Here is a 72089-nt window from a genome sequence, read left to right as displayed (position 1 = left end):
ACTCGGTGAGGGTTAGGGAGGCCCTTACCGTCCCTATCTCCATGGGGTCTGTGCGGCTGGACGTTGGTTCCGTGGTGCGTGGATGTTCGGAGAAAAGAGGAGCCTTGTCTTTTCTTTTGTGTTCCCCTTTTCTTTCCCGGAGTCGATATTCTAGGCGAGAAGCTAGTTCTATCATGGCGGCACAGGTACCTGGTTGGGGGTCTATTTGGGCTATGACATCTTTTAAGTCTTCGGTTAGTCCTCGGTAGAAGATTGCGGCTTGCTTGGACTCGGGCCAGTCGGTTTCAGCCACCAACCTACGAAAGCTGTTGACATACCCCAGGAAGTCGCGGTTGGTTTGGCGAAGGTCAAGGAGGTCGCGATCGGCGGAGAAGGTGTCCGCCCGTCGATCAAAGGTCTTTTCAAATTCATGACGGAATGAGTCCTAATCGTACAAGAGGGCGTCATCTCTTCTCACGATGGGGACCGCCCATTGTGCGGCTTCTCCAGTTAAGTAGGAGATTAGGAAAGCCACCCTGGCTTGGTTAGTGAGAAACAGTTTTGGTTTGCAGTGGAAATGCAACTGCACCTGGGTCAAGAAGACTTGCACTTTTTGAATGTCCCCGTGAAATCTTTCTGGGGGGGCCAAGGGTATGTGTGTCGGCATCTCCACTACTACCTGGGGTGTCTGTGGAAGGGGGATGGTCCCTGCATCCAAGGGATTGCGTTGGATGCGATCCAGGCGGGCATGTAGGGCGGCAGATTCTGCTCTAGACGCCGCTACTTCTAGTTGTACTTGAGCCAACGCGGCCAGTACGTCGTCTAACGTGGCCATGCCTCGGCAATGGCGTGATCAGGAGGAGAGAATTCGTGGGCCAATGATTCTGTCACGGGCTCGTTGATCTTCTCCTCGGGATAACGCCGATGCTATGTTAGGGTCCACCTCCCATCCGCCCCCAGTCCGGAATACGTATAATACCCTCGGACTCAGAGGACAGGTGGGCGAGGGAAGGGAAGGATAGGGACTGCAGGGAGAGAGACCTGGAAAGAGATAAGGAGAGGTTTTAGACACTGCGCCTATGTCCCCACGCTCCCATCCCTTGTCGGACTCTTCCCCGTACCTGTAGCTCCTTCCTCCCCTGTGTGGTCTCTCTGAACAAATTCGGATCGTAGCCTCGACCCAGTTATCCTCACTGGGCGAAAGCTCAATTGCTCCGGAGTAGTGTAGGGCTTTCCGTTCGTCTCAGGGAAATGCGTGCTGAGAGCCCTACGAATGCCTGAAGAGAAGGCACGTCAAGTGGCCGGCGCTTCTACTCTACGCCCGGAATCCTGGGGCGGAGGAGCGGCGTGGCGGTGCTGGTGCCCACCTCAGCACTGTCCCGTTGCTTCACGGGTACGTGAGGAGTGGAAGGCAAGATCGGGAGGAACCAGGGTCTGGAGCGGTACGCGCTACCACTCAACGCCCGGAAATCCTGGGGCGGAGGAGCGCTGTGGCGGTGCTGGTGCCCACCTCCGCACTGTCCCGTTGCTTCACGGGTACGTGAGGAGTGGAAGGCAAGCTCGGGAGGAACCAGGGGCTGGAGCGGTACGCGCTACCACTCAACGCCCGGCAATCCTGGGGCGGAGGAGCGCTGAATCCACTGTCGCACCCTTCGTAGGCGTTCGAGGATAGTTAGCGGAATAGAAGGTAACGTCGTAGTCAGGGTGAACTCGGGACGAGGTTCTGCAAGACTGCTCCTCTCTCATTCACCTCGACCGGGACCGGCTGGGACTCAGCAGCGCGCTGGTTGCTGTGACGGCGGACGTTCACCAACGGGATCCGGCGTCTCTCATCTCGGCTGACTGGAGTGGAGGGACTCGGCAGGACGGTTCTTGGCGGGGCCGTTGATCTGCAGGTGCGGGTCAGGAATCATTGGCAACGCCCCCAAGTAAGACGGGACCTTTATCCATTTCCTGGGCTCTTGCGCTGGCACGTGACTTTGTGCTGCAGCGCCTTCTGGGAAATGGAGTTCTGTTCTCCGCCGTTTCGCGGCAAGCCTCGGAATCATGACAATGGACATGATAAAGTGCTTGTAATGTAACAAATGTGTCTTAACATATGATAGTGTTTTCTCCTTTATATACAATTAGACTAAGATTGAACTAGGAAGCAGTTACCTTTTGATACCTAGGGATAAATATCTATCATTCCCCCACTGGATTTCTGGATGGAAATCTAGGCAGAGCGACATGGTCCCTCCTAGCCCAGTTTGCTTTTTGGACTTCTCTTCAGCGTTCAGCAATGGACTGCGTGGTACTAGTGAGGATGGTGGTGCAACCCCCGTTATTGTATTATTTTTCAAAACTTCCCCTGCTCATCTCTCTTTCCTTCTTCAGACATGTCCCATGTTTGAATTGGGAGCCTTGGCATCATTGGGTAGCTCTTTCCACTCTGAAGCTGCCCCTGACTAAGGACGCCATTATTTAGCTGCACAGCTCCCATGGGTGTCTCGCTGGCTGTCTGGCCGTCCCCGGCATGAGACGGGATTTTGCACATAAAGACTTTAAGGAGGGTTTACTGCACCACTCATTGTTTCCTACAGACCATTCCACCCAGCGCCTCCCGGGGTTATCCCACCCGGCTTTCTCTTTCCTTAATAGAATCCGTAAACTCACTAACAAAAAGAAACCTTACACTCCTGCAATAACTGTGCTAGGCCTCCCCACTCACACAGGTTGGCTTCGCTCATGGCAACCCCATCAGTGGCATGATACAGGCCTCTCAAAATTAGTCAATTTGTTTGTTGACAGCAAGCTACTACATTTCCAAACCCTTATGGCAGACTAAAATCTTCACCCGTGTAAATTCCTTACTTACGAACACCTTAAATAATCCTTTGATACCATATTTCATGTCCACCACCTATCACCTAGCCTCCCACCTGTGGAGGGCCCTAAGTAGTAAACTTACATGTGTGAGAAAACTCAGGAGAAGTGAAGGTGGACATTTACATGTGTAGGTCTGTGAATAGTATTGTGTAGTACTTTAGTTGTACGATTGTGGTACTACTAAACTTCTACAAATTGCAGTTTGTGAATAGACCTCTAGGTTTCTGCACTCAGACCCCTCACTCTCCCATTTAATTTTGAACATATCACATAGGATCAGTGTTAGACCCGACATCTATGGCATAGTACCCCCTAGACCTTTTGCCATATCCTACTATTTCTTTTGCTGAACTCATTTTTGTTTGGGCTTACGACTCTGTGCACTTTACTCCTGCTAACCGGGGTAAAATGCTTGTGTTCTCTCTCTTAAACATGGTAAAGGTGTGCATCAAGGGGGTGGCGTCTTAGGCACAGAGGCACCCTTGGTTCAGTCTCTTCTAATAGCAATTCCTACTCTGTCTCTATTTTTGTACATTCCATATTGCATTTCCTAAATAGCGGTTTCTTGGGATATCGCTATTTAGCAAATGTAAAATGGAAGTCTCGTACATATGGCCATAGATTTGTGCACGATCACAAATATAAAATATGTGGGACATGGAGAGGGAAGCATGGTCCGGATGGGATAACTGCAGGGAGAATGTCAAACGTGGACCAACCTGCCACTGACAGCCAGAGTCATAATCTCGGGTTTTAGTCTTAAACTGGCACTGATCATCTGCGTCTCTCTTTTTGTATCTGCTCAGGGGCCCACTCCCCGTCAGTTGTATTTTTGTTTATAAAACAATAAAACGCTTATAAACAGATGCGGTGCTATGCAAACAAATGATGGACGGAATGCTGAATAAATCACACATTCCCCCAGTCAAGAGATCTGGGTTAAATCCATCTTTCTTTTGCTCACCATGCCACCGCAGTTTAGACCCAGCCATATGCAAATCAGTCTTGACCCTGTGCCTCATGGGAACAGGCCAGACCGAACTACCAAGCAAGGTCCTCCCTGGACTGGAATCAAGCATCCTGGGACCGGTTTCTGGGTATTACCCTTCATCAGCCAGGCTAACTTGAATCCAGTTGCACAGTGGGCAAGAGACCCACGTCTGGGCATACCCATCCCACTTAGGCTGAAAAGTGCTACGCAAACAAATGATGGACGGAATGCTGAATAAATCATACATTCACCCCCAGTCTAGAGATCTGGGTTAAATCCATTGTTCTTTTGCTCAATATGCCACTCCGGTTTAGACCCAGCCATATGCAAATCAGTCTTGACCATGTGACAGATGTGGGTCCAATGCTCTCCATGCCACTGGAATCAAGCTATCCTGCTGATGAGGACTGAAAGCCCAAAACCGGTCCTGGGATGCTTGTTTCCAGTCCAGGGAGGACCTGGCCTAGCAGTTCGGGCTGGACTGTTCCCATTGGGTGCAGGGTCAAGACTGATTTGCATATGGCTGGGTCCAAACTGGAATGGCATGGTGAGCAAAAAAACGATGGATTTAGGCCCATATCTCTGTACTGGGTTGTATGTATGACATTGTTCTGCATTCTGTCCATCAACAGTTGTTTTTGCATTTGTCACCCCGAGTGGGACGGGTATGCTCAGACGTAAGTCCCGTGCTCTCCATGCCACTGGAATCAAGCTATCCTGGCTGAGGAGGGGTGAAACCCTGAAACCGGTCCTAGGATGCTTGTTTCCAGTCCAGGGAGGTCCTGGCTTGGCAGTTCGGGCTGGACTGTTCCCATGAGGCACAGGGTCAAGACTGATTTGCATATGGCTGGGTCCAAACTGGAATGCCATGGTGAACAAAATAAACGATAGACTTAGGCCCAGATCTCTGTACTGGGGTGAATGTATGACATTGTTCTGCATTCTGTCCATCAACTGTTGTTTTTGCACCACCTATCACCAACAAAACACAAGGTGTATCAGATGCTCTGCACCATATAGACTGCTGGAACCTTAATGAAATAACGAGCAGAGCTTTCATGGTGCTTCTGCTTGCAGCTTTCGATCTACCCAGGATGTGGCATAACGGCCTGAGCTACCAAATTCAGAGCTGGGAGAACCAGGTTTGACCTCGGCAATGGCTCAACATCCGGGCAAATCACTTAATCTCCCTGTGCCTACAACACAGCACCATGAGACCCTCACGGGTGATTTGCCACGCTTACAAATCCTGGATGTACTAAATCTCCCCATGCCTATAAACTTTGGATGAGAGACCTTGTGTAATGAAAGTGGCGCCCTTGTAAGGTGCTCCCATACCTCTGCGTCTAGTTCAAGTATATAAAAACTGCAGACAAATGCACAGAGAAGTAAAACCAAAGCCTTAACATAAGGAAAGACAAACACATACTTAAATTAGAAACCTGGATAAATCGCAGCTTCCCCGCTTAAACTGAGTGATCTTAGGAAAATATTTTACTGCACCAAAGCTCTTTATTTTTCACTAATGCATATGAAATCCCTATTAAATATGAGTTCTGAATATCAGTTGTACAAAAACCTATTGCATTTGATTTAATAGACTATAGTGTGACATTAATGCTTCACATTAAAGAAATTGAATTTTGAAGTGATTGTATTATATTTTACGTGATGTTTGTTATATGATGTACATAGCAAAGCATTTCAGGGCTAGACTTGTGCACGGGCACTTATTTCCAAGCCTGACCCTTGGCTCGGGTCTCCTTTTTAACTTGTTAGCTCGCTCACCTCAAAGCTATTCATTGTGGCGGTTGAAGTGCATTAAAAAAAGTATGAACATACTTTTGTATGTCTATTTTGTATGTCCCTCATTTGATGTATCGTACGTATGGTTTTTATTTGGAAACAATCAATAAAAAACTTTTGAAATAAAAAAAGTATGGATAGTGCGGTGAACGGGGTCAGTGAGCGCCGATGCGGAATCAAAGACGTGGCTACAAAGAACAAAATATTCTGTAACTATTTTGTTAATCTTTCAGCATCAAGTAGCTACATATAAAATAACGCACTCCTTAACTGAAAAATAAATGAAAGTTAAGCAAATCAGTGGGAAATGCACTATTTTATGTTATGAAACCTGTATTGGTTAATGCGTTCACTCCTGATGTATATGTGTGCAACTGGAGACCCTTAGAATTGAACCCTGTTTGGTGTAACAGGGAAAAGTGATGTGTATTTTTAGTGCCAGGAGGTCGATGAAAGCACTGTGAATGTTTAAGTCATTATTTCAAAGTGCATTACACACAGTATAATCTAGGCTGCCACAAAATGCACATATACATCTATATTAAAGATAAAAATTGCTTCTAAAGTATATATTTCAGTAATATGCAGATTATAACTAGTGCAAAAATGTTATATAACTGTCCATTTAAAGCGCTCTCTCGACAGCTCAGCTTGGAACACCCTTACAATACCTCTCAAAAAGAAAAACTATCTTTGACTTCAGGAAACTGCAAGTGACTCCATCAATTAACGCCTAGACCGGCTCCAGGGCAGCCTGTACATTTGCCGATTAACCAATTACACACATTTGCATTTCTTTGGGTAAGCACACACCCAAAAAGCTTGTTTCTTTTTATCTGTCTGCCGTTCCCTCTGGCACAGCAGACTCACACCTTTCCACTTGAGCTGAGGAATCTCGATTGTAACTTTTGTTGTATAGCTGAAGGGCTAAAATTACAGACAAATGCCATGCATTAAGATATCAATCACGGACAATGGACATTAGGGCTGATTTACAGACAGTCCATGAAAATTACGGATGGGTGGTCACCCTAGCTGGAAGAGGGAAGACCCCGCTGTGGACCACGCACTGAGATTTCCCTTCGGTGTCGCCAAGATGTGCATCTGCGACCCCTGGCTTCTCCTTTGACGCCCCACGCACTATCCTTGCGACCCATGGCTCAGATCTCATCAGGACCATAGTTTACAAAGGGCTCTGTATGCGCCTTGTTTTCTTTCCATTGTTCCAGCCCCTTGCTTCTGTTCTTTTTTCTCTTTTGTTTTGCAAATGCATTTAATTGTTAATTTTGGTAGCGTCCACATGTGAGACACTTAAAAAATAAAATAAATACAACATCTGCAATATAAATGCGAAGTCTGACACAGGTAAGAGAGTCTTCAGCAATCCCATCACATGCTGCAAAAAGGCATTTTAATTATTAATGTTTCAAAGTTCTAGGTGGAGCTGAGAGCACAGTCCATACAGAGTATTTGGGTATTTATCAAGCAGCAACAGATCTCCTGCGCAGATCCCAGCATTTCTTCATGTAAAACCAAAAAATGACTGCCTTCATATTTATGTTAAGGATTTTGCAAATAGTATTTTTCTGTAATTTACCATAAAAGAGCACACAGTGATAAGAACAGTCACCTCTCTCCCACCCAGCCCTATATATCATTAACATGAATCGACTATACGCATTCAAGAATGTTGCTTCGTTTATTGCCATCTGTGAAGGGTTTGAGATCTGTTGCCCACCGGTCACTGGAAGTTCACTTTAATGTTTAAAGGGGGCAGTGTGCTGATCACTGCACAATAAAAAGTGCACTGCAGGGACAAAGAATGTCTGGTGCCATTTTCCGTAATGTCCCCAAAAGAGAAAAATTGGATGATGTCACTTCATGTGCTGTTGTTGAGGTATAAGGTAATACAAGTTCACTTACTGTGATGTCATTGGTGATCATGTGACCTTCAGCCACCCATGGCATTTTGGTGAATTGACATGCATGTCCCTGGCTCTCCTCCCTATCTGTTGACTTGTGAAAGTGGCGGCTTCTCTAATACATTTGTGCTTCCCCTTGTGAGGGTCTAACCCTGGAGCAGCTCCATGTGCATGTGCTTCCCCCAAACCACCAAACCCATAACTACAAAGCCCTAAATCTTCATACATGAAGACACAACCATATATAGAGGACATATGGGACATACTGGCATGGACCCTGCTCAGGTGCCTGACTGCAGTGGAACCCATGATACACCCAGGCACAGCCAGTCAGATATGCAAAAGTAACATATACCAGTGACTCTGGCCAGACGTTAACAACTCATCCCTCATACACGCTGCCTGGATCACCCATAACTACTGTAAGCTTTACGTTCAGACTGAAAATGTCCTGATACCTGCTCTTCTCTGATGCGGTTTAAGGGGGAGGGAAAGGCACATATGACGCAATGGTTGAGGCAAGTATGGGCTGAAGGAAATATCTCTGATTAAAACTGTGATGGATGCTGTACAAGAAGACACCAAGTACCCCACCTCTGAAGTCAGGTGACTTAGGACAGAGCTGGCCACCCTTCAGCTGGGGCTAGTCACTACTTATTGGAAAATTAAAGACATTGAGGTGTGGCACAGTGGCCAGAGCAGTTGACTCCGGAGCGCTGGGCTCACGGCCCGATCCCTGGCGTCAGCTCAGCATCAAACTCTAGGCAATATCTTACTCAAACTCCCCGACAGCCTCCAGCACCTTGGTGTTGGATGTTTTTGTATTTATACTTTATAACTGTTTCTCTGCTGCATAAATACTATGCACATTACCTCTAAGTTTGTTTGTGCAAAGCTACTAGAATGTTAAGCGCAAGTTAATTTAGTAGCGTTTTGTGGTTCACCCTGACAAAGATTGTGGTAGTTGCTTAAGTAGGGTTTACCCACCTCAATCAACAACCCCGATTTCACACAAACTGGAAATCATAAATGCCTTTCACTCCACCTTCCTACTGGACTTGACCAAGTTGACCTTTGACCCGCACTGGGTTTTCAGAGGGCACATAGAATATGCTCAAGATCCTCTTGAACATCCTCCAATTCTTCCAGACCAATCATCGCATAGGTTCTGTACCATGACCCAGCTCGAATAGTAATAGTAGTCTCCCAGAAACAGGGTGGATCACTCCCATGTAGCATGCAGCGCATCTATGTGTTGGAGGATATATCCCAAAAGACAAACTTGAAAAGAAAGAAACTCTTGGAGCTCTGGCGCACAATTTTCAAAATAGATATTCAGGTTGGATTACTGAAACCTAATAGGTTGCTATTGACAACCAAAGGCAAACATAAGAAATTCAATGGACTTGAGGAACTTGAACAATGACCACGGAGCGCACCACACCATTCATTGAACATCTGCACTTCAAGCTACAAATCTCCAAATCCTTCGCCGTAATTGGAACCCTCGTCTACCCATCAGCAGGACCACAAGCTACCTTCATCAGCTCCATCACTGACTTCATCACCGCCCTCACCATTGACTCCAAAGCCTCAATACTCCTCGGTGACCTCAACTTCGACCTTACTGACAATATTGACCCATGCTTCACAGCTCTCCTTGAAATCCTGATCAAAATTGGGTTAAACCAGCTCACCACAGACCCAGCTCACATTACCGGACATACACTGAACCTCATCTCCACCACCAGCGACAGCATCAAGTACAACTCAACCTCACTCCTCACATGGACTGACCACTTCATTAAAGACTTGCAAATCAACACACCACAAACCAGCACACCCAACAATGGCAGCCTACCCAGCTGCAGCTGGGGTAAAATCTCAGAAGCAGACTGGCTCAACGCCCTTCACAGGGATCAGCCCAACCCCACTGACAGCCAAACTGAGGACATCATCAATTTCAACAAGATGATGAAGAACTGCGCAGACTCCCTCACACCTATGACTCCCAACAAGCAAAGAAGAACAAATAAGTAGGCCAGCTGGCTCACAGAGAACCTTTAATACTCCACACAACACTGCAAACACCTATAAAGAAAATGGAGAGCCATCCACAAAATCACTAACAGAACCACCTGCAAAACTGTGCTCAGACGCTACCACCAGCAAAAGAGAGACACCATGAAAAGAGTACTAGCTAAGCATATCAAAGGGAGCTCCAGCAGTTGCAAAGAAATATTCTCGATCATCAAGAACTTCACCACAGCCTCTGTCACATCATCACCTCCTCCCAAGAACTCTGCGATAACATAAACAACTTCTTCCACAGCAATATGTCGAACATCTACAGCAACTTTGCAAACGAACCAGACCCTAACACTCTAATCACCAACCTGTCCACCACTGATCAAGATGGCCACCTGACCAGATGGAAAACTTTTACCAAAGAATAAACAGTGACCATCATGCAGGCTATCGACTCAGGTGTCCCAAAAGATCCTTGCCCCCACCAAGTATACAACTTTGGCACATCGTCAGTCATCACTTCCCTCACCTACATCATCAACACCTCCACCACCTTCTAGAAGACTGGAAACATGCATCAGTTAACATCCTCCTCAAAAAACCTTCAGTCGACCTCGGCCAAATGAGCATCTTCTGTCCCATCTCTCTGCTTCCCCTCCCCAGCAAATGTGATAGAGAAGGTCATCAACAAGCAACTCACAAGCCACCTCGAGCTACACCTCCCACTAGACAACACTCAGTCAGGATTAAGAAAGAACCACAGCACTGAAACAGCACTCATCCCAACCACTGACAACTTCAGGGCCAATCTGGACAGAGCAGACACAGCAACCCTCATCCTGCTCGACCTCTCTGCGTCAATTGACATGGTCTCCCACAACACACTCATCAGAAGACTCCATGAGATCGCCATCCAAGGACCCTCTGGGACTGCTCCTTCCTCATAGGAAGAACCAATGCCAAAATGCCACGCTTCACTTCGGAAACCAAGAACCTGATCTGCAGAGTCCCGCAGGGATCGTTTCTCCGCCCAACCGTGTAAACGCCAACAATGCACTGCTGGCCAACATCATCTGATCCCAAGGCATTCCCATCATCTCCTATGCCAACCACACACAACTCATCCTCTCTCTGATGGACAAGGCAACCACCACCAGAACCACCTTCACTAACTGCACGATCATGTAGCAGAATGGAAGCAACTGCCTGAAGCTCAACTCCCACAAGTTCCGGACTTCGGAAACAAGACCTCCCCATGGGACACCCCTTGATTGCTGACAGAACTAGGACCAACACCAACACCCACGACCATGCCAGAAATCTAGGGATCATTGTGGATGACAACATGATGGCACGAGTCAACGCGGTGAGTGCCACTGCTTCCACATCGTTCAAATGCTATGAAGGATCGTCAAGTGGCTGCCACAGACCACCAGACGAGCTGTCACGCAAGCACTCATCACAAGCAGACTGGACTAAGGCAATGCACTCCATGGTGGAATCTCCAAGCAGCTCCTACATAGACTTCAGGCCATCCAGAAAGCAACTGCGAGGCTCACACTTAACCTGTAGAGCTGCAACTTCATCTCACCTCACCCTAGAGAGCTCCACTGGCTCCCCATTCACAAACGCAGCCAACTCAAACTCCTTATGCACACCCAAAAAGACCTCCACGACATTGGACTAGGATACCTGAATAGCTGCATACACTTTCAACTATTGCATGCCACCAGAGCATGAGTCGAGGGTGCATGCGTGGAGACAGCGTCTATCCACTATTTTCATAGGGTCGACACAGTCTATGATGCCAAGAAATTGGCCCCGTCAGAAATGTGCTGAACTCATCCCGGCGTCACTTTCAGACACCAGGACACATTCAGAAGCGCCTGCATGTTGTCTGCTTTTGTGCAGGAGGGGAGGGGGCTTTGTAATTATACATTCCATCTGGGCCCAAAACAAAGGCCGAAGTTCAGCGGCCATCAGCCCTCCTTTTGTTGGAGTATCCTGGCTGAGAATTCTCTGGAGCCTCAAACCTAAATGAATTATGGGGTAACTTCACTGACCTTGCTGGGAGTGCTGCTCCTGTTTGCCTGTCCGTTTTCTGGCCACTTCGCCACGCCTCGCGGCCCCCGCTTCGCGGGAGCCGCTCGCAGGCAAGAGACCTTGTTGGGGATCCAGCCCTTGGTTTTCACTCGTGCATTGGAGCACCAACGCGCCTTCAGGGACATTACAGCTGACACCAAGGACAGAGGCGGGACTGCGAGGACCAGCGTGCTTAGCGGCGCTGATCGGCTGCAGCTGGTCCTCTTCCCGCCCCCTCCACCTGTTAAAATCACCGCAGAGTGGGAGCTGCTTGGGTAACTTCACTGACCTTGCTGGGAGTGCTGCTCCTGTTTGCCTGTCCGTTTTCTGGCCACTTCGCCACGCCTCGCGGCCCCCGCTTCGCGGGAGCCGCTCGCAGGCAAGAGACCTTGTTGGGGATCCAGCCCTTGGTTTTCACTCGTGCATTGGAGCACCAACGCGCCTTCAGGGACATTACAGCTGACACCAAGGACAGAGGCGGGACTGCGAGGACCAGCGTGCTCAGCGGCGCTGATCGGCCGCAGCTGGTCCTCTTCCCGCCCCCTCCACCTGTTAAAATCACCGCGGAGTGGGAGCTGCTTGGGTAACTTCACTGACCTTGCTGGGAGTGCTGCTCCTGTTTGCCTGTCCGTTTTCTGGCCACTTCGCCACGCCTCGCGGCCCCCGCTTCGCGGGAGCCGCTCGCAGGCAAGAGACCTTGTTGGGGATCCAGCCCTTGGTTTTCACTCGTGCATTGGAGCACCAACGCGCCTTCAGGGACATTACAGCTGACACCAAGGACAGAGGCGGGACTGCGAGGACCAGCGTGCTTAGCGGCGCTGATCGGCTGCAGCTGGTCCTCTTCCCGCCCCCTCCACCTGTTAAAATCACCGCGGAGTGGGAGCTGCTTGGGTAACTTCACTGACCTTGCTGGGAGTGCTGCTCCTGTTTGCCTGTCCGTTTTCTGGCCACTTCGCCACGCCTCGCGGCCCCCGCTTCGCGGGAGCCGCTCGCAGGCAAGAGACCTTGTTGGGGATCCAGCCCTTGGTTTTCACTCGTGCATTGGAGCACCAACGCGCCTTCAGGGACATTACAGCTGACACCAAGGACAGAGGCGGGACTGCGAGGACCAGCGTGCTCAGCGGCCCTGATCGGCCGCAGCTGGTCCTCTTCCCGCCCCCTCCACCTGTTCTTCTCCCTGATAATCAGTGATAGCAACGCGCACGCGGGACGCGCGCGGGGCAAAGACCGGGGCTAAGACTGGGCAAAGACAGGGCCGTTATAGACCGATTAAGACCGGACCGGGCCATCCCTCTTGGTTATATTTTTTTTATTTGCGTTGTTTAGTTGCGCTTGTGTTTTAATTTTAAACAACCTATAGTTTAAATAATGTCTGTCCGTGAAACTAGGAGTAAGTCTACCAAATCCGTGAAAAAGGCTACAGGGACCCTGGATGATTTTATCACAAGGACTACCCTTTCAATTGATAATGAGATTACTAAACTCCAGCACAGAGTATCCTTGGAGCTGGAGTCTGCAAGGAGGCTCTCTACTGAACTAGTATTAGGGAAAAAATCCTCTCTAGGTAGTATTGCCTCCTCAAAAACGCCTGAGCGCACTACTGGCCCCACACCAATTATCACCTTGGTCGAGGTTCACTCTACTGCTGAGGAAACAACTCCCTCTATTAATCAAGACTTTGTTCCCTCGGGCCCCTCTGTCAGTGTTGTATCTGAAAGCTTTCCATCTTCGGACCCACTGATAGGGAATATCGTGGGTAGTAAAAATGGTGAGAAGCAAAAGGTATTGGTGGAAACAGACCCGATTAAAAGCCAGGTGCCTGTTAAGACATCATTAAAACATAAGAGAAAACGGAAACATATATCTGCGTATGCTAGAAAAAAGGCGAAGGTAGCCTTTAGCCAAAATATTATAGGGGGGACCCCGCAAACACTCAATGTAAGTATTGCTAATAATATGTCTGATCAAGCACCTCTAATTGTTCAAAGCGTCAATGCTAGTACAGATGAGCAAAACTCGGTCATAATGACTGACCACTCTGTCAATGAGGGCCAGAGAAATTCTTTGAACATGGTAGGACAGGAAGAGGGAAGGGAAGAGTTTTTAAAATTGGTATGGGATACGCTTAAGAAACTACTCAGGCCATTAGAAGTGAGGTTAACTGGCATTGAGAATCAGTTGCTTGAGGTAGAAAAAAGTGTTATTACACTATCTAGCTTAAGTCTCAATTGCACTGATGTACCCATAGTGTCTATGCAAGCACCAGCTACTGCTCCTGTGATACCTCTGAATAAAAATCCAACTAGCATACAGCAGCAAAAAGAGGAAATAGTTAAAAGAACAAATAAAACATCGATAACAAATACATTAGTTACATCAAATATAATTCCCTCGACCTCGTCATCTGCAAATACCTCTAACAAATCTCTGCTGAAGGGTCATGTTCAAAGCAAAATGCCTCAATTACCAAATGTTGCTACTACCCATTCTGCTATCCCCAACACCCCTGTTCCACAGAAATCCACATCTAATCTACCTGTCAGCAATAAATCCTTGACTGATAGATCTTTTGCCAATGTTCCTAATAAGCCAAACAATCAATCTGGCCATGCTTATAACAACTTTAAAGGAGGGTATATAGATTTACCACCTGACGCAAGCCCATTTGTAATTGTTCTTACAGGGGTACCTGAATTAGAAAACCAATATGAGGAGAACTTTCTATCTCTAAAAAATAAAGTGATCTATTGGTTAAATTCGAATAAAACCATTCCGAATCATATGAAAAGTAAAATCCTCATGGTTCGTAGGGTGCCGTGGGTAGGACCCATGGCTAAATCAATTATGGGTGACTGCATAGTCATTTCTTTTGAGGAACCCCATAGTGTTGAACAGATTTGCAAATGGAAATCATATGGAGATACACCACCCATTGAAGCCAGGCCTCTATCGTTTTTTTACCCCCCACCTAGGCCCATACAATATGGGTCCAATTGGAACACTGTCAAACAGTGTCACGGCTATGTACCCAACTTGGCTAGACAGGCAGATCGAAATATGTGGTCTGGTATTCCCACCTTTAACAGGTTCAGTTGTCTAGATGCTGTCGATTGACTTGGGACTATGCCAGATTGTATTCCCAAGTTATATGACACCTACTGTATGCTAGGTAATAAGTCTTATTACCACCAGAGCAAGGAAAGGTCTCTAGCAGCTGATAAAGTATGTCACGATCTGGATGTGGGTTGCCTAGATGGGGGAACCAATACTATAGTAAGAGATGTGGTCATTGAGACAGAGAATCAAACTGCCGATATACAGTTAGGTAATGTTCATCATCAGCCGGTACTTATGCCGGCTTTTGATGATCAAACCTGTTCCAGTAATAGACTGACCCCACGTTTTCTCATTTTGTCTTGGAACATTGCTGGTGTTGGTAAAAATCTTAAGGATCCAGAATGGGCTGATTATGTTGATACTAGTGACCTTTGTTTATTGCAAGAAACATGGGCAATAGATGTTCCTCATAGAGTCGGATACAAAACCTATGGCACTGAGGCAGTTCAGTCTGATAGGGGGAGACCGTCAGGGGGGTTGATCATATGGCTTAAAATCACCTTGGTTATGAGGGTTGAAATTATAGAGACAGGAACACCCGATATTCTGGCCCTAAAAATTGTACCCCCAAATGGAAATGAATGTTACATTGTCAACGTCTATAATAGACCACTTGCCCATTCCAAGGTCTCACCTACTTTGGAAACACTGGATCTCTTTTTGAAAAAGGTAGTTGGAGATACCCCGGTAATTTTGGGAGGCGACCTAAACTGTAATTTCGAACCGGTTTCTGGTATTAATGACGTCTTTGAGGATGAGGACCAGGTGTACAAAATTCCCCAGCTTGAAACCTCAAACTTTGTTAAGTGTTCCACTTTGGCCGTTCAATTGCTTAGGCTAACGGCAGATCATGGTCTAAGAGCATGTAACGGCCGCCTTCCTTCGGACCTGACAAAACAACCAACTTTTGCGAAATCCAATAGTAATCTAGATTTCATACTTGTTTCACTTAACCTTTGGCATTATTTGATTGATTTAAAAGTGGCAAGTAGGGAGGAAAGTGATCACTACCCTTTAGAACTTTACATTGATGTGCAAATGTTTAGTGATATTACTACCAACCTAGCTACTCTATCATCTGAGACCACCAATGGCAAAATGTGTGAGGATGTACACATAAATAATAATAGACGTGCAGTAAAATGGCCCTATATTTTGTCTGATGGCAAGGCCCTAGCATCGGTGTACTCTCTCTTTGGGGAAATGTTTGGACCTATAGCTGGACAATCTTTTTTACCTGTCCACTTTGATCACTTTATCGAACTACACAATGTTTTCTTCAGTGAACTAAAAACTTGCTTGTCAAAAATGCCAAGGAAAAAGCAACAAAATATAAGAGTGGGAAGTCACGGAAAACTATGGTACGATCATTCATGCAGGTTGGCCAAGAGAAACCTCTTGCTTGCTATTAAAAGCAAATCAAAAGAAGGAGTCAAACTTGCAAGGGAGGCGTATAAGTGTGCCCAAAAAACATCAAAAAAACTATGGGAAGAGTCGATTTGGTCAGAAATGCTAGTTGCTGCAAAAACTAATGATAATGTTGGGTTTTGGAGGTTGGTGGCAAATGAGGGGCATGCAGGCAGAGCTGTAAAAGACACGTTTTTGGATGAAATGACATGGGTGACCCATTTCACATCCCTTTATAAACAATATGATGGTGATGACAACAAGATATTATGGTGCCCCCCTCCTATTGAACCCCTTGACTTCACACTGGAGGAAACAATAAGGGCGATTAATGAACTAAAAAATAGCAAAGCACCAGGCCCTGACAAAATACCGGGGGATCTTTATAAACACGACATCGAAGTATGGGCTCCTTATGTAAATCGTTTATGTAATGTTCTGTCTACAAGCTGTTGCTTTCCAGATAGTTGGCGTGCAGCGGAAGTTGTGTTAATCTTTAAAAAGGGGAACAGATCGGTACCTTCAAACTATAGACCAATTAGTCTAATGGACACCCTGCAAAAACTCTATGCCAAACACTTACTGTTTCGGATTAATGATTGGCTGGAGGACTCAAAAATAATCTCTAAATTTCAAGCCGGCTTTAGGAGCAAGACTAGTACCATAGATCAAATATTCAGATTCTGTTGTTTGATCTGGAAGTACGTGCATATTAGGAAAGGTCATTTGTATGTAGCTTTCGTAGATCTGAGAGCCGCATTCGACCTTGTCCCTCGCAACTTGCTCTGGAGGACCTTAAGTGAAGTAGGCTTGCCAGGGTGTCTTTTGGCTCAAATAGTTGAGCTGCATGCTGGAAATTATGCAAACATCAGGTGGGGTCCAAATGGTGAACTGACACGTAACATCCCCATTGAACGTGGGGTTCGCCAAGGGTGTGTCTTGGCCCCTACCTTGTTTTCCTTGTTTGTTAATGATGCTCCCAACTATTTGAATGGTTGTACTAATGATTCCCCGCAGCTTAATGGAGAGAGGGTGCCTGCGTTGCTCTTTGCGGACGACACCATTCTTATATCCCAGACCAAGAAAGGACTCCAGGCACTCTTAAACTCCTTTAGCTGTTATTGCATGACCAAGGGTCTGGAAATAAACGCTGATAAAACGAAATGTATGGCATTAAACCCCAGCAAACCGGACAGAGGGTTTTTGACTTTGAATGGCCAGAAATTAGGAACTGTGGAAAACTTTTCCTATTTGGGCGTTGCACTTGATTCAAAACTAAGTTGGAAGGCCCAAGTTGAGAAAAGTAAGGTATCATATGCCCACAACGTTAAACCTATTATACGTAGACTGAACGCTAGCACAAGCAAGAGTGTAACCCCTGTCTTAGAGCTTTTTAAATTTAAAATTCAATCTGCTGTGTTGTATGGAGCAGAGATATGGGGACCTTGGGCTAGAGACAGCTTTCAGGGCTTGGATAATAAATTCATGAGAGCTATTGTTAGGGTCCCGAATAGTACACCTTTAATACCCCTCCAGCTCGATTTGAATTTTAAAAGAACAGATTACTTTGCCATTATAAGACCATTAATGTTTTGGGTTAGGTTATGGTCTACCCCAGAACTGCTCGAATACAGAAATGGCCTTCAAGAATTGTTGATTCTTGATTCTTTTAACTCTATTCAGTGGCTTGTGCATATTAAAAAATGGTTCATGCTTCTGGGATTGTACTCAATGTGGGAGAATCCTGACAATTTACCGGCCTTTTCTAAATCTATAGTAAAACGAGCCTTTTGGTCCTACATGAGTGACAGGCTCGTACATGAAAGTAGAGTTGGGTCTCTAATTCAAGGTTTTTTATCCTTTAAGGACGAACCCCGTTTCGAATCCTTTTTGGATGAAATTGAGCCACCTATTGCAATGTCCCTTTACTTGAAGTTTAGATATGGGATCCTTATGCTGAACTATAATACAGAACGCTGGTCACAGAAAAGACTGGGAGGCCTGAATGACAAAAGCGGGTGTTGTCCTATGTGCTTAAACTCCTGTACGGAGAATGAGGTTCACATGTTGTTTGGTTGTAGTGCCTACCTGAAGGCTCGAAAGAAATGGCTAAAACCCATGTGTACTCTCCTAGGAACCAGATCCTGTTCTACAGCATACAGGATTATAAAAAGCAATACAACCCAGTTTATTGTATTTAGCATAAGCAGGTTCCTTTACTCTGTGTATATTATTCGCAGGAAACTTGGTCAGATACTCTGAGTAGGACCTCCGTATATGCTTATAAAAATCTGTTCCTAAAATGAAATGTGTTTTAAATTGAGGAGATGAAAATTTATTCCTGAATTATATTTTTAAACTTATTATTTTAAAGTGTTGCTGCATGTATGCTATTATGATTCTCTGTTTTTTTTTTATATACATGTGTCTTTTATGGCCAAATTGGCCGAAATAAAGAAATAAATAAATGAATTATACAAGTACCTAAGAGAGGCTTACCTTTGACTTTATTCAGTCCCTGTTGATTAGTGCATGCACTGTAAGCATGTCAGACGTGCTGGTTTGCCACAGTATTCACACAAATAACAATTTAAATATCACTATTTTTGTGTATTTCTTTTATAACAATTCTCATCCGGGTGCAGGGTGTCAGAGCACTTTACATCATTCGGACACATGTAATATTGACAATAAATCACGTGTGTGTAAATCAATATAAAGGATACATTACATAAGACAGTGAGGGTTACAAGGTGTAGGAGTCACATGTCCTTCTTACTACACTGTGCTATATTAGAAGGATTACAATTTAGGAACTGCAAGTAACAAAAGGTTCTCTGTCTTAAAAGCAGTAACCAACTTACCTAGCTCCGTAAAATAAAAATCTGTCATCTACGTGTCACATAAATTGCTTTGCAAGACACAAATTAACCCTCTTTGCTACTTTGATTTAAACTAGGACTAGACAACAGAGAGACCTCTTCAGCAAATATGTTAACCTCCAGATTTAGCTTTCCATAATTATTATTCCCTGAGATTTTCTGAAGATTGTAGAAAGATCCCAACAGCAAGTTCCTTAACCCCATAAGTTATTTTTAAATGCAGACTTTGCAAAAAAATAAAGCAGAAGAGATTTAATTCCATATGTCTTCTTGTTGCCAATTTCTTCCTGGCAGATTTAAACAAAAATAATTTATAAATTGAGGTCTATATTTTGTGTGGGCTGCATTCCATTATTGGCGGAACCCCGACACAAAATCACATTCTCTAAATCTTGTAATGTGCTCAAATGCACTCATAATACACCCCCACTGAGTATAGTCAGGCGTTATGGGATGATAACAGCATGGTGGAGAGCAGTGCCCCCACTGAGTATAACAGGCGTTATGGGATGGTAACAGTATGGTGCAGTGCAGTGCCACCACAGAGTATAGTCAGGTGTTATGAGATTATAACAGCATGGTGGAGTGCAGTGCCCTGACTGAGTATAACAGGCGTCATGGGATTATAACAACATGGTGCAGCACAGTGCCCCCACTGAGTATAGTCGGGCGTTATAGGATTATAAGAGCATGGGGGAGCGCAAGGCTCCCACTGAATGTAGTCGGGCGTTATGGGAGTATAAAAGCATGGTGCAGAGCAGTGCCCCCACTGAATGTAGTCGGGTTTTATGGGATAATAACAGCATGGTGCAGAGCAGTGCCCCCACTGAGTGTAGTCGGGTGTTATGGGATTATAACATCATGGTGCAGCGCAGTGCCCCCACTGAGTGTAGTCGGGTGTTATGGGATTATAACAGTATGGTGCAGCGCAGTGCCCCCACTGAGTGTAGTCGGGTGTTATGGGATTATAACAGCATGGTGCAGCGCAGTGCCCCCACTGAGTGTAGTCGGGTGTTATGGGATTATAACAGCATGGTGCAGCGCAGTGCCCCCACTGAGTGTAGTCGGGCGTTATGGGATTATAACAGCATGGTGCAGCGCAGTGCCCCCACTGAGTGTAGTCAAGCGTTATAGGATCATAACAGCATGGTGCAGCGCAGTGCTCCCACTGAGTGTAGTCAGGCGTTATGGAATGATAACAGCATGGTGGAGTGCAGTGCCCCCACTGAGTATCGTCAGGCGTTATGGTATTGTAACAGCATGGTGCAGTGCAGTGCCCCCACTGAATGTAGTCAGGGGTTCTGGGATCATAACAGCATGGTGCAGTGTAGTGCCCCCACGGAGTGTAGTCAGGCGTTATGGAATGATAACAGCATGGTGGCGTGCAGTGCACCCACTGAGTATAGTCAGACGTTATGGGATTGCAACAGCATGGTGGAGTGCAGTGGCCCTGCTGAGTATAGTCAGGCGTTATGGGATTGTAACAGCATGGTGGAGTGCAGTGGCCCTGCTGAGTATAGTCAGGCGTTATGGGATTGTAACAGCATGGTGCAGTGCAGTGCAGTGCCCTCACTGAATGTAGTCGGGCATTATGGGATGATAACAGCATGGTGCAGCGCAGTGCCCCCACTGAATGTAGTCAGGCCTTCTGGGATGATAACAGCATGGTGCAGCGCAGTGCTCCCACTGAGTGTAGTCAGGCGTTATAGGATGCTAACAGCATGGTGCAACGAAGGGCCCCCACTGACTGTAGTCAGGCGGTATGGGATGATAATAGCATGGTGCAGCACAGTGCTCACACTGAATGTAGTCAGGCATTATGGGATGATAATAGCATGGTGCAGCACAGTGCTCACACTGAATGTAGTCAGGCGTTATGGGATGATAACAGCATGGTGGAGCGCAGTGCCCCCACTGAGTGTAGTGAGGCGTTATGGGATAATAACAGCATGGTGCTGTGCAGTGCTCACACTGAATGTAGTCAGGCGTTATGGGATGATAATAGCATGGTGGAGCGCAGTGCCCCCACTGAGTGTAGAGAAGCGTTATGGGATAATAACAGCATGGTGCAGTGCAGTGCTCCCACTGAGTATAGTCAGGCGTTATGGGATGATAACAGCATGGTGGAGAGCAGTGCCCCCACTGAGTATAACAGGCGTTATGGGATGGTAACAGTATGGTGCAGTGCAGTGCCACCACAGAGTATAGTCAGGTGTTATGAGATTATAACAGCATGGTGGAGTGCAGTGCCCTGACTGAGTATAACAGGTGTCATGGGATTATAACAACATGGTGCAACACAGTGCCCCCACTGAGAATAGTCGGGCGTTATAGGATTATAAGAGCATGGGGGAGCGCAAGGCTCCCACTGAATGTAGTCGGGCGTTATGGGTGTATAAAAGCATGGTGCAGAGCAGTGCCCCCACTGAATGTAGTCGGGTTTTATGGGATAATAACAGCATGGTGCAGAGCAGTGCCCCCACTGAGTGTAGTCGGGTGTTATGGGATTATAACATCATGGTGCAGCGCAGTGCCCCCACTGAGTGTAGTCGGGTGTTATGGGATTATAACAGCATGGTGCAGCGCAGTGCCCCCACTGAGTGTAGTCGGGTGTTATGGGATTATAACAGCATGGTGCAGCGCAGTGCCCCCACTGAGTGTAGTCGGGTGTTATGGGATTATAACAGCATGGTGCAGCGCAGTGCCCCCACTGAGTGTAGTCGGGCGTTATGGGATTATAACAGCATGGTGCAGCGCAGTGCCCCCACTGAGTGTAGTCAGGCGTTATAGGATCATAACAGCATGGTGCAGCGCAGTGCTCCCACTGAGTGTAGTCAGGCGTTATGGAATGATAACAGCATGGTGGAGTGCAGTGCCCCCACTGAGTATCGTCAGGCGTTATGGTATTGTAACAGCATGGTGCAGTGCAGTGCCCCCACTGAATGTAGTCAGGGGTTCTGGGATCATAACAGCATGGTGCAGTGTAGTGCCCCCACGGAGTGTAGTCAGGCGTTATGGAATGATAACAGCATGGTGGCGTGCAGTGCACCCACTGAGAATAGTCAGACGTTATGGGATTGCAACAGCATGGTGGAGTGCAGTGGCCCTGCTGAGTATAGTCAGGCGTTATGGGATTGTAACAGCATGGTGGAGTGCAGTGGCCCTGCTGAGTATAGTAAGGCGTTATGGGATTGTAACAGCATGGTGCAGTGCAGTGCAGTGCCCTCACTGAATGTAGTGGGCATTATGGGATGATAACAGCATGGTGCAGCGCAGTGCCCCCACTGAATGTAGTCAGGCCTTCTGGGATGATAACAGCATGGTGCAGCGCAGTGCTCCCACTGAGTGTAGTCAGGCGTTATAGGATGCTAACAGCATGGTGCAACGAAGGGCCCCCACTGACTGTAGTCAGGCGGTATGGGATGATAATAGCATGTGGAGCGCAGTGCCCCCACTGAGTGTAGTGAGGCGTTATGGGATAATAACAGCATGGTGCTGTGCAGTGCTCACACTGAATGTAGTCAGGCGTTATGGGATGATAATAGCATGGTGGAGCGTAGTGCCCCCACTGAGTGTAGTGAAGCGTTATGGGATAATAACAGCATGGTGCAGTGCAGTGCTCCCACTGAGTATAGTCAGGCGTTATGGGATGATAACAGCATGGAGCAGCACAGTGCTCCCGCTGAGTATAGTCAGTCGTTATGGGATGATAACAGCATGGTGCAGCGCAGTGCCTCCACTGAGTATAGTCAGTTGTTATGGGATGATAACAGCATGGTGCAGCGCAGTGCCCCCACTGAGTATAGTCAGGCATTTTGGGATGATAACAGCATGGTGCAGCGCAGTGCCCCCACTGAATGTAGTCAGGCCTTCTGGGATGATAACAGCATGGTGCAGCGCAGTGCTCCCACTGAGTGTAGTCAGGCGTTATAGGATGCTAACAGCATGGTGCAGCACAGTGCTCACACTGAATGTAGTCAGGCGTTATGGGATGATAACAGCATGGTGGAGCGCAGTGCCCCCACTGAGTGTAGTGAGGCGTTATGGGATAATAACAGCATGGTGCTGTGCAGTGCTCACACTGAATGTAGTCAGGCGTTATGGAATGATAATAGCATGGTGGAGCGCAGTGCCCCCACTGAGTGTAGTGAAGCGTTATGGGATAATAACAGCATGGTGCAGTGCAGTGCTCCCACTGAGTATAGTCAGGCGTTATGGGATGATAACAGCATGGAGCAGCACAGTGCTCCCGCTGAGTATAGTCAGTCGTTATGGGATGATAACAGCATGGTGCAGCGCAGTGCCTCCACTGAGTATAGTCAGTTGTTATGGGATGATAACAGCATGGTGCAGCGCAGTGCCCCCACTGAGTATAGTCAGGCATTTTGGGATGATAACAGCATGGTGCAGCGCAGTGCTCCCACTGAATGTAGTCAGGCGTTATGGGATGATAAAAGCATGGTGGAGTGCAGTGCACCCACTGAGTATAACAGGCGTTGTGGGATGATAACAGCATGCGGCAGCGCAGTGCTCCCACTGAGTAAAGTCAGGCGTTATGGGATGATAACAGCATGGTGGAGTGCAGTGCCCCCACTGAGTATAGTCAGGCGTTAGGGGATTATAACAACATGGTGGAGCGCAGTGCTCACACTGAGTGTAGTCAGGCGTTATGGGATGATAACAGCATTGTGGAGCGCAGTGCTCACACTGAGTGTAGTCAGGCGCTATGGGATGATAACAGCATGGTGCAGTGTAGTGCCCCCACGGAGTGTAGGCAGGCATTATGGGATTATAACAGCATGGTGGAGTGCAGTGCACCCACTGAGTATAGTCAAACGTTATGGGATTGTAACAGCATGGTGGAGTGCAGTGGCCCTGCTGAGTATAGTCAGGCGTTATGGGATTGTAACAGCATGGTGCAGTGCAGTGCCCTCACTGAATGTAGTCGGGCATTATGGGATGATAACAGCATGGTGCAGCGCAGTGCCCCCACTGAATGTAGTCAGGCCTTCTGGGATGATAACAGCATGGTGCAGCGCAGTGCTCCCACTGAGTGTAGTCAGGCGTTATAGGATGCTAACAGCATGGTGCAACGCAGGGCCCCCACTGACTGTAGTCAGGCGTTATGGGATGATAATAGCATGGTGCAGCACAGTGCTCACACTGAATGTAGTCAGGCATTATGGGATGATAATAGCATGGTGCAGCACAGTGCTCACACTGAATGTAGTCAGGCGTTATGGGATGATAACAGCATGGTGGAGCGCAGTGCCCCCACTGAGTGTAGTGAGGCGTTATTGGATAATAACAGCATGGTGCAGTGCAGTGCTCACACTGAATGTAGTGAGGCGTTATGGGATAATAACAGCATGGTGCAGTGCAGTGCTCCCACTGAGTATAGTCAGGCGGTATGGGATGATAACAGCATGGAGCAGCACAGTGCTCCCGCTGAGTATAGTCAGTCGTTATGGGATGATAACAGCATGGTGCAGCGCAGTGCCTCCACTGAGTATAGTCAGTTGTTATGGGATGATAACAGCATGGTGCAGCGCTGTGCTCCCACTGAGTATATTCAGGCATTTTGGGATGATAACAGCATGGTGCAGCGCAGTGCTCCCACTGAATGTAGTCAGGCGTTATGGGATGATAAAAGCATGGTGGAGTGCAGTGCACCCACTGAGTATAAAAGGCGTTATGGGATGATAACAGCATGCGGCAGCGCAGTGCTCCCACTGAGTATAGTCAGGCTTTATGGGATGATAACAGCATGGTGGAGTGCAGTGTCCCCACTGAGTGTAGTCAGGCGTTATGGGATTATAACAGCATGGTGGAGCGCAGTGCTCACACTGAGTATAGTCAGGCGTTATGGGATGATAACAGCATGGTGCAGCTCAGTGCTCACACTGAGTGTAGTCAGGCGTTATGGGATGATAACAGCATGGTGGAGCGCAGTGCTCACACTGAGTGTAGTCAGGCGTTATGGGATGATAACAGCATGGTGGAGCGCAGTGACCACACTGAGTGTAGTCAGGCGTTATGGGATGATAACAGCATGGTGCAGCGCAGTGCTCACACTGAGTGTAGTCAGGCGTTATGGGATGATAACAGCATGGTGCAGCGCAGTGCTCACACTGAGTGTAGTCAGGCGTTATGGGATGATAACAGCATGGTGCAGCTCAGTGCTCACACTGAGTGTAGTCAGGCGTTATGGGATGATAACACCATGGTGCAGCGCAGTGCTCACACTGAGTGTAGTCAGGCGTTATGGGATGATAACAGCATGGTGCAGCGCAGTGCTCACACTGAGTGTAGTCAGGCGATATGGAATGATAACAGCATGGTGCAGCGCAGTGCTCACACTGAGTGTAGTCAGGCGTTATGGGATGAAAACAGCATGGTGCAGCGCAGTGCTCACACTGAGTGCAGTCAGGCGTTATGGGATGATAACAGCATGGTGCAGTGCAGTGCTCACACTGAGTGCAGTCAGGCGTTATGGGATATTAACAGCATGGTGCAGCGCAGTGCTCACACTGAGTGCAGTCAGGCTTTATGGGATGATGACAGCATGGTGCAGCGCAGTGCTCACACTGAGTGCAGTCAGGCGTTATGGGATGATAACAGCATGGTGCAGCGCAGTGCTCACACTGAGTGTAGTCAGGCGTTATGGGATGATAACAGCATGGTGGAGCGCAGTGCCCCCACTGAGTGTAGTGAGGCGTTATGGGAAAATAACAGCACTGAGTATAGTCAGGCGTTATGGGATGATAACAGCATGGAGCAGCACAGTGCTCCCGCTGAGTATAGTGAGTCGTTATGGGATGATAACAGCATGGTGCAGCGCAGTGCCTCCACTGAGTATAGTCAGTTGTTATGGGATGATAACAGCATGGTGCAGCGCAGTGCCCCCACTGAATGTAGTCAGGTGTTATGGGATGATAAAAGCATGGTGGAGTGCAGTACACCCACTGAGTATAACAGGCGTTATGGGATGATAACAGCATGCGGCAGCACAGTGCTCCCACTGAGTATAGTCAGGCATTATGGGATGATAACAGCATGGTGGAGTGCAGTGCCCCCACTGAGTGTAGTCAGGCGTAATGGGATGATAACAGCATGGTGCAGCGCAGGGCTCCCACTGAGTGTAGTCAGGCGTTATGGTATGATAATAGCATGGTGGTGCGCAGTGACCACACTGAGTGTAGTCAGGCGTTATGGGATGATAACAGCATGGTGCAGCGCAGTGCTCACACTGAGTGTAGTCAGGCGTTATGGGATGAAAACAGCATGGTGCAGCTCAGTGCTCACACTGAGTATAGTCAGTCGTCATGGGATGATAACACCATGGTGCAGCGCAGTGCTCACACTGAGTGTAGTCAGGCGTTATGGGATGATAACAGCATGGTGCAGCGCAGTGCTCACACTGAGTGCAGTCAGGCGTTATGGGATGATAACAGCATGGTGCAGCGCAGTGCTCACAGTGAGTGCAGTCAGGCGTTATGGGATGATAACAGCATGGTGCAGCGCAGTGCTCACACTGAGAGCAGTCAGGCGTTATGGGATGATAACAGCATGGTGCAGCTCAGTGCTCACACTGAGTGCAGTCAGGCGTTATGGGATGATAACAGCATGGTGCAGCGCAGTGCCCCCACTGAGTGTAGTGAAGCGTTATGGGATAATAACAGCATGGTGCAGTGCAGTGCTCCCACTGAGTATAGTCAGGCGTTATGGGATGATAACAGCATGGAGCAGCACAGTGCTCCCGCTGAGTATAGTCAGTCGTTATGGGATGATAACAGCATGGTGCAGCGCAGTGCCTCCACTGAGTATAGTCAGTTGTTATGGGATGATAACAGCATGGTGCAGCGCAGTGCCCCCACTGAGTATAGTCAGGCATTTTGGGATGATAACAGCATGGTGCAGCGCAGTGCCCCCACTGAATGTAGTCAGGCCTTCTGGGATGATAACAGCATGGTGCAGCGCAGTGCTCCCACTGAGTGTAGTCAGGCGTTATAGGATGCTAACAGCATGGTGCAGCACAGTGCTCACACTGAATGTAGTCAGGCGTTATGGGATGATAACAGCATGGTGGAGCGCAGTGCCCCCACTGAGTGTAGTGAGGCGTTATGGGATAATAACAGCATGGTGCTGTGCAGTGCTCACACTGAATGTAGTCAGGCGTTATGGGATGATAATAGCATGGTGGAGCGCAGTGCCCCCACTGAGTGTAGTGAAGCGTTATGGGATAATAACAGCATGGTGCAGTGCAGTGCTCCCACTGAGTATAGTCAGGCGTTATGGGATGATAACAGCATGGAGCAGCACAGTGCTCCCGCTGAGTATAGTCAGTCGTTATGGGATGATAACAGCATGGTGCAGCGCAGTGCCTCCACTGAGTATAGTCAGTTGTTATGGGATGATAACAGCATGGTGCAGCGCAGTGCCCCCACTGAGTATAGTCAGGCATTTTGGGATGATAACAGCATGGTGCAGTGCAGTGCTCCCACTGAATGTAGTCAGGCGTTATGGGATGATAAAAGCATGGTGGAGTGCAGTGCACCCACTGAGTATAACAGGCGTTGTGGGATGATAACAGCATGCGGCAGCGCAGTGCTCCCACTGAGTAAAGTCAGGCGTTATGGGATGATAACAGCATGGTGGAGTGCAGTGCCCCCACTGAGTATAGTCAGGCGTTAGGGGATTATAACAACATGGTGGAGCGCAGTGCTCACACTGAGTGTAGTCAGGCGTTATGGGATGATAACAGCATGGTGGAGCGCAGTGCTCACACTGAGTGTAGTCAGGCGCTATGGGATGATAACAGCATGGTGCAGTGTAGTGCCCCCACGGAGTGTAGGCAGGCATTATGGGATTATAACAGCATGGTGGAGTGCAGTGCACCCACTGAGTATAGTCAAACGTTATGGGATTGTAACAGCATGGTGGAGTGCAGTGGCCCTGCTGAGTATAGTCAGGCGTTATGGGATTGTAACAGCATGGTGCAGTGCAGTGCCCTCACTGAATGTAGTCGGGCATTATGGGATGATAACAGCATGGTGCAGCGCAGTGCCCCCACTGAATGTAGTCAGGCCTTCTGGGATGATAACAGCATGGTGCAGCGCAGTGCTCCCACTGAGTGTAGTCAGGCGTTATAGGATGCTAACAGCATGGTGCAACGCAGGGCCCCCACTGACTGTAGTCAGGCGTTATGGGATGATAATAGCATGGTGCAGCACAGTGCTCACACTGAATGTAGTCAGGCATTATGGGATGATAATAGCATGGTGCAGCACAGTGCTCACACTGAATGTAGTCAGGCGTTATGGGATGATAACAGCATGGTGGAGCGCAGTGCCCCCACTGAGTGTAGTGAGCCGTTATTGGATAATAACAGCATGGTGCAGTGCAGTGCTCACACTGAATGTAGTGAGGCGTTATGGGATAATAACAACATGGTGCAGTGCAGTGCTCCCACTGAGTATAGTCAGGCGTTATGGGATGATAACAGCATGGAGCAGCACAGTGCTCCCGTTGAGTATAGTCAGTCGTTATGGGATGATAACAGCATGGTGCAGCGCAGTGCCTCCACTGAGTATAGTCAGTTGTTATGGGATGATAACAGCATGGTGCAGCGCTGTGCTCCCACTGAGTATAGTCAGGCATTTTGGGATGATAACAGCATGGTGCAGCGCAGTGCTCCCACTGAATGTAGTCAGGCGTTATGGGATGATAAAAGCATGGTGGAGTGCAGTGCACCCACTGAGTATAAAAGGCGTTATGGGATGATAACAGCATGCGGCAGCGCAGTGCTCCCACTGAGTATAGTCAGGCTTTATGGGATGATAACAGCATGGTGGAGTGCAGTGTCCCCACTGAGTGTAGTCAGGCGTTATGGGATTATAACAGCATGGTGGAGCGCAGTGCTCACACTGAGTATAGTCAGGCGTTATGGGATGATAACAGCATGGTGCAGCTCAGTGCTCACACTGAGTGTAGTCAGGCGTTATGGGATGATAACAGCATGGTGGAGCGCAGTGCTCACACTGAGTGTAGTCAGGCGTTATGGGATGATAACAGCATGGTGGAGCGCAGTGACCACACTGAGTGTAGTCAGGCGTTATGGGATGATAACAGCATGGTGCAGCGCAGTGCTCACACTGAGTGTAGTCAGGCGTTATGGGATGATAACAGCATGGTGCAGCGCAGTGCTCACACTGAGTGTAGTCAGGCGTTATGGGATGATAACAGCATGGTGCAGCTCAGTGCTCACACTGAGTGTAGTCAGGCGTTATGGGATGATAACACCATGGTGCAGCGCAGTGCTCACACTGAGTGTAGTCAGGCGTTATGGGATGATAACAGCATGGTGCAGCGCAGTGCTCACACTGAGTGTAGTCAGGCGATATGGAATGATAACAGCATGGTGCAGCGCAGTGCTCACACTGAGTGTAGTCAGGCGTTATGGGATGAAAACAGCATGGTGCAGCGCAGTGCTCACACTGAGTGCAGTCAGGCGTTATGGGATGATAACAGCATGGTGCAGTGCAGTGCTCACACTGAGTGCAGTCAGGCGTTATGGGATATTAACAGCATGGTGCAGCGCAGTGCTCACACTGAGTGCAGTCAGGCTTTATGGGATGATGACAGCATGGTGCAGCGCAGTGCTCACACTGAGTGCAGTCAGGCGTTATGGGATGATAACAGCATGGTGCAGCGCAGTGCTCACACTGAGTGTAGTCAGGCGTTATGGGATGATAACAGCATGGTGGAGCGCAGTGCCCCCACTGAGTGTAGTGAGGCGTTATGGGAAAATAACAGCACTGAGTATAGTCAGGCGTTATGGGATGATAACAGCATGGAGCAGCACAGTGCTCCCGCTGAGTATAGTGAGTCGTTATGGGATGATAACAGCATGGTGCAGCGCAGTGCCTCCACTGAGTATAGTCAGTTGTTATGGGATGATAACAGCATGGTGCAGCGCAGTGCCCCCACTGAATGTAGTCAGGTGTTATGGGATGATAAAAGCATGGTGGAGTGCAGTACACCCACTGAGTATAACAGGCGTTATGGGATGATAACAGCATGCGGCAGCACAGTGCTCCCACTGAGTATAGTCAGGCATTATGGGATGATAACAGCATGGTGGAGTGCAGTGCCCCCACTGAGTGTAGTCAGGCGTAATGGGATGATAACAGCATGGTGCAGCGCAGGGCTCCCACTGAGTGTAGTCAGGCGTTATGGTATGATAACAGCATGGTGGTGCGCAGTGACCACACTGAGTGTAGTCAGGCGTTATGGGATGATAACAGCATGGTGCAGCGCAGTGCTCACACTGAGTGTAGTCAGGCGTTATGGGATGAAAACAGCATGGTGCAGCTCAGTGCTCACACTGAGTATAGTCAGTCGTCATGGGATGATAACACCATGGTGCAGCGCAGTGCTCACACTGAGTGTAGTCAGGCGTTATGGGATGATAACAGCATGGTGCAGCGCAGTGCTCACACTGAGTGCAGTCAGGCGTTATGGGATGATAACAGCATGGTGCAGTGCAGTGCTCACAGTGAGTGCAGTCAGGCGTTATGGGATGATAACAGCATGGTGCAGCGCAGTGCTCACACTGAGAGCAGTCAGGCGTTATGGGATGATAACAGCATGGTGCAGCTCAGTGCTCACACTGAGTGCAGTCAGGCGTTATGGGATGATAACAGCATGGTGCAGCGCAGTGCTCACACTGAGTGCAGTCAGGCGTTATGGGATGATAACAGCATGGTGCAGCGCAGTGCTCACACTGAGTGTAGTCAGGCGTTATGGGATGATAACAGCATGGTGCAGCGCAGTGCCCACACTGAGTGTAGTGAGGCGTTATGGGATAATAACAGCATGGTGCAGTGCAGTGCTCCCACTGAGTATAGTCAGGCGTTATGGGATGATAACAGCATAGAGCAGCACAGTGCTCCCACTGAGTATAGTCAGTCGTTATGGGATGATAACAGCATGGTGCAGCGCAGTGCCTCCACTGAGTATAGTCAGTTGTTATTGGATGATAACAGCATGGTGCAGCGCAGTGCTCCCACTGAGTATAGTCAGGCGTTTTGGGATGATAACAGCATGGTGCAGCGCAGTGCTCCCACTGAATGTAGTCAGGCGTTATGGGATGATAACAGCATGGTGGTGCGCAGTGCTCACACTGAGTGTAGTCAGGCGTGATGGGATGATAACAGCATGGTGCAGCGCAGTGCCCCCACTGAGTGTAGTCAGGCGTTATGGGATGATAACAGCATGGTGCAGCGCAGTGCCCACACTGAGTGTAGTGAGGCGTTATGGGATAATAACAGCATGGTGCAGTGCAGTGCTCCCACTGAGTATAGTCAGGCGTTATGGGATGATAACAGCATAGAGCAGCACAGTGCCCACACTGAGTGTAGTCAGGCGTTATGGGATAATAACAGCATGGTGCAGTGCAGTGCTCCCACTGAGTATAGTCAGGCGTTATGGGATGATAACAGCATGGTGCAGCGCAGTGCCCACACTGAGTGTAGTCAGGCGTTATGGGATAATAACAGCATGGTGCAGTGCTCCCACTGAGTATAGTCAGGCGTTATGGGATGATAACAGCATGGTGCAGCGCAGTGCTCCCACTGAATGTAGTCAGGCGTTATGCAATCCTGATAGGTGTGATTCCTTTTTGCTGTCGTTAATGGAAACGCCTAGTCTGCTGGATGAAATGCTTGCCAGCCATGTATGTTCTCCTGCAGCCAGTCACCGACACGAGGCATCCATCTCTGGTGGGATGGGAATCTCTATTTCATGGTAGATGGGTGCGGCCCCTTGTCCTCAGTGACTGATTGCATGGCTATTTGGTTTCCTGACTTTTATTTTGGTTCAGCAAATCGACCATGTGCATAGTGGTCTTATGCTGTCTTTGACTGTGTGACAAACAGGGCCTGTCTTGGGACCCGGAAGAGTGCATCAAGCGTGCCCTCAAAGCGCACAAAGACCCCTTGTCCCTTTCCTGGATATAGTGCTTCAAGTGGTGGTGACAGCTTCTGGTGTTTTCGGAGATTAAAAGAGTGACCATGCTTTTTTATCTCAGGTACCCAGAGTATGCCCTACCAACCCCTTGTGTAAGGTGCCTCACGCTGATATCCTAGGGCATATTCACAAGGAAATGGCTCAGTGCGGCGCTGCAAGCAATTTAACAGTGACATGCTGCGTAATTTAAAAGAGCACAGGGATGCGCTGTATTCACAAAAATGTGGTGTACCCCTGTGTTTTCCCTTGTGCCGATGCTTAAAAAAGTTACCTGGTGCCAACATAGACACCCATGCGCCATGGTGCAAGGGTGCCTGCGTTGCAGGGATGATTGTTTATGTCGGGAGTCGAGGGTGGATGATGCCGGGGTTCAGGTGCAATGGGACAGGACCTAATTCAGTGGTTGGCACGTACCTGTCAAGTGGCTCCACACAAGAACCACCAAATTAAGAGAAATTGTTGTGGGCATGTGTAAGTAAGTAAAATGCACTTATAGAGCGCAAGAATGCCGAGGCGTCTTGGCGCTGAAAATGAGATAGTTTGTGACTGATATATACATACAGTAGTAACTTGGGTAAGAAATCCCAAAGTCCGATGTACTTTTTAAAGCATAACATGCTGTATTTATTTCATGCCAGAAATACAGGTAACCAAAGAACAGCTGACACGCCTTTTGCCCGAACGGCCGGCAGGCCAAGGGCTTTCCCAAGGCACAGCGTCTTGTTAGTGGTCATGTAGTTGTTGTGGTTTGTATCAGTCCGAGATATGGTTACGGTCGCTGCGGTCAGGGAGAAGGGTGCTGTGCAGGAAGGGGCACCTTTAATGATAAGCAATCATTAAAGGCGGTTTGCTCCTTCTGTGTGCGCTGCACAATGCTGTACACACAGAAAGAGCAAAAACGAGTAGAAATAAAAGTATTTCTCAAATAAAAGTATCTCACCTCATTACACCAGTGTAACATCTGCTTTTCAGTGGCATTTACACATCCTTGTAAATCTGGGGCAGCGTCAAAAAGCAAAGGGTGTTGCGGTGGAACGCCCACAGCAACACTCATTGCACGCCCCTTTCACGCAGAAACCTGCATCAGAGGGTAGAATGTGTACAAAGCATCATTAAGCCATCATTGTGCCACCGGGGCGTCCTAAAAAGTGGCCCTCCGGTGGCGCGATGCCCTTGTAAATATGCCCCCCTATGAGTATGCTGAGTGTGTGTTCGCAAATAGCACATGTGCGGTAATAGACCTTTGAGTGTGAAAGAACCAGAGTACTGAAGGCAGTTGGACCTACCAGTCCCTCTCAGGCCACTTTACTGGGCTTAATCAATGATGTCGACAACAACAGTTTATCAGTCAGGACCGGGTCTCCCGGCCTATGGGATATATCAGTCAGACAATTCCGTCTGTATTTATCCATGTTTACAGTTTTGCTGATTGTATCTGTGGTTATCCATATTTATTCTGTATTTTCTAAAAAAAAATGTACCTTAAACTAGTATTTTTCCATATTTTTTAAACTATTAAATAGACCCCCAGAGTTGGATGCGTGTTTGGTTTAAGTGATTTAAGAAGCCATATATAATGCACTGTTCATTCTCAATCTACTCACATGACATATGCATTTTAGCACACACTTGTGCAGATCTGCACTTATTTAATGCTCTGTTGGTAAAACCGGTCACTTAAGAGTTGTTAACGCCCTGCGCGTCTGCCTTCGCATTTATTGGCCACGTAGTCATGCCTGACAGCATCAAAATTCACTTACAAAATAAATAAAGACAAAGAAATAGGTGGTTTTCTCTATAAATGTACCTCTGAAAATCTGTGAAAATGGTAAACTGGGAGCCTTGATAATAATACAAAATCTCTGTGTAACAGTCTGCAGATAGCTGGGGCCCACCTCAGACCACCCATCTCTCACAGACCACACAACTTCACATGGGGTTCATTAATGATTCTTTATTAACACCACCAGTTTATCAATCATAGCATGAGCATGTCTGGGTAACGCACAGTGTTTCAATGCTGGGCCAACGCAAACAAAATATGGTCTTTACAAAAGAAAGAAACACCTTCAGACCTCCTGTGGGGCACACAGAATACTGTTTTCGTTTTTTTTAAAGTTTTTTACCGCTGAGGCTTTTTGTGTGTTATTTACTTCAGGATAACTAGTTCTAAAGGAAAATGCGCTCTGGGGCCTGTGAGACGGGATGTGCCTCCTGTCCACTACCAACGCTCACCCTATGCTTCTGGGAGCTATATGGTAAACCACACTTAGGGCCTCATTTAAGGGATTTTGTCGTATGGCAGCACCACAAGTCTTCTGGCTGCACTGCCCTACGCCAACGTGGAATGGCAGGAATGCACTGTTTATATGAAGTACGGAGCACTCCTGTCCTTTACCCGTGCGCTGGTGCACACAATTTGGTGAATAGCGCCCACGCAGGCCCCCTGGCACCATTTTGTAATTGAGCCTCGGTTGCAGGCAGGATTGTTTTTCTGCAGAGAGGGACACCCCGCACAAAAACAATCCCTCGTGTTGGTTTTTATGCAGTTACCGCCCCACGCACAATTCTGGTAATACATGTAGTTTTACTTGCGAAATAAATAATATACTTTGTCCCACACCTAATGCCGTGGCACTCTTCAGGAGTGGCACAGACAGGGTGGCAATGGCAAGGCATTAGTTGTCCATGAGCTTCTCCTGTTCTCCACATCTTCAAGGGTTCAGCATCTGGGACCAACGTCCTGACATCTCTGAGACCGACACTTGCAGAAGATGGACTGGAAAAAAATGATGTAAAAGGGTTAACAAAGAGTCTCGACATCCCAGCGTGTCACAGGGCAGGATGGGCAGAGGGGGATGGTCCAGGAGTGGCCCATGCAGGTAAGAGCGGCATAGCCGTCCCCTCCCCCACCAGGAGTTACAGTCGCTGGGCAACCACAGGTGTAGCTTTCACAGCTCTGGGCTGACTTTAGATATGAGACCAGCCCAGGAGCAGCCCATGCAGGTGAGAGCGGTGGTTTAAATCGTCATCTGTCGACTCCCTCCCCACCCCGCCCCACCCCCCCCCCCCCTGCTCTCACCTGCATGGGCTGCCCCTGGGCTGGTCTCATATCTAAAGTCAGCCCAGAGCTGTGAAACTTACTCCTGTGGTTGCACAGCCGCTCTAACTCCTGCTGGGGGAGGGTAGGGCAGTGCAGTTAGACAGGCTAAACCTGATGTGAATGGCCTGAGCTGTGGTGAAATGAGCCCAATGGTCTCTCCCCCCCCCCCCCTCCAGTAATGGACTGATCTCGACCTCACCCTAATCCAGGCAAGTTAGAACTGTTTATGACAAGTTGGTGCCAGAATATCTAACTACACAGCACTCTGACTGTAAGTCAATATATCTAACCTTTCAGCACTCTCACTGTCAGTCAATGTATTTAACCTCGCAGCGCCCTCACCGTCACTCAATATATCCAACTGACAGCGCTATCATTGTCATTTCATATATCTACCCTCGCAGCCCTCTTACTATCAGTCAATAGCGCTCTCACTGTCAGTCAGTATATCTAACCTCGCAGCGCTCTCACTGTCATTCAGTATAGCTAACCTCGCAGCGCTCTCACTGTCAGTCAGTATATCTAACCTCGCAGCGCTCCCACTATCAGTCAGTATAGCTAACCTCGCAGCGCTCTCACTGTCAGTCAGTATATCTAACCTCGCAGCGCTCTCACTGTCATTCAATATATCTAACCTCGCAGCGCTCTCACTGTCAGTCAGTATAGCTAACCTCGCAGCGCTCTCACTGTCATTTAATATATCTAACCTCACAGCACTCTCACTGTCAGCCAGTATAGCTAACCTCGCAGCGCTCTCACTGTCAGTCAGTATATCTAACCTCCCAGCGCTCTCACTGTCAGTCAATATATCTAACTCACAGTGCTCTCACTGTCAGTTAGTATAGCTAACCTCGCAGCGCTCTCACTGTCAGTCAGTATATCTAACCTCGCAGCACTCTTACTGTCAGTCAATATATCTAACTCACAGTGCTCTCTCTGTCAGTTAGTATATCTAACCTTGCAGCTCTCTCACTGTCAGTTAGTATAGATAACCTCGCAGCGCTCTCACTGTCAGTCAATATATCTAACCTCGCAACGCTCTCACTATCAGTTAGTATAGCTAACCTCGCAGCGCTCTCACTGTCAGTTAGTATAGCTAACCTCGCAGCGCTCTCTCTGTCATTCAATATATCTAACCTCGCAGCGCTCTCACTGTCATTCAATATATCTCACCTCGCAGTGCTCTCATTGTCAGTAAATATATATCTAACCTTGCAGCACTCTGACTGTCAGTCAATATATCTAACCTCGCAGCGCTCTTACTGTCATTCAATATATCTAACCTTGCAACGCTCTCATTGTCAGTAAATATATATCTAACCTTGCAGCACTCTGACTGTCAGTCAGTATATCTAACCTCGCAGCGCTCTCACTGTCATTCAATATACCTAACTCACAGTGCTCTCACTGTCAGTCAGGATATCTAACCTCGCAGCGCTCTCTCTGTCATTCAATATATCTAACCTCGCAGCGCTCTCACTGTCATTCAATATATCAAACCTCGCAGCGCTCTCATTGTCAGTAAATATATATCTAACCTTGCAGCACTCTGACTGTCGGTCAATATATCAAACCTCGCAGCGCTCTCATTGTCAGTAAATATATATCTAACCTTGCAGCACTCTGACTGTCGGTCAATATATCTAACCTCGCAGTACTATCACTGTCAGTCAGTATATCTAATCTCGCTGCGCTCTTACTGTCATTCAATATATCTAACCTCGCAGCGCTCTCATTGTCAGTAAATATATATCTAACCTTGCAGCACTCTGACTGTCGGTCAATATATCTAACCTCGCAGCACTATCACTGTCAGTTAATATATCTACCCTCGCAGCGCCCTCACTGTCATTCAATATATCTAACCTCATAGAGTTCTCACTGTCAGTCAATATATTTAATCTCGTAGCGCTCTTGCTGTCAGTCACCCTGTCTAACTGCTCAGCACTCTCACTGTCACACAGTTTAGCTAACTGAAGGGAGTTCTCACTATCATGCAGTGTGTGTAATACTACAGCAGTCTCACTGTGACAGTCATTGTATCAAAGCTGTCAGTGCTGTCCCTGTTACACAGTTAGTATACCTAACAATGCTGACACTAATGAGGCAGCGGAATCACTAACTCATTCACAGCTTCAGTGGTACTCACCCGAAGGGCAGTGGGTAATTAACAGGGCAGCAGAGATCATTAACCCCTTTAAGTCACATTGGTACTCACTCAAGGGGCAAATGGATCATGAACCCCTTCCCAGACACTACTACTCACCGAGAGGCACATGGTCAGCACCACTGCCAGGGTCAGGGCAGCCAGCACTATGAGGGCGATTTGCCAGTCCCTCAGTTTGTCTGTATGCCTTCTCTGGGTGGTGAAGGTGCTGGATGTCGTCTGGGTGGTCGGTGGGTCTGAGGAGAACGAGGGTAAAAAATGAGTTAGCAAACGCGGACTTAAATACTCATGTGTAATAATAATATTGTTGCTGCCCATAGACTCACTTGGATAGTAAAGATACCTGGAGACACGTGTCACTCATAATAATACTGCTGACTTTAGAGATATGTGGTACGTAGTCTTAATAATAGGGCCACACTTAGGTAGTAATAATGTTAACGCTTCTCATGAACGCATTTGGATAGTATTAATATTAATGCTGCTCATACACACACAAGGATAGTATTAATATTACTGCTGCTTTTAGAGACGACCAGAGAGTAATCATATTAATGCTGACTCTAGAGATATGTGGGTTATAATGACATTAATGCAGCTCTTAGGTACACTTAAGTAGAAATAATATTAATGCTTCCCATGGACACACATGGATAGTATTAATATCAAAGCTGCTCACAGACACACATGGATAGTATTAATATTACTGCTGCTTACGGACACACATGGATAGTATTAATATTAATGCTGCTCACGGACACACATGGATAGTATTAATATTAATTCTAGTCATCGACACACATGGATAGTATTAATATCAATGCTGCTCATCGACACACATGGATAGTATTAATATTAAAGCGGCTCACAGACACACATGGATAGTATTAATATTACTGCTGCTCATAGACACCCAGGGATAGTGTTAATATTAATGCTGCTCCTGGACACACATGGATAGTATTAATATTACTGCTGCTCATAGACACACAGGGATAGTATTAATATTACTGCTGCTCATAGACACACAGGGATAGTATTAATATTACTGCTGCTCATTGACACACATGGATAGTATTAATATTAATGCTGCTCCTCGACACACATGGATAGTATTAATATTAATGCTGCTCCTGGACACACATGGATAGTATTAATATTAATGCTATTCACAGACACACAGGGATAGTATTAATATTAAAGCTGCTCACAGACACACATGGATAGCATTAATATTAATGCTGCTCATGGACACACAGGAATAGTATTAAAATTAATGCTGCTCATGGACACATAGGGATCACATTAATATTACTGCTGCTCATTGACACACATGGATAATATTCATATTAATGCTGGTCATAGACACACATGGATAGTGAAGGCTGATTTTGCGGCAGTGAAGCAGTTTGAAAAGCATTGTAAAGTTTCTTGTATATCCAGCAGTTTTCGGGGAACAATAAAAATGTGAATATACCTCTGGTGATTAATGTACCTTCTGGAGAGAGATGGGAGCTTTGTCTAGAGGAGGTTTTAACTCATTTAAGGTGGTGCAGAGGGTTAATATGCCTGCTGCAAATAACATGTACCATGCATATCAAAGAACAGCATGTTCTGTGCATAGCTCAGTGGGTTACTGCTTTTGTCACAGAGATTATTTTGTTACTGTGCAGTTCATAAGTTTCAATCGTAGTCTAGCACAGTGAGCTATGCACTGCCTTCAAAGAGCTGCATGCAAACTGCAATGTATAGGTTAGAAAGTTATGTTTTTTTGCCAGTCTTACGTTATCCTGATGTTTTTAAAAAGGTTTGTTTGGGTAGAAATAAATTCTTAATATTAAAGTCAACCCTAACCATTGTGTTATTTGTTGAATCCTACGTTTGTGCTTCTCCAGACCAAGAACTCTTAAAAAGTGCCTACTAGTATGGATGACATGTGAATCCTACACCTTGAAGTCCCCTTTGCCTCATGTAACATTTTCTACACACTGATATACACTCGTATGATTCTGATTTATTGTCCCTGTATGTGTGTGTGATGTAAAGTGCTCTGACACCCTACATTGGTATGAGAGACACTATAAAACAAATGAAATACATGTGAGGGAGGGGCTGAGGAGAGATGAGAGGTGCTGTTGGAGGGTGATATTGGGGGAATCATTGAAGAGCCCCAACAAAGGTCGTCGTATCCTGGTGCACAGCAATGTCATAATTTCCTATGCTTTAGAAGCTAATACAATTGAATACATAATGACAAATGTGTTGCAGAATGCACCATATTTTCACAAATTTTCTTGGAGGGAGCCCCCCAACACTCCCCTTTGTAGTGGTCAGGCTCTCTCACTGCACTCGCTATGCACCCTACAAGGGCTGCTGTGACTACATTTGCACGGCTGCCTTGGGTTCCCATGTCACCCCTTCTTCCTGTAAAGTGGTTTTTACAGCATTTCTTAGTACTGGTGGGATAATGGTTTGAACCCAACTTTAGGCCTCAAAGAAGGTGAAATAAAGGGCACTGCCCAGGCAGCCATGTTAAAGAAGTGTGCAATGAATGAAAATAGGGCGGACAGGTCCATTAAAGAACAAGCATTGGCAAAGCCAATAGGCCTTGGCTCTAAAATGAATGAATGTGTATTTAAAAAGCACATGGTGACTCCATATGAGGTATCCTGGCGCTTGTCAGAAATGTCCCAGTACCACAGTTCAGCAGAAACAAACCAGCCAATGAGAAGAGCCCGGTTGTTAAAGCTGCAATGAACGAAGAATGTGATTGAAAAAGACAGATGGTGGGGCTACAGTTCCACCATTTAGGGGCTGAATAAAGAAAAGACCAATCGCCTTTTCTGTGCTAATAAATGCACAGACGTTACTACAGAGCAAAGTTCATATTCTAGTTGAGCAACAACAACATGAGAAAACACTGTTTATTGCCTCACATGTTGTATGTAACAATTACCTCACACACCGACATTAGTCCTCTAATAGCCACAAGCCCTCACAATGTGATTTTCACTTACTGCACAACTTTAGCCCCGTGCATCCTGGTTTTGGTTAAATAATCTTTCAATGCACAAATAAACAGGAAATAAACTACGGCATGAAAGAAACTGTGGTGTAAACCATGCATGAGCAGAGTGGAGAGAGGCCAGGAAGAGGAGGGGCAGCTGATCCCACTCAAGGCTTCGTCTCTTCTGAGTCATGACCCTCAACTATGGCAATAAATAGTGTGTTACACTTGGCAGAGCTGCATATATACCTCATATATACACTGGGTAGTTACAGTTAGGATGTTGTTCCCATAGGAAATGCCTTTTTTGACTTGCTAATAACTTTGGCATTGTTTGACAAATCTTTACAAAACTTTCCCCAAAAAATTGTGCGTTTTTTTAACTTCGCTTCTTCATGGAAAGTTTGGGAGTGATCTGTTAAGCGCAGGCCGAAAAAAAGGGGGAATTCCTAAAATGCAAAATCCCCATGCATTTTCCATAAACTTTTTTGGAATGCGATAGTGTGAAAATAACTGAACGGAATTACACTAAATGTGACAGAATCCTAGACCTTGGTCCAGATTTCTATGAATTGGTGTGAATCCGTTCAGTACTTTTTGAGAAATTAGGGTTAAAATATATTTGCATATCTGGATGGTTGGGTTCGCTAGAATCTCGTGAGAGTCCAGTGGTCTCACAAATTGGAAAATGAAGCCATCTGATTGGTTGAGGGGTATTTTTTGTCCTGCTGGCCAATGCCCTCCCGCAGGAGCAAGTGGCTCCTGTGAGTCCGGCCGGAGCTCACGCTCTGATTGGCTGGATTGAAAGATTTCTGGGGTCAGACGATGGCCATTGCTGGATCAACAGCCCATGCATGAGAATATGAAATCAGACGACACTCTGTGGCACCACAAAGTGACACAAAAAGACAGCAGGCCCTCAAGAGCACGTGACCGGTGATGCAAGAGTTATATTTACACGAATCCGTAATGGTGCCATGTAATACACTCTTTTATTGTCCTTGGGTGTTCTGGAGCTATCATACAGCACAATGCTGACCTCTGAGCTGGCAAGGTAGAACCAGCTCACACCTTACCTATTAAGTATTTTTATTATTACATCTTGGCTCAGTGCACTTATCCTGAAAATGTTTTTTTTTTTTTTAAACAGACAACTCTTTATTGCAAGAGTAATTAAAATACAGTATTATACTATTTGGTTGTCTGTATTAAAATATTTAGCTATGGTATGGCCATGCTATGGTTTGTAAAAACACATTCCATGTCAAAGCCACAGATTGTGGAAACTTTATGATGCGAGATGCAACTAACAATGGGCACTGACTAAGGGTGGGATTCCTTTTCATAGAAGGACGCTGATTAAAAAAGGCAAATGGAGACATTTTGGGGAGTGGTTTGAGGCTGGTTTTGTTTATATGGACTCTGCTGCTTAGAGATTAATGAGCTATTGACAAGAAATGATGACTCATCTCTACTTTCATATTTCACTCGAATAATGTCATATCCATGAAGTATGGAAAATATTTCCCAGATTTGACATCACTTATTGTGCAATAAAGTATTCGAACATGTCATCTATGTCATGTCAGTGAAAATAAATGTGTCCCAATAACACATTCTTTAGAGAAACTGTGCTAATACATGCACAGACGTTACTACAGAGCAAAGTTCATATTCTAGTTGAGCAACAACAACATGAGAAAACACTGTTTATTGCCTCACATGTTGTATGTAACAATTACCTCACACACCGACATTAGTCCTCTAATAGCCACAAGCCCTCACAATGTGATTTTCACTTACTGCACAACTTTAGCCCCGTGCATCCTGGTTTTGGTTAAATAATCTTTCAATGCACAAATAAACAGGAAATAAACTACGGCATGAAAGAAACTGTGGTGTAAACCATGCATGAGCAGAGTGGAGAGAGGCCAGGAAGAGGAGGGGCAGCTGATCCCACTCAAGGCTTCGTCTCTTCTGAGTCATGACCCTCAACTATGGCAATAAATAGTGTGTTACACTTGGCAGAGCTGCATATATACCTCATATATACACTGGGTAGTTACAGTTAGGATGTTGTTCCCATAGGAAATGCCTTTTTTGACTTGCTAATAACTTTGGCATTGTTTGACAAATCTTTACAAAACTTTCCCCAAAAAATTGTGCGTTTTTTTAACTTCGCTTCTTCATGGAAAGTTTGGGAGTGATCTGTTAAGCGCAGGCCAAAAAAAAGGGGGAATTCCTAAAATGCAAAATCCCCATGCATTTTCCATAAACTTTTTTGGAATGCGATAGTGTGAAAATAACTGAACGGAATTACACTAAATGTGACAGAATCCTAGACCTTGGTCCAGATTTCTATGAATTGGTGTGAATCCGTTCAGTACTTTTTGAGAAATTAGGGTTAAAATATATTTGCATATCTGGATGGTTGGGTTCGCTAGAATCTCGTGAGAGTCCAGTGGTCTCACAAATTGGAAAATGAAGCCATCTGATTGGTTGAGGGGTATTTTTTGTCCTGCTGGCCAGTGCCCTCCCGCAGGAGCAAGTGGCTCCTGTGAGTCCGGCCGGAGCTCACGCTCTGATTGGCTGGCCACAACATGAAGAGGTAAGTCATTTCAGGACACAGGAATTCATGCAAACCATAACTGGCGCCCTCTCCATGTACTGCTAATTACTACCCATATTAGATCACTCAGGAGATGTTCTATGACATCATTGATAACATCGCTGCAACATCTGAAATGCCATTATTGATGACAACACTGTGCCTGGCAGGGGCACGAGTTATAGTTACTTTACTGCATGAGTTATATTTACATGAGATAACTAGAACCGGTGAATTTCAGTCGGTTTTTAGTTTAAAATGATATGTTTAAATTTTACATAACTATAACAGTCCTTTAGCCTTTGCTTTTTTCAGTGAATTTCTAAGGCTTTTTTAACGTAAAGTAAGTTATAATTACTCTGGGCTCGATTCACAAAGGTCAACTGAGATGAAAGTGTAACTGTGCGGCTTTCGGTATTCACAAAGAGTATTTATGGGCAGTAAAGTTAGACTTTTGTCCCAGTTAAAGTTAAGTTTTGGTTTGAAGTTTAACTGAGACAAAAGTCTAACTTTACCTCTTGTAAATGCCCTTTGTGAATCCCGAAAGTCGTAAAGTTAGACTTTTGTCCCAGTTAAAGTTAAGTTTTGGTCTGAAGTATAACTGAGACAAAAGTCTAACTTTACCTCTTGTAAATGCCCTTTGTGAATCCCGAAAGTCGTAAAGTTAGACTTTCTGCTCAGTCTGCCTTAGTGAATCCGACCCAGTATCTTTCATCTCTGCTGTTTTTCAACATAAACCCATATATACATGCTATACACAAGCACATATAGACATACCAATATGCACACACACACATGTATTTACACACATGCATAGGCACACAAACAGCAATAGGGAGACATAGGGCATGGCTGTAGGCTGCTACTGTACCTGTAGTGTTGTTAAATAAAATGAGCTGGCAATCTGTAACAGAGGAAGAGAGAGTTTATCAGTACAATTCTCACGGTGAGTCTCACATTCTCTCTGTTTCACATACATACTGTTGTGCGTCACAGGACCCAACGCTAACCTATAATCCAGACTGCACCCTAAAAATGCATGACCAGCTCCTGCAATTCTCACCCCTACCCTACAGTCTTCATCCGTAGTGAAACCATAACGACCGCCTCCAAACCCTAACACCTAATGCCGATGGTACTCTTAGCTCCATTGGGAACAAGAGGCACAAGACCACTGAAAGCCAACCGTAAACCCAACATTTACCCAAACCCTTCATCCAAATGTTCCTGCGACTCCAGTCATGACCACTCTTTCTCGGCTGCATGTACGAGTTTTACACTCACTATCACAAAACCAATAAGTCCATGTCTACTACCGTTCATGTGAGTGAACATCTCAGCTGGACACCACTTCTAACCCCCACCAAACCCAAGGTCTGCCTACTCCCTCAGTCAGACTGTGCTCCTGATCCCAACCACACCACTGTCTCCAACCTGACTCTTACTTCAACCACAACCATTCCTCTAGCCGTGATCCGTTAACAATCACAAACCTAGCGCTAACTTTCACTACCCTACCCTATCCTCGAGCATGACACTAACCCCACAAAAGACCTCTAAACTATGGACTTTCACTGAGATGAAATTCCAAGCCCTCCCCTCAATGCTACACTTCCCCGTCTCCCAGTCTCTCCAACCTGTAACCCTAAACCCTGTCCACAGCCACAATCCCAGGACGTCCTCTCACTGACTGCGCCCCCAGCACTGGGGCACTTTCACTGCTACTCGGTCAATATATCTAACGCCGGATCACTCTCACTGTCACACTGTTTGTCTATCAAACTCCAGAGTGCTCTCACTGTCACACACTGAGTATACCTAACACTAGAGTACATGCACTATATCTAACACAGGATCACTCTCCCTGTCACACTGTTTGTATATTAACCTCCAGAGAGCTTTGACTGTCACTCACTGAGTATATCTAGCACTAGATCACTCTCCATGTCACAATGTGTGTATATTAACCTCCAGAGGGCTTTGACTGTCACACACTGAGTACATCTAACAAAGGATCACTCTCCCTGTCACACTGTTTGTATATCAACCTCCAGAGGGCTTTGACTGTCACACACTGAGTATATCTAACAAAGGATCACTCTCCCTGTCACACTGTTTGTATATTAACCTCCAGAGAGCTTTGACTGTCACTCACTGAGACTATCTAACACTAGAGTACATACACTATATCTGGCACCGGATCACTCTTCCTGTCACACTGTGTGTATATGAATCTTAAGAGAACGCTCACTGTCACACTGAGTATATCTAACACTGCAGCACTCTCAGTGTCACACAGCTTATATATCACCCTCCTGAGAGCTCTCAATGTCGCACACTGAGTATATCTCTCACTTCAGCGCTCTCTCTGTTCCACAGATTGTATATCAACTTCCAGAGAACTCTCACCATCACACACTGAGGATATATAACACTGCAGCATTCTCACTGTCACGCAGTCAGCATATCCAACTCTTGAGAATTCTCTGTCACACACTGATTATGTGTAACTTTGCAGCACTCTCACTGTGACACAGCTTGTATATCAAACTCCATGGAGCTCTCACTGTCACACTAACACTAGAGCACACTCATTGTCATAGAGTCACTATATCCAACTCTGGAGAGCTCTTACAGCTGCAAACTGAGTATATCTAACACAGCAGCACTCTCAGTATCACACAGTCAGTCTATCAACCTCCAGAGAGCTCTCACTGTTGCACACTGAGTATATCTAACACAGCAGCACTCTCAGTATCACACAGTCAGTCTATCAACCTCCAGAGAGCTCTCACTGTTGCACACTGAGTATATCTAACACGGCAGCACTCTCAGTATCGCACAGTCAGTCTATCAACCTCCAGAGAGCTCTCACTGTTGCACACTGAGTATATCTAACACGGCAGCACTCTCAGTATCACACAGTCAGTCTATCAACCTCCAGAGAGCTCTCACTGTTGCACACTGAGTATATCTAACACGGCAGCACTCTCAGTATCGCACAGTCAGTCTATCAACCTCCAGAGAGCTCTCACTGTTGCACACTGAGTATATCTAACACGGCAGCACTCTCAGTATCACACAGTCAGTCTATCAACCTCCAGAGAGCTCTCACTGTTGCACACTGAGTATATCTAACACGGCAGCACTCTCAGTATCGCACAGTCAGTCTATCAACCTCCAGAGAGCTCTCACTGTTGCACACTGAGTATATCTAACACTGCAGCACTCTCAGTATCACACAGTCAGTCTATCAACCTCCAGAGAGCTCTCACTGTTGCACACTGAGTATATCTAAAACGGCAGCACTCTCAGTATCACACAGTCAGTCTAACACTGCAGCACTCTCAGTATCACACAGTCAGTCTATCAACCTCAAGAGAGCTCTTACAGCTGCACACTAAGTATATATAACACGGCAGCACTCTCAGTATCACACAGCTTGTATATCACCCTCCAGAGAGCTCTCACTGTTGCACACTGAGTATATATAACACTGCAGCACTCTCAGTATCACACAGTCAGTCTATGAACCTCCAGAGAGCTCTCACTGTTGCACACTGAGTATATCTAACACTGAAGTCTTCTCACTGTCACACACTGAGTGTATCTAACACTGCAGCCCTTCTCAGTGTCACTCAGCTTGTATATCACCCTCCAGAGACACTCACTGTCACACACTGAGTATATCTAATACTGCAGTGCACTCACTGCCTCACAGCTTGTATATCACCCTCCAGAGACACTCACTGTCACACACTGATTATATCTAACACTGCAGTGCACTCACTGCCTCACAGCTTGTATATCAACCTCCATGGAGCTCTCACTGTTGCATACTGAGTGTATCTAACACTGCAGCCCTCTCAGTGTCACACAGCTTGTATATCACCCTCCAGAGACACTCACTGTCACACACTGAGTATATCTAACACTGCAGTGCACTCACTGCCTCACAGCTTGTATATCAACCTCCATGGAGCTCTCACTGTTGCATACTGAGTGTATCTAACACTGCAGCCCTCTCAGTGTCACACAGCTTGTATATCACCCTCCAGAGACACTCACTGTCACACACTGAGTATATCTAACACTGCAGTGCACTCACTGCCTCACAGCTTGTATATCAACCTCCATGGAGCTCTCACTGTCACACACTGAGTGCATCTAACACTGCAGCCCTCTCAGTGTCACACAGCTTGTATATCACCCTCCAGAGACACTCACTGTCACACACTGAGTATATCTAATACTGCAGTGCACTCACTGCCTCACAGCTTGTATATCACCCTCCAGAGACACTCACTGTCACACACTGATTATATCTAACACGGCAGTGCACTCACTGCCTCACAGCTTGTATATCAACCTCCATGGAGCTCTCACTGTCACACACCGAGTGTATCTAACACTGCAGCCCTCTCAGTGTCACACAGCTTGTATATCACCCTCCAGAGAGCTCTCACTGTTGCACACTGAGTATATATAACACTGCAGCACTCTCAGTATCACACAGTCAGTCTATGAACCTCCAGAGAGCTCTCACTGTTGCACACTGAGTATATCTAACACTGAAGTCTTCTCACTGTCACACACTGAGTGTATCTAACACTGCAGCCCTTCTCAGTGTCACTCAGCTTGTATATCACCCTCCAGAGACACTCACTGTCACACACTGAGTATATCTAATACTGCAGTGCACTCACTGCCTCACAGCTTGTATATCACCCTCCAGAGACACTCACTGTCACACACTGATTATATCTAACACGGCAGTGCACTCACTGCCTCACAGCTTGTATATCAACCTCCATGGAGCTCTCACTGTCACACACCGAGTGTATCTAACACTGCAGCCCTCTCAGTGTCACACAGCTTGTATATCACCCTCCAGAGACACTCACTGTCACACACTGAGTATATCTAACACGGCAGTGCACTCACTGCCTCACAGCTTGTATATCAACCTCCATGGAGCTCTCACTGTTGCATACTGAGTGTATCTAACACTGCAGCCCTCTCAGTGTCACACAGCTTGTATATCACCCTCCAGAGACACTCACTGTCACACACTGAGTATATCTAACACTGCAGTGCACTCACTGCCTCACAGCTTGTATATCAACCTCCATGGAGCTCTCACTGTTGCATACTGAGTGTATCTAACACTGCAGCCCTCTCAGTGTCACACAGCTTGTATATCACCCTCCAGAGATACTCACTGTCACACACTGAGTATATCTAACACTGCAGTGCACTCACTGCCTCACAGCTTGTATATCAACCTCCATGGAGCTCTCACTGTCACACACTGAGTGCATCTAACACTGCAGCCCTCTCAGTGTCACACAGCTTGTATATCACCCTCCAGAGACACTCACTGTCACACACTGAGTATATCTAATACTGCAGTGCACTCACTGCCTCACAGCTTGTATATCACCCTCCAGAGACACTCACTGTCACACACTGATTATATCTAACACGGCAGTGCACTCACTGCCTCACAGCTTGTATATCAACCTCCATGGAGCTCTCACTGTCACACACCGAGTGTATCTAACACTGCAGCCCTCTCAGTGTCACACAGCTTGTATATCACCCTCCAGAGAGCTCTCACTGTTGCACACTGAGTATATATAACACTGCAGCACTCTCAGTATCACACAGTCAGTCTATGAACCTCCAGAGAGCTCTCACTGTTGCACACTGAGTATATCTAACACTGAAGTCTTCTCACTGTCACACACTGAGTGTATCTAACACTGCAGCCCTTCTCAGTGTCACTCAGCTTGTATATCACCCTCCAGAGACACTCACTGTCACACACTGAGTATATCTAATACTGCAGTGCACTCACTGCCTCACAGCTTGTATATCACCCTCCAGAGACACTCACTGTCACACACTGATTATATCTAACACGGCAGTGCACTCACTGCCTCACAGCTTGTATATCAACCTCCATGGAGCTCTCACTGTCACACACTGAGTGCATCTAACACTGCAGCCCCCTCAAGGTCATACAGCTTGTATATCAAACACCAGAGAGGTCTTACTGCTGCACACTGAGTATATCTATCACTGCAACACTCTCACTGTTGCACATCTTGTATACCAATCTCTAGAGAGCTTTCACTGTCGCACACTGTGTATGTCTAACACTGCAGGGCTTTCACTGTCAACTGCCACATAGTCAGTATATCTAACCCCACAGTGCTCCCACTGTCACATACTCAGTATGTCTGAGTTCACAACACTCTCGTTGCTGCACACTCAGTATATCTCACCCCGTGAGGCTCTCACCATCAGACAGTCACTCTAAGACTGTTCTACTCATTTAATTTGCTATTCTTAAGGGCTTTGCTCTTTTGACAGCTGGTTTCTCTACCCCTTACCCTGCTTCAACTTTGAAGTCTCTTACCTGCTGTCTGGATGTACAGGGCCAGGAAAAGTGCCAGGAGCCTGAGGGCGCAGCGGGGTCCCTTCCATGCTGGTGCCATGCTGAGTTTTGTTTGGAGATGTCTCAGGTCACACAGTGCGTCTGGGTACCTTAGAGAGAGGTTGTGTCCATCCCCTGCACACCACAGCCTTTATACCTGTCCGTGGACAGTAAGGTGGGTGTTTCTCACGTTTCCTGGACTGGTCATCGAGTAGTTGCCTGCTCTTGTCACTCTCTGTCACTGAGCCAGTGCTGCCCTAACATTCCTGGGTGAATTTGGCTTAGATACTGCAGAAGCTGTGATGAAACAAGTGCTTATCCATAAACTTTAATTAGACTTTTATTGGGATGGGAGTGTCCCCCAGTGTCTCAGGATAATGCTCACCTCACTGCTACCAGGCCAGTGACGAATCCACTGACCCAGGCCTTACCTGGCAGTCAGCAGGGTCAAGTCCAGGTCTGTGGGCAACGCCGCACGTGCTGTCATCCATTGCGCCGTCTGCATTCTCAGCTGTGAGGAATCGGTGGGCACTTTCTCTGCTCTCAGATGTGGGGGACCAGTGTAACCCCATCTCACTCTCATCTGTGAAGGTCCAATGTTCTGTCGCCCCACTCCCAGCTGTGAGAGCCCAGTGTCCCCTCATCTCACTCTCAGCTGTGAGATCCCAGTTACCCCTAAACTCACTCTCAGGTTTGAGATCTCAGTGACCCCTTAACTCACTCTCAGCCATGAGAGCCCAGTGTACCCTCATTTCACTCTCATCTGTGAGAGCCCAGTGACTCCTTAACACCCTCTCGACTGTGAAGGGCCAGTGTCTCCTCAGTCTCAACTTTGAGAGTCCAGTATCTCCTCGCTCTCTGCTATGAGGGTCCTGTATCTTCTCACTCTCGGCTGTGAGGGTCCAGTATCTCCTGACTCTCGACTGTGAAGGTTCAATGCCTCCTTACTCTCTATTGTGAGGGTTCAGTGTCTCTTCACTCGTGACTGTGATGGTCCAGTGTCTCCTCACTCTCGACTGTGAAAGTTCAGTATCTCTTTACTCTCTGTTCTGAGGGTCCAGTGTCTCCTCACTCTCAGCTGTGAGGGTCCAGTGTCTCCTCACTCTCGACTGTGAAGGTTCAGTATCTCATCACTCTTGGCTGCGAAGGTTCAGTGTCTCCTCACTCTCACCTTTGAGGGTCCAGTGTCTCATCACTCTCGTCTGTGAAGGTCCAGTGTCTCCTCACTCACAGCTGAGAAGGGTCTAGTGCCTCCTCATTCTCAACTGTGAGGGTACAGTGTCTCGTCAGTCTCGACTTTGAGAGTCCAGTGTCTCCTCACTCTCTGCTGTGAGGGTTCAGTGTCTCCTTACTCTCTGCTGTGAAGGTTCAGTGTCTCTTCACTCTTGACTGTGAGGGTCCAGTGTCTCCTAACTCTCAGCTGTGAGGGTCCAGTGCCCCATCTCCGCCCTCTTGTCTTTGAGGCTTCAGTGTGTCTTCGCTCTCAACTGTTAGGGTCCAGTGTCTCGTCAGTCTCGACTTTGAGAGTCCAGTGTCTCCTCACTCTCTGCTGTGAAGGTTCAGTGTCTCCTTACTCTCTGCTGTGAAGGTTCAGTGTCTCTTCACTCTTGACTGTGAGGGTCCAGTGTCTCCTAACTCTCAGCTGTGAGGGTCCAGTGTCTCCTAACTCTCAGCTGTGAGGGTCCAGTGCCCCATCTCCGCCCTCTTGTCTTTGAGGCTTCAGTGTGTCTTCGCTCTCAACTGTTAGGGTCCAGGGTCTCCTCACTCTCGGCTGTGAGGGTCCAGTGTCTCCTAACTCTCAGCTGTGAGGGTCCAGTGCCCCATCTCCGCCCTCTTGTCTTTGAGGCTTCAGTGTGTCTTCGCTCTCAGCTGTTAGGGTCCAGGGTCTCCTCACTCTTGGCTGTGAGGGTCCAGTGTCTCCTCACTCTCGACTGTGAAGGTTCAGTGCCTCTGCTTGAGGGTCCAGGGTCTCTTCACTCTTGTCTCCGAGCGTCCAATATCTCCACACTCTTGGCTATGATGGTTCAGTGTCTCCTCACTCTCGGCTGAGAGGGTCCAGTGTCTCCTAACTCTCAGCTGAGAGGGTCCAGTGCCCCATCTCCGCACACTTGTCTGTGAGGCTTCAGTGTGTCTTCACTCTCAACTGTTAGGGTCCAGGGTCTCCTCACTCTCGGCTGTGAGGGTCCAGTGTCTCCTGACTCTCGACTGTGAATGTTTAGTGTCTCCTTACTCTCTGCAGTGATGGTTCAGTGTCTCTTGACTCTTGACCGTGAGGGTCCAGGGTCTCCTCACTCTTGGCTGTGAGGATCCAGTGTCTCCTGACTCTCGACTGTGAAGGTTCAGTGTCTCTTACTCTCTGTTGTGGGGGTTCAGTGTCTCTTCACTCTTGACTGTGATAGTTCTGTATCTCCTAACTCTCGCTGTTTGGGTCCTGTGTCTCCTCACTCTCAGCTGGGAGGGTCTAGCGTCCCCTCACTCTCAGCAGCTGTGAGTGTCCAGTGTCTCCTCAGTCTATGCTGGGAGGGTCCAGGGTCTCCTCGCTCTCGACTTTGAGAGTCCAGTATCTCCTCGCTCTCTGCTGTGAGGGTACTGTATCTTCTCACCCTCGACTGTGAAGGTTCAATGTCTCCTTACTCTCTACTTTGAGGGTTCAGTGTCTCTTCACTCTTGACTGTGATGGTCCTGTGTCTTCTTACTCTCGGCTGTGGAAACCTACAAGAGTACCACAAGGAATTATTTGTGGCAGGTTTTGATAGTCTGGTGAATAAAACCTGCCTCTGTTACTTCTGAAAGGATGAGCTTGAACGCTTTGAAGATACAGCTTTAAAATGACAGAAAGATCCCCCAGGGTGAAGGAACTATCGCTCTTTCTTGTTTCTTGTTGGACGTCTGCTCCCCTATGGTGGGAGAGTCTGGACACTTCCAACTTGTATTTACTTTCTGTCCTTGACATTGCCCATTTGACTCTGTGTCTGGTTATTTTCTGTCCTCCATGGTTCATTACTTATTTATGAGAGTTTCATAACTTTTTGGATGTGATCACTTCTGATCCCAGAGCCTTACCTTTTCCTGTCAGTGGGCTAATACTATAGTTTTCCCTCTTCCTGTCAACAGGCTGGTACCATATAGGCCTGGGCAGTGAACTCCACCCAGTTTGTTGAGTTTCTGCACGTCGCGCAATGTGAGCAGACAGAGCGGAGTTTTTTCTTCGACAAAGTAAAGTTGGTGAGCGTGAGCGAGGAAAATCCGACGCTAGGCCACCTCCCAGCAGGATTTCTCAATGCGGGCAGTCGGGGATGGTCGCAACCACTCACGTTGAGAAACCATCCGTTCGCATTCAGGAAGCTGTTGCTCGATTAAAACATCTACTTGAGTCACAGAAAGAAGCAGCACCTTCTTGCACTGTGCATGGGGCTGTTCACACAAATTATCCAGAAAGGGACAAACACCCAGCGCTAAAACTCAGCAAGATGGTGTGATCTAATGCACTCTGCCGCTTGCAAACTCCACGTAATGCGGAGGAGTTTTTTGGTCACTTTGTGGACTTCTGCATAGCGGAACTACGCAAACTCTGCCCGGACAGAGTCCCATAGCCTTACCTCTGACTGTCAGTGAGTTGGTCCCAGAGCCTTACCTCTTCCTGTCAGTGCGCTGGTCCCAGAGCCTTACCTCTTCCTGTCAGAGGGCTAGTCTCAGAGCCTTACCTCTTCCTGTCAGATGGCTGGTCTCAGAGCCTTACCTCTTCCTGTCAGAGGGCTGGTCCCAGAGCCTTAACTCTTCCTGTCAGTGCGCTGGTCCCAGAGCCTTGCCTCTTCCAGTCAGCTTGCTGGTCCCAGAGCCTTACCTCTTCCTGTCAGTGAGTTGGTCCCAGAGCCTTACCTCTTCCTGTCAACGCGCTGGTCCCTGAGCCTTGCCTCTTCCTGTCAGAGGGCTGGTCTCAGAGCCTTACCTCTTCCTGTCAGTGGGCTGGTCCTAGAGCCTTACCTCTTCCTGTCAGAGGGTTGGTCTTGGCGCCTTACGTATACCTGTCAGCGGGCTGGTCCCAGAGCCTTACCTCTTCCTGTCAATGCGCCGGTCCCAGAGCCTTACCTCTTCCCTTTTAATATGCTGGTCCCAGAGCTTTACCTCTTCCAGTCATATGGCTGATCTCATAGCCTTACCTCTTCCAGTCAGAGAGGTCATTCCCTAGCCTTGCCTCTTCCTGTCAGCAGCTGGTCCCAGAGCCTTACCTCTTCCTGTCAGCAGCTGGTCCCAGAGCCTTACCTCTGACTGTCAGTGGGATGGTCCCAGAGCCTTACCTCTTCCTGTCAGATGGCTGGTCCCAGAGCCTTACCTCTGACTGTCAGTGGGATGGTCCCAGAGCCTTGCCTCTTCCTGTCAGAGCGCTGGTCTCGGCGCCTTGCCTCTTCCTGTCAGCAAACTGTTCCCAGAGCCTTACCTCTTCCAGTCAGTGTGCTGGTCCCAGAGCATTACCTCTTCCAGTCAGCGGGCTGGTCAAATAGTCTTACATCTTCCTGTTGGTGTACTGGTCCAAGAGCCTTACCTCTTCCAGTCAGTATGCTGGTCCCAGAGCCTTCTTCCTGTCAATGGGCTGATCCCATAGCCTTACCTCTTCCAATCAGTGAGGTCGTTCCCTAGCCTTGCCTCTTCCTGTCAGCGGGCTGGTCCCACAACCTTACTTCTTCCTGTCAGTGGGCAGGTCCCAGAGCATTACCTCTTCCTGTCAGCGGACTGGTCTCAGAGCCTTACCTCTTCCTGTCAGCAGACTGGTCCCAGAGCCTTACCTCTTCCTGTCAGCGGGCTGGTCCCACAACCTTATATCTTCCTGTTAGCGGGCTGACCCTCGGCCTTACCTCTTCCAGTCAATAGGCTGATCCCATAGCCTTACCTCTTCCAGTCACTGAGGTCATTCACTAGCATTGCCTCTTCTTGCCAGCGGGCTGGTCCCAATACCTTACCTCTTCCTGTCAGCGGGCTGGTCCCAGAGCCTTACCTCTTCAAGTCAATTTGCCGGTCCCAGAGCCTTACCTCTTCCAGTCAACTTGCCTGTCCCAGAGCCTTACCTCTTCCAGTCAGTGGACTGGTCCTAGAGCCTTACCTCTTCCTTTCAGTGGGCTGGTCCTAGAGCCTTACCTCTTCCTTTCAGTGGGCTGGTCCTAGAGCCTTGCCTCCTCCAGTCAACTTGCTGGTCCCAGAGCCTTACCTCTTCCTGTTAGAGGGCTGGTCCAAGAGCCTTGCCTCTTCCAGTCAGTATGCTGGTCCCAGAGCCTTACCTCTTCCAGTCAATATGCCGGTCCCAGAGCCTTACCTCTTCCAGTCAATATGCCGGTCCCAGAGCCTTACCTCTTCCAGTCAACACACTGGTCCCAAAGCCTTACCTCTTCCTGTCAGTATGCTGGTCCCATAGCCTTACTTCTTGCAGTCAATGTGCTGATCCTCCCACCATACCTCTTCCAGTCAGTGAGGTCGTTCCCTAGCCTTACTTCTTCCTGTCAGCAGGCTGGTCCATTAGTCTTACATCTTCCTGTCGGTGTGCTGGTCCCTGAGCCATATCTCTTCTTGTCAGCAGGGTGTTCCCAGAGCCTTACCTCTTCCTGTAGGTGTGCTGGTCCAGGAACCTTACCTCTTCCCGTCAGTATGCTGGTCCCAGAGCCTTACCTCTTCCTGTCAGTATACTGGTCCCACAGCCTTACTTCTTCCTGTCAATGGGCTGATCCTATAGCCTTACCTCTTCCAGTCAGGGAGGTCGTTCCCCAGCCTTGCCTCTTCCTGTCAGCTGGCTGGTCCCACAGCCTTACCTCATCCTGTCAGCGGGCTGGTCCCACAACCTTATAACTTCCTGTCATCAGGCTGGCTCTGGGCCTTACCTCTTCCAGTCAATGTGCTGGTCCCAGAGCCTTGCCTCTTCCAGTCAATAGGCTGATTCCATAGCCTTACCTCTTCCAGTCAGTGAGGTCATTTCCTAGCCTTGCCTCTTCCTGTCAGCGGACTGGTCCCAGAGCCTTACCTTATCCTGTCAGCGGGCTGGTCCCACAACCTTATAACTTCCTGCCAGCAGGCTGGCTCTGGGCCTTACCTCTTCCAGTCAATGTGCTGGTCCCAGAGCCGTACCTCTTCCAGTCAATAGGCTGAACCCACAGCCTTACCTCTTCCTGTCAGCGGGCTGGTCCCACAACCTTATACCTTTCTGCCAGCGAGTTGGCCCTGGGCCTTACCTCTTCCAGTCAGTAGGCTGGTCCCAAAACCTTACCTCTTCCTGTTGGTGTACTGGTCCCATAGCCTTGCCTTGCCTTGTCCCATCAGCTTGCGGGAAACATCCTTTACAACACAGGCATTACAACACATGCCTTTACAACGCGGTCAGAACAATGCAGGATCCATCACAACGCATGCTATTACAATGATTTCCATTACAACGCATATCCCTCACTGACCAGCACCCTCCCTTGGATACGTGCCTGGCAGTGTTCGAATAGTAATTTTCGTTGTAATATAGTATGCGTTGTAATGGATGCTGCGTTGTATTGACCGTGTTGTAAAGGTATGCATTGTAATAGTTTGCATTGTGATGTCATACATTCCAGCTGGCTGGTCCCATAGCCCTTACCTTTTCCTATCAGCGAGTTGGTCCCAGAGCCTTACCTTTTCCAGTCAGAGGGCTGGTCCAGAGAATTACCACTTTCTTTTCAGAGGACTTGTCCCAGAGCATTACCTCTTCCTGTCAGTATGCTGGTTCCATAGCCTTACTTCTTCCGGTCAGCAGTCTGGTTCCAGAGCCTTACCTCTTCCGGTCAGCAGGCCAGTGCCACAGCCTCACTGCTTCCTGTCAGCGGGCTGATTCCAGAGCCTTACCTCTTCCTGTCAGCGGGCTGGTCCAGGAGCCTTACCTCTTCCCGTCAGTATGCTGGTCCCAGAGCTTTACCTCTTCCAGTCAACACACTGGTCCCAAAGCCTTACCTCTTCCTGTCAGTATGCTGGTCCCATAGCCTTACTTCTTGCAGTCAATGTGCTGATCCTCCCACCATACCTCTTCCAGTCAGTGAGGTCGTTCCCTAGCCTTACTTCTTCCTGTCAGCAGGCTGGTCCATTAGTCTTACATCTTCCTGTTGGTGTGCTGGTCCCTAAGCCATATCTCTTCTTGTCAGCAGGCTGTTCCCAGCGCCTTAACTCTTCCTGTAGGTGTGTTGGTCCAGGAGCCTTACCTCTTCCCGTCAGTATGCTGGTCCCAGAGCCTTACCTCTTCCTGTCAGTATACTGGTCCCACAGCCTTACTTCTTCCTGTCAATGGGCTGATCCTATAGCCTTACCTCTTCCAGTCAGTGAGGTCGTTCCCTAGCCTTGCCTCTTCCTGTCAGCTGGCTGGTACCAGAGCCTTACCTCATCCTGTCAGCGGGCTGGTCCCACAACTTTATAACTTCCTGTCAGCAGGCTGGCTCTGGGCCTTACCTCTTCCAGTCAATGTGCTGGTCCCAGGGCCTTACCTCTTCCAGTCAACGCGCTGGTCCCAGAGCCTTGCCTCTTCCAGTCAATAGGCTGATCCCATAGCCTTACCTCTTCCAGTCAGTGAGGTCATTTCCTAGCCTTGCCTCTTCCTGTCAGCGGACTGGTCCCAGAGCCTTACCTCATCCTGTCAGCGGCTGGTCCCACAACCTTATAACTTCCTGCCAGCAGGCTGGCTCTGGGTCTTACCTCTTCCAGTCAATGTGCTGGTCCCAGAGCCGTACCTCTTCCAGTCAATAGGCTGATCCCACAGCCTTATACCTTTCTGTCAGCGAGTTGGCCCTGGGCCTTACCTCTTCCAGTCAGAAGGCTGGTCCCAAAGCCTTACCTCTTCCTGTTGGTGTACTGGTCCCATAGCCTTGCCTTGCCTTGTCCCATCAGCTTGCGGGAAACATCCTTTACAACACAGGCATTACAACACATGCCTTTACAACGCGGTCAAAACAATGCAGGATCCATTACAACTCATGCTATTACAATGCTTTCCATTACAACGCATATCCCTCACTGACCAGCACCCTCCATTGGATACGTGCCTGGCAGTGTTCGAATAGTAATTTTCGTTGTAATAGAGTATGCGTTGTAATGGACGCTGCGTTGTATTGACCGTGTTGTAAAGGTATGCATTGTAATAGTTTGCATTGTGATGTCATACATTCCAGCTGGCTGGTCCCATAGCCCTTACCTTTTCCTATCAGCAAGTTTGTCCCAGAGCCTTACCTTTTCCAGTCAGCGGGCTGGTCCAGAGAATTACCACTTTCTTTTCAGAGGACTTGTCCCAGAGCTTTACCTCTTCCTGTCAGTATGCTGGTTCCATAGCCTTACTTCTTCCGGTCAGCAGGCTGGTTCCAGAGCCTTACCTCTTCCGGTCAGCAGGCCAGTCCCACAGCCTCACTGCTTCCTGTCAGCGGGCTGGTTCCAGAGCCTTACCTCTTCCTGTCAGCGGGCTGGTCCAGGAGCCTTGCCTCTTCCTGTCAGCAGGCTGATCCGAGAGCATTACCTCGTCCAGTCATGGGCTGAGCTTGTAGCTTTACCTCTTCCTGTCAGCGGGCTGGTCTGAGAGCATTACCTCTTCCAGTCAAGGGCTGGTCTTGTAGCCTTACCTCTTCTAGTCATGGGCTGGTCTTGTAGCCTTACCTCTTCCTGTCATGGGCTGGTCTCAGAGCCTTACCTCTTCCTGTCAGCGGGCTGGTCCCAGAGCCTTGCTTCTTCCTGTCAGAGGGCTGGTCCCAGAGCTATACCTCTTCCAGTCATGGGCTGGTCTCAGAGCCTTACCTCTTCCTGTCATGGGCTGGTCTCAGAGCTTCACCTCTTCCTGTCATGGGCTGGTCTCAGAGCCTTACCTCTTCCAGTCATGGGCTGGTCTCAGAGCCTTACCTCTTCCTTTCATGGGCTGGTCCCAGAGCCTTACCTCTTCCTGTCATGGGCTGGTCTCAGAGCCTCACCTCTTCCTGTCATGGGCTGGTCTCAGAGCCTTACCTCTTCCAGTCATGGGCTGGTCTCAGAGCCTTACCTCTTCCGGTCATGGGCTGGTCTCAGAGCCTCACCTCTTCCTGTCATGGGCTGGTCTCAGAGCCTTACCTCTTCCAGTCAGTTTGCTGGTCACATAGTCTAACCTCTTCCTGTCAGCGAGCTTATGTGTGGTCAGATAAATATACAGAGAACACACAGTAGGACGTTTTCAATATATTTATTGAACCAATGTTATTCTGATTTAGAATACATGTGCTGCGATAATTAGTAGACAGAAGCAGATCAAAGTTATTACAAGCCCCAGCAGTGTAAATAGTAGGTACAGTTCTACCATGGTGCTACAACAGTTTATATATGCAGGCACATAAACAGGGCAGTAATCAGGTGTACTCCTACTATACAAACCCTACTCTGAGTGTATCTAGAGTGTGTGTAGATGTGAATCCAAGAATCCCACAAGCAACGATCTAACTCCATTACCTGATGGGAAAGAGTGAAGGACCTTGTCTTGGTCACGTACCTCTTCCAGTCAATAGGCTGATCACACAGCCTTATACCTTTCTGTCAGCGAGTTGGCCCTGGGCCTTATTTCTTCCAGTCAGAAGGCTGGTCCCAAAACCTTACCTCTTCCTGTTGGTGTACTGGTCCCATAGCCTTGCCTTGCCTTGTCCCATCAGCTTGCGGGAAACATCCTTTACAACACAGGCATTACAACACATGCCTTTACAACGCGGTCAAAACAATGCAGGATCCATTACAACGCATGCTATTACAATGCTTTCCATTACAACGCATATCCCTCACTGACCAGCACCCTCCCTTGGATACGTGCCTGGCAGTGTTCGAATAGTAATTTTCGTTGTAATAGAGTATGCGTTGTAATGGACGCTGCGTTGTATTGACCGTGTTGTACAGGTATGCATTGTAATAGTTTGCATTGTTATGTCATACATTCCAGCTGGCTGGTCCCATAGCCCTTACCTTTTCCTATCAGCAAGTTTGTCCCAGAGCCTTACCTTTTCCAGTCAGCGGGCTGGTCCAGAGAATTACCACTTTCTTTTCAGAGGACTTGTCCCAGAGCTTTACCTCTTCCTGTCAGTATGCTGGTTCCATAGCCTTACTTCTTCCGGGCAGCAGGCTGGTTCCAGAGCCTTACCTCTTCCGGTCAGCAGGCCAGTCCCACAGCCTCACTGCTTCCTGTCAGCGGGCTGGTTCCAGAGCCTTACCTCTTCTTGTCAGCGGGCTGGTCCAGGAGCCTTGCCTCTTCCTGTCAGCAGGCTGATCCGAGAGCATTACCTCTTCCAGTCATGGGCTGAGCTTGTAGCTTTACCTCTTCCTGTCAGCGGGCTGGTCTGAGAGCATTACCTCTTCCAGTCAAGGGCTGGTCTTGTAGCCTTACCTCTTCTAGTCATGGGCTGGTCTTGTAGCCTTACCTCTTCCTGTCATGGGCTGGTCTCAGAGCCTTACCTCTTCCTGTCAGCGGGCTGGTCCCAGAGCCTTGCTTCTTCCTGTCAGAGGGCTGGTCCCAGAGCTATACCTCTTCCAGTCATGGGCTGGTCTCAGAGCCTTACCTCTTCCTGTCATGGGCTAGTCTCAGAGCCTCACCTCTTCCAGTCATGGGCTGGTCTCAGAGCCTTACCTCTTCCAGTCATGGGCTGGTCTCAGAGCCTTACCTCTTCCTGTCATGGGCTGGTCCCAGAACCTTACCTCTTCCTGTCATGGGCTGGTCTCAGAGCCTTACCTCTTCCAGTCATGGGCTGGTCTCAGAGCCTTACCTCTTCCTGTCATGGGCTGGTCTCAGAGCCTCACCTCTTCCTGTCATGGGCTGGTCTCAGAGCCTTACCTCTTCCAGTCATGGGCTGGTCTCAGAGCCTTACCTCTTCCTGTCATGGGCTGGTCTCAGAGCCTCACCTCTTCCTGTCATGGGCTGGTCTCAGAGCCTTACCTCTTCCAGTCAGTTTGCTGGTCACATAGTCTAACCTCTTCCTGTCAGCGAGCTTATGTGTGGTCAGATAAATATACAGAGAACACACAGTAGGACGTTTTCAATATATTTATTGAACCAATGTTATTCTGATTTAGAATACATGTGCTGCGATAATTAGTAGACAGAAGCAGATCAAAGTTATTACAAGCCCCAGCAGTGTAAATAGTAGGTACAGTTCTACCATGGTGCTACAACAGTTTATATATGCAGGCACATAAACAGGGCAGTAATCAGGTGTACTCCTACTATACAAACCCTACTCTGAGTGTATCTAGAGTGTGTGTAGATGTGAATCCAAGAATCCCCCAAGCAACGATCCAACTCCATTACCTGATGGGAAAGAGTGAAGGACCTTGTCTTGGTCACGTACCTCTTCCAGTCAATAGGCTGATCCCACAGCCTTATACCTTTCTGTCAGCGAGTTGGCCCTGGGCCTTATTTCTTCCAGTCAGAAGGCTGGTCCCAAAACCTTACCTCTTCCTGTTGGTGTACTGGTCCCATAGCCTTGCCTTGCCTTGTCCCATCAGCTTGCGGGAAACATCCTTTACAACACAGGCATTACAACACATGCCTTTACAACGCGGTCAAAACAATGCAGGATCCATTACAACGCATGCTATTACAATGCTTTCCATTACAACGCATATCCCTCACTGACCAGCACCCTCCCTTGGATACGTGCCTGGCAGTGTTCGAATAGTAATTTTCGTTGTAATAGAGTATGCGCTGTAATGGACGCTGCGTTGTATTGACCGTGTTGTAAAGGTATGGATTGTAATAGTTTGCATTGTGATGTCATACATTCCAGCTGGCTGGTCCCATAGCCCTTACCTTTTCCTATCAGCAAGTTTGTCCCAGAGCCTTACCTTTTCCAGTCAGCGGGCTGGTCCAGAGAATTACCACTTTCTTTTCAGAGGACTTGTCCCAGAGCTTTACCTCTTCCTGTCAGTATGCTGGTTCCATAGCCTTACTTCTTCCGGTCAGCAGGCTGGTTCCAGAGCCTTACCTCTTCCGGTCAGCAGGCCAGTCCCACAGCGTCACTGCTTCCTGTCAGCGGGCTGGTTCCAGAGCCTTACCTCTTCCTGTCAGCGGGCTGGTCCAGGAGCCTTGCCTCTTCCTGTCAGCAGGCTGATCCGAGAGCATTACCTCTTCCAGTCATGGGCTGAGCTTGTAGCTTTACCTCTTCCTGTCAGCGGGCTGGTCTGAGAGCATTACCTCTTCCAGTCATAGGCTGGTCTTGTAGACTTACCTCTTCCAGTCAGCGGGCTCGTCCGAGAGCCGGGTCTGGTGGCTCAGTGGACTAATGCGTCTGCTGCAGGGGCCTGTGTTCGACCTCATGGTCACAGGTTCAAATCCCGGCGGGTCCACTCAGCCTTTCATCCATCTGAGGTCGATAAAATGAGTACCATTGAGTTGGGTAACAATAAACATCTGTTATTCAGCGCCAAGATACCCGTAGTGGTGAACGTGCGCTTTACAAATACACGTGTTATGTTACCTCTTCCAGTCAAGGGCTGGTCTTGTAGCCTTACCTCTTCTAGTCATGGGCTGGTCTTGTAGCCTTACCTCTTCCTGTCATGGGCTGGTCTCAGAGCCTTACCTCTTCCTGTCAGTGGGCTGGTCCCAGAGCCTTGCTTCTTCCTGTCAGAGGGCTGGTCCCAGAGCTATACCTCTTCCAGTCATGGGCTGGTCTCAGAGCCTTACCTCTTTCTGTCATGGGCTGGTCTCAGAGCCTCACCTCTTCCTGTCATGGGCTGGTCTCAGAGCCTTACCTCTTCCAGTCATGGGCTGGTCTCAGAGCCTTACCTCTTCCTGTCATGGGCTGGTCCCAGAGCCTTACCTCTTCCTGTCATGGGCTGGTCTCAGAGCCTTACCTCTTCCAGTCATGGGCTGGTCTCAGAGCCTTACCTCTTCCTGTCATGGGCTGGTCTCAGAGCCTCACCTCTTCCTGTCATGGGCTGGTCTCAGAGCCTTACCTCTTCCAGTCATGGGCTGGTCTCAGAGCCTTACCTCTTCCTGTCATGGGCTGGTCTCAGAGCCTCACCTCTTCCTGTCATGGGCTGGTCTCAGAGCCTCACCTCTTTCTGTCATGGGCTGGTCTCAGAGCCTTACCTCTTCCAGTCATGGGCTGGTCTCAGAGCCTTACCTCTTCCTGTCATGGGCTGGTCTCAGAGCCTCACCTCTTCCTGTCATGGGCTGGTCTCAGAGCCTTACCTCTTCCAGTCAGTTTGCTGGTCACATAGTCTAACCTCTTCCTGTCAGCGAGCTTATGTGTGGTCAGATAAATATACAGAGAACACACAGTAGGACGTTTTCAATATATTTATTGAACCAATGTTATTCTGATTTAGAATACATGTGCTGCGATAATTAGTAGACAGAAGCAGATCAAAGTTATTACAAGCCCCAGCAGTGTAAATAGTAGGTACAGTTCTACCATGGTGCTACAACAGTTTATATATGCAGGCACATAAACAGGGCAGTAATCAGGTGTACTCCTACTATACAAACCCTACTCTGAGTGTATCTAGAGTGTGTGTAGATGTGAATCCAAGAATCCCCCAAGCAACGATCCAACTCCATTACCTGATGGGAAAGAGTGAAGGACCTTGTCTTGGTCACGTACCTCTTCCAGTCAATAGGCTGATCCCACAGCCTTATACCTTTCTGTCAGCGAGTTGGCCCTGGGCCTTATTTCTTCCAGTCAGAAGGCTGGTCCCAAAACCTTACCTCTTCCTGTTGGTGTACTGGTCCCATAGCCTTGCCTTGCCTTGTCCCATCAGCTTGCGGGAAACATCCTTTACAACACAGGCATTACAACACATGCCTTTACAACGCGGTCAAAACAATGCAGGATCCATTACAACGCATGCTATTACAATGCTTTCCATTACAACGCATATCCCTCACTGACCAGCACCCTCCCTTGGATACGTGCCTGGCAGTGTTCGAATAGTAATTTTCGTTGTAATAGAGTATGCGCTGTAATGGACGCTGCGTTGTATTGACCGTGTTGTAAAGGTATGGATTGTAATAGTTTGCATTGTGATGTCATACATTCCAGCTGGCTGGTCCCATAGCCCTTACCTTTTCCTATCAGCAAGTTTGTCCCAGAGCCTTACCTTTTCCAGTCAGCGGGCTGGTCCAGAGAATTACCACTTTCTTTTCAGAGGACTTGTCCCAGAGCTTTACCTCTTCCTGTCAGTATGCTGGTTCCATAGCCTTACTTCTTCCGGTCAGCAGGCTGGTTCCAGAGCCTTACCTCTTCCGGTCAGCAGGCCAGTCCCACAGCGTCACTGCTTCCTGTCAGCGGGCTGGTTCCAGAGCCTTACCTCTTCCTGTCAGCGGGCTGGTCCAGGAGCCTTGCCTCTTCCTGTCAGCAGGCTGATCCGAGAGCATTACCTCTTCCAGTCATGGGCTGAGCTTGTAGCTTTACCTCTTCCTGTCAGCGGGCTGGTCTGAGAGCATTACCTCTTCCAGTCATAGGCTGGTCTTGTAGACTTACCTCTTCCAGTCAGCGGGCTCGTCCGAGAGCATTACCTCTTCCAGTCAAGGGCTGGTCTTGTAGCCTTACCTCTTCTAGTCATGGGCTGGTCTTGTAGCCTTACCTCTTCCTGTCATGGGCTGGTCTCAGAGCCTTACCTCTTCCTGTCAGTGGGCTGGTCCTAGAGCCTTGCTTCTTCCTGTCAGAGGGCTGGTCCCAGAGCTATACCTCTTCAAGTCATGGGCTGGTCTCAGAGCCTTACCTCTTTCTGTCATGGGCTGGTCTCAGAGCCTCACCTCTTCCTGTCATGGGCTGGTCTCAGAGCCTTACCTCTTCCAGTCATGGGCTGGTCTCAGAGCCTTACCTCTTCCTGTCATGGGCTGGTCCCAGAGCCTTACCTCTTCCTGTCATGGGCTGGTCTCAGAGCCTTACCTCTTCCAGTCATGGGCTGGTCTCAGAGCCTTACCTCTTCCTGTCATGGGCTGGTCTCAGAGCCTCACCTCTTCCTGTCATGGGCTGGTCTCAGAGCCTTACCTCTTCCAGTCATGGGCTGGTCTCAGAGCCTTACCTCTTCCTGTCATGGGCTGGTCTCAGAGCCTCACCTCTTCCTGTCATGGGCTGGTCTCAGAGCCTTACCTCTTCCAGTCAGTTTGCTGGTCACATAGTCTAACCTCTTCCTGTCAGCGAGCTTATGTGTGGTCAGATAAATATACAGAGAACACACAGTAGGACGTTTTCAATATATTTATTGAACCAATGTTATTCTGATTTAGAATACATGTGCTGCGATAATTAGTAGACAGAAGCAGATCAAAGTTATTACAAGCCCCAGCAGTGTAAATAGTAGGTACAGTTCTACCATGGTACTACAACAGTTTATATATGCAGGCACATAAACAGGGCAGTAATCAGGTGTACTCCTACTATACAAACCCTACTCTGAGTGTATCTAGAGTGTGTGTAGATGTGAATCCAAGAATCCCCCAAGCGACGATCCAACTCCATTACCTGATGGGAAAGAGTGAAGGACCTTGTCTTGGTCACAATCTGGACACCCCTGGAGATGTTAGGCCACTGCCTGGTGAAGTCTGAGCATGCAGGGACCCTCGGTGTCAGCGGAAGTGCATCCTCTGCTAATCGATCGGGATGCTCTTTATTTATACTAGAAAGCTGCCTTGGGATGTGCGTATAGATCAGCGATGTTATGAACATGGATTTAGCCCTCTCGCTCAGTGGATGAAGACAGAACGAGATTTGAACATAGAGCATAAAAGGGCCTTGTATATGATGTTCAAGGCAAATCTTGATTGTTAGAACTGGGGGTCTCTAGTTGGCAGAAGTAGGTAACTTTGACCAAATAGGGACCCTTGCTTCTAAGTCAGGGAAAGGGGAGTACACTACTGGATAACCCCTGCTCACCCCCTTTGTAGCTTGGCACGAGCAGACAGGCTTATCTCAGAGGCAGTGTGTTAAGCATTTGTGAACACATACAGTAATACAGTGAAAACACTACAGATGGACACCACACAGGTTTTTATAAAAATAAGTATTCTTTATATAGACTTAACACAAGACCAAAAACGAAAAAAATCCACAATATTGTACTCAAAATAGACTTAAAGATGTTAGAAGTCACTTAGTTCAAGTTGATGATAAGTGCGGCACAGTTCTCACAAAAGTACTTGGATGCGTAACGCAAAACAAACAAAAGGTTCGCAGGGATTGAGATGCGTCAGTTCCTTGCTTCGGGGGAGATGATGCGTTGCGCCTCAATGCTTGCGGGGATCCTTCTTGGTCCTTACCGGAGAGGAGGTGATGTGTTGATTCTCGTACTGTGTTCCGGTTACGATGCAACAAGATGGTGCCTCGATGAGATGTGACAATCCGTTGCGATGCGATAAGATGGTGCCCTTGATGCGATGACGTGAAGACGATGCATGTCCGGTACCCGTGCAGCAAACTCTGTTACTTTGGAGCCGCGACAAGCCCTGCAACACACTTCTCTGGTGTTGCGTCGGCAACCTCTGTGGCGGCAACACGCTTCTCAGAGCGTCAGGTAACAGCTTTGATGAAGTCACGCTTCTCTGGTGATGCGGCGACACGCTTCTCCGGCGATGCGATGGCAACAACTGTGAGTGCGACACACTTCTTCTCGTTGAGTCACGCTTCTAGCTCCCAGCGACACGCAGGCTTCTGCAGACAGAATTCCCAGCAAGGAAATTCAGAGGGGAGCTGGTGGTGAAGTCTTTTGTCCCTGAGACTTCAGCAGGAGGCAAACACAAGTTCAAGCCCTTGGAGTAATATTCTGCAAGATGATGAAAGTTCTTTAAAAATTCCTTCCCCTCTCCTTGGCACTGAAGACACAACGGTAGGCCAACCCAGCAACACAGCACACTGGCAGGGGGGCAGTCCAACTCCTACAGCTTCCTTAGTTCTTCACCTTCGCAGAGGTTTGTCTTGTTGTTCCAGAAGTGATCTAAAGTCTTGGGGTCTGGTTCTCCATATTTATACTACTAAATCCTTTGTCCTCTGAAGGTAGAGGGTCCAAACCAGTTCTGTGCAGTCCTGGAGCACTTTGTTCACAGGACTCCTTCTTTCATTTGGCAGGGTGGGCCAGGGACATCAGACGCACCTCAGGAGGTGGAGCCAGCATTGTGCAAGGTAGGCACAGCCCTATTCAGACCCAGGTGCTGACTCCTCCCACCACTCTACATGCAGATAGGTCTGTTCAGCCCAGTGCTGACTTATCCTGTGTCCTGGAATCCCCCAGCCCCTGTCACTCACAAAACCAGACACACAATACACAAGCTAGCAGAGGCAGGCTGGATGGTTAGGTAAGACAATACCTACTTTCTAAAAGTGGTATTTTCAAACATAGAATGTTAAAACCAACTTCACTAAAAGATGTTTTTTATCATTCTGAGTTCAGGCATACTAAACTCGAATTTCTACCATGTTCCCTGGGTCAGTTACGATTATAAGATGTTATAATCAAGCTGCCCATTCTGGCCTATGGGGACTGGAAGCCTTGCAATAGTGAAAAACAAAAATGGCTGTAATTCACTATTAGTACATGCCACACACACCAGGGCATGTCCTGCCTTTTACATACAATGCTTCTGCTCTTGGGTCTGATATGATGAAAAGGGAAGGTTTAGGGACTGGCAAGAGAGTGCACTTACCAATTCAGCATGGCAGTACTAGACTGCACACAGGCTCTGCAATGGCAGGTCTGAGACAAATGTTTACAGGCTGCTTCTGTGGGTGGCACAATCAGTGCTGCAAGCCCATTAGCAGCATTTGATCCACAGGCCCTGGGCACACATGGTGCACTATACTAAGGTCTGACAAATCAAATAAGCCACTCATTAAGTCACTAATCCATACATCTATTTAACATAGGGAGCATTTGCACTGCGGCACTGAATAGCAGTGGCACAGGGCCCAAAGCATTTAAACCAGCAAAACATATCAAAAACAGTGGAGGCAATCAGCAAAAAATGGAAGGCAGACTCACGCCAATGGTAGCAGGTCTAACAGTGATAATGTTGTGCAAAGCCAGATGCGTAAACAGAGAAGTTTCAGAAAACGAATCCAACATTGTCATGAACACAAATATGTGCAAAAGGTCACAGCAGAAATGTTATTGTGAAAAATAGACAATGTAAGAGAATTAGCCTCTTCGCTACATGGGGCTAAGCCAGGCACATAACACCAGCCTGTACACGTCTGCCAGTACTGAACTAGAATGTACACCTCAGTCAGTACTACCCTGGCTTTGAGACTGCAGTCAGTACTGAACCGGCCAGTACACCTCAGTCAGTACTGCACAGGCTTTGAGACTGCAGTCAGTACTGAACCAGCCTGTACAACTCAGTCAGTACTGCACAGGATTTGAGACTGCAGTCAGTACTGAACCAGCCTGCACACCTCAGTCAGTACTGCACAGGCTTTGAGACTGCAGTCAGTACTGAACCAGCCTGCACACCTCTGTCAGTAGTGCACAGGCTTTGAGACTGCAGTCAGTACTGAGCCAGCCTCTACACCTCAGTTAGTACTGCACTGGCTTTGAGACTGGAGTCAGTACTGAACCAGCCTGTACATATCAGTCAGTACTGAACCAGCCTGTACACCTCTGTCAGTACTGCACAGCCTTTGAGACTGCAGTCAGTACTGAACCAGCCTGTCCACCTCTGTCAGTACTGCACAGGCTTTGAGACTGCAGTCAGTACTGAACCAGCCTGTCCACCTCTGTCAGTACTGCACAGGCTTTGAGACTGCAGTCAGTACTGAACCAGCCTGTACACCTCAGTCAGTACTGCACTGGCTTTGGGACTGCAGTCAGTACTGAACCAGCCTGTACACCTGAGTCAGTACTGCACAGGCTTTGAGACTGCAGTCAGTACTGAACCAGCCTGTACACCTCAGTCAGTACTGCACTGGCTGTGGGACTGCAGTCAGTACTGAACCAGCCTGTACACCTGAGTCAGTACTGCACAGGCTTTGAGACTGCAGTCAGTACTGAACCAGCCTGTACACCTCAGTCAGTACTGCACAGGCTTTGAGACTGCAGTCAGTACTGAACCAGCCTGTACACCTCAGTCAGTATTGCACAGGCTTTGAGACTGCAGTCAGTACTGAACCAGCCTCTACACCTCAGTCAGTACTGTACAGGCTTTGAGACTGCAGTCAGTACTGAACCAGCCCCTACACCTCAGTTAGTATTGCACAGGCTTTGAGACTGCAGTCAGTAGTGAACCAGCCTCTACACCTCAGTCAGTACTGCACAGGCTTTGAGACTGCAGTCAGTACTGAACCAGCTTGTACACCTCAGTCAGTGCTAAACCAGTCTGTACACCTCAGTCAGTACTGCACAGGCTTCTAGACTGCAGTAAGTACTGAACCAGCCTGTACACCTCAGTCAGTACTGAACCAGCCTGTACACCTCAGTCAGTACTGCACAGGCTTTGAGACTGCAGTTAGTACTGAACCAGCCTGTACATCTCAGTCAGCAGTGAACCAGCCTGTACACCTCAGTCAGTACTGCAGAGGCTTTGAGACTGCAGTCAGTACTGAACCAGCTTGTACACCTCATTCAGTACTGAACCAGCCTGTACACCTCAGTCGGTACTGCACAGGCTTTACAACTGCAGTCAGTACTGAACCAGCCTGTACACCTCAGTCAGCACTGAACCAGCCTGTACACCTCAGTCAGTACTGCAGAGGCTTTGAGACTGCAGTCAGTACTGAACCAGCCTGTACACCTCAGTCAGTGCTGAACCAGTCTGTACACCTCAGTCAGTACTGCACTGGCTTTGAGACTGCAGTCAGTACTGAACCAGCCTGTATACCTCAGTCAGTACTGAACCAGCCTGTACACCTCAGTCAGTACTGCACTGGCTTTGAGACTGCAGTCATTACTGACCCTTGACCCGGTCACTCCACTCCGCACGGCCCCCGTGTGCCCAGATTCAGCTGCTGCTGCCTTCTTGGCCTCTCTTGCTGCCACCTCTCCTTAAGGCCCCTGCTCTCCAGGCTTGCCCAGGCTTGCCCTCGCTCTCCCGCTCCGTCTTCCCGCTCTTTCCACCCCCCCTTCCGCTCCCCGCCGCTCCTCTCCTGCGGCCCCGCCCCTTTCTCTTGGCACCCGTTCCCCATTCGCCGCCCCGCTCCCGCCTCCCAGTTGCTCCTCCCTCCCACTTCGCCATATATGGCGGGGACCGCGCGTACGCGCAGTGGCCACGCGCAGCGAGCGCGCCGATTGCGCGCCAAAGGCAAGCCCGTCTACGCCCGTCCACGCCTGGACCGCGCCCAGTGCCAGAACCCCTGGACCCCGCCGGAGCCAGCCAACCCGACAGAGATACGACGCCGCCACCCTCCACGCACTCAACACCGGCCGACAGCCAGCCTGCTACCAAGCCAACCCGAAACGCACCCATGGAGCATTCACCTGCCACGCCTGCAACTTCACCTGCACCCGATCCTGCACCGCACCCACCAAGCCAGGCTCCAGCAACGACCACCTCAAGTGCATCTTACTCAACACCCGCTCCATCCACAGGCACGCCGTAGAACTCAGGAACCTTCTCGACACAACATCACCAGACGTCGCCTTCCTTACAGAAACATGGATGAATGCCTCCTCAGCTCCCAACATCGCCATAGCCATCCCGGATGGCTACAAGATCGCCCGGAAGGACCGCGTCAACCAAGACGGAGGAGGCATCGCCATCGTCCACAGAAACACCATCCGAATCACGACCAACTCCGACGACACCCTCACCGCCGCCGAACACCTTCACTTCCAGATACACACCGACCCCAAGACCACCCTCAGAGGCACCATCGTCTACAGACCCCCGGGACCACGCACACAATTCAGCGAAGCCATCGCAGACTTCGTCAGCCCGCACGCCCTTACCTCCTCAGACTACATCCTCCTAGGAGACCTCAACTTCCACCTGGAGAACAACAATGACAGCAACACCGCCACCCTGCTGGACAACCTCGCCAACTTCGGACTCAAGCAACTGGTGAACACCCCCACCCACATCGCCGGCCACACGCTTGACCCCATCTTCTCCCCCAGCAAGCACATCTCCTTCAGCCACTCCACCGGACTGCACTGGACAGACCACAGCTGCGTCCACTTCAACTTCAGGAGAACCACGACCCACAACCACCCTCAACAGGTTCCCCGCAGAAGCTGGAGCAAGATCACCGCCAACCAGCTCACCACCTCCCTCAGCCAGAACCCCCCCACCAACACGACGGACCCCAACGAAGCAGCCCGCAACCTCACACAGTGGCTCACCAACTGCGTCGATGACCTCGCACCACTGAAGTACCCCCCCAGCAGACACGGCAGCAAGAAAGCCTCCTGGTTCACCAACGACCTCAAAAACTCCAAGAAAACCTGCCGTACCCTCGAGAAAGCTTGGCACCACGACCAGACTACAGAAAACATGACAGCCCTCAAGAACGCCACCCGCAAACACCACCAACTGATCCGCACCACCAAAAGGACCACATTCAAAGAACGACTGGACAACAACTCCCACAAAAGCAAGGAACTCTTCAGCATCGTCAAAGAGCTCTCCAGCCCCAGCGCCTGCAACTCACTCGCCTCGTTCTTTCACCGCAAGATTGCCGACATACACAACAGTTTTGGCGCACAGGCCGTGCACCCTACCACCGATCCGGCGCCCCACACCACCACCCTCCGCACCTGGATGACGGTCAGCACCGAAGATACTACCCACACGATGAACACCATCCACTCTGGCTCCCCAACCGACCCCTGCCCAAACCACATCTTCAACAAAGCCGACTCCATCATCGCACCCCAACTCCGGAACATCATCAACAGCTCCTTCGCATCCGCCACCTTCCCAGAGAGCTGGAAACACGCCGAGCTCAGCGCCCTCCTGAAGAAACCCACCACGGACCCCACGGACCTCAAGAACTTCCGCCCCATCTCGCTCCTCCCCTTTCCGGCCAAAGTCATCGAGAAGATCGTCAACAAACAACTCTCCGCCTTCCTCGAGACCAACGGATGCCTCGACCCCTCGCAGTCCGGCTTCCGAGCAAACCACAGCACCGAGACCACCCTCATCGCAGCCACCGACGACATCAGGTCCCTGCTCGACAACGGGGAAACAGCTACCCTCATCCTCCTGGACCTCTCGGCAGCCTTCGACACCGTATGCCACCGCACCCTGATACAGCGCCTCAGCAACATCGGAATCCAAGGAAAGGCCTTGGAATGGATCATCTCGTTCCTCGCCGGCAGAACCCAGAGAGTCCGTCTTCCCCCATTCCGGTCTGTGGCCACCGAAGTCATCTGCGGCGTCCCACAATGATCCTCGCTCAGCCCCACCCTCTTCAACGTCTACATGAGCCCCCTCGCAGCCATTGCACGCCAACACAACCTCAACATCATCTCCTACACCGACGACACTCAGCTGATCCTCTCCCTCACCAACGACCCCGCCACAGCCAGAGCCAACCTCCAGGAAGGAATGAAAGACGTCGCGGAATGGATGAAGCTCAGCCGGCTGAAACTGAACTCAGATAAGACGGAAGTCCTCATCCTGGGAACATCCCCCTCCACCTGCGACGACTCCTGATGGCCCCCTGCCCTGGGCTCCGCTCCAAAGCCAACGGACCATGCTCGCAACCTGGGCTTCATCCTGGACTCCTCCCTCACG

At 48.4% G+C, this 72089-nt stretch overlaps 1 protein-coding gene across 1 annotated transcript; it reads right to left on the bottom strand.

The window, feature by feature from the left end:
* Nucleotides 1-34050: 34050 nt before the first annotated feature.
* LOC146869704 (uncharacterized) lies at nt 34051-49543 on the bottom strand. The gene is made up of 4 exons (XM_085654460.1): nt 49421-49543; nt 43868-43900; nt 37481-37617; nt 34051-34890 (listed from the first exon to the last, which is right to left on the bottom strand). Exons 1-4 carry the CDS (start codon nt 49497-49499, stop codon nt 34834-34836), a joined length of 306 nt encoding a protein of 101 aa, XP_085510586.1. The 5' UTR covers nt 49500-49543; the 3' UTR covers nt 34051-34833.
* Nucleotides 49544-72089: the final 22546 nt, after the last annotated feature.

This window comes from Triturus cristatus, chromosome 1_1 (assembly GCF_964204655.1).
Source record: "Triturus cristatus chromosome 1_1, aTriCri1.1, whole genome shotgun sequence".
Lineage (NCBI taxonomy): Eukaryota > Metazoa > Chordata > Amphibia > Caudata > Salamandridae > Triturus > Triturus cristatus.
Note: the sequence above shows the minus strand (reverse complement) of the source record. Positions and strands in the feature narration are given on the sequence as shown.

What these genes read in the sequence shown, in the direction of transcription:
- LOC146869704 (XM_085654460.1), bottom strand. Translation starts at nt 49,499, where the DNA reads ATGGCACCAGCATGGAAGGGACCCCGCTGCGCCCTCAGGCTCCTGGCA. An exon ending in TTTATTTAACAACACTACAG is followed by an intron (nt 37,618 to 43,867) that starts GTACAGTAGCAG and finishes CGTTCTCCTCAG; the next exon opens with ACCCACCGACCACCCAGACG. An exon ending in TGCTGACCATGTGCCTCTCG is followed by an intron (nt 34,891 to 37,480) that starts GTGAGTAGTAGT and finishes ATTTTTTTCCAG; the next exon opens with TCCATCTTCTGCAAGTGTCG.